Source organism: Homalodisca vitripennis, chromosome 7, assembly GCF_021130785.1.
Source record: "Homalodisca vitripennis isolate AUS2020 chromosome 7, UT_GWSS_2.1, whole genome shotgun sequence".
In the NCBI taxonomy this organism is placed as follows: domain Eukaryota; kingdom Metazoa; phylum Arthropoda; class Insecta; order Hemiptera; family Cicadellidae; genus Homalodisca; species Homalodisca vitripennis.
The window spans coordinates 30029136-30101224 of record NC_060213.1 but is presented as its reverse complement, the minus strand read 5'-3'; the positions used below and the strand labels follow the sequence as shown (position 1 = coordinate 30101224).

The 72089-nt window shown below is 35.6% G+C and overlaps 2 protein-coding genes across 3 annotated transcripts; one reads left to right on the top strand and one right to left on the bottom strand.

Moving 5' to 3' along the window:
- The first annotated feature begins 36165 nt into the window (after positions 1–36165).
- LOC124365791 lies at positions 36166–63994 on the top strand. 2 transcript variants are annotated; one of them, XM_046821812.1, is made up of 8 exons: positions 36166–36845; positions 40372–40495; positions 42507–42580; positions 46523–46663; positions 49099–49254; positions 51894–51991; positions 61711–61960; positions 63616–63994. In XM_046821812.1, the coding sequence occupies exons 1-8, from the start codon at positions 36169–36171 to the stop codon at positions 63620–63622; spliced, it is 1527 nt and encodes a 508-aa protein (XP_046677768.1). In that variant the 5' UTR covers positions 36166–36168; the 3' UTR covers positions 63623–63994. The 2 variants fall into 2 exon arrangements, with proteins under 2 accessions (XP_046677768.1, XP_046677767.1); XM_046821811.1 differs by having other exon boundaries at positions 63613–63994.
- Positions 63995–68853: 4859 nt separating this feature from the next.
- On the bottom strand, positions 68854–69960 carry LOC124366517 (phosphoglycerate mutase 1-like). Its single transcript, XM_046823105.1, has one exon. The coding sequence runs from the start codon at positions 69681–69683 to the stop codon at positions 68904–68906; it is 780 nt and encodes a 259-aa protein (XP_046679061.1). The 5' UTR covers positions 69684–69960; the 3' UTR covers positions 68854–68903.
- Positions 69961–72089: the final 2129 nt, after the last annotated feature.

Here is a 72089-nt window from a genome sequence, read left to right as displayed (position 1 = left end):
TACTTTTAAAACCCTCAAAAAAAATTCGAGAAAATTCATGCATTTTTCACCCTTGCAGGCCTTTTTTGTAAGCCCGATAGCGGGCGAACCGTTGGAGCTAGCTCGGATCTGACGAAAAATTCATAGTCAGGAATGGAGTGAAACTACAAAAAAGGTCCAGTGACTTTTTGCTCTATCTTCCATGGTTAAGCGACAAAACGCTCGAACATTTGACATACCAGATTTTTTTTCGATAACAATAATGTTTCGAGCCCGATAGCGGCCGAACCGTTGGTCGTAGCTCAAATCTGATTGACCCATCAAATTAGCAAATTGCGCGATCTACAGAAAAGGTCCAGTGACTTTTTGCCCTATCTCTATTGGTTTGGCCGAAAAACGTGATTATGTGCAATTTTTGTTGTAATATTTACGTGAAAAGTTTCTTTTTTAGGTCGATAGCGGCGAAACCATTGGTCGGAGGGCAAAATAAAACACAGGTTAGATATAGGAAATGAAGTGATCTACATAAAAGGTCAAGTGACTTTTTACTCAATCTCCATTAGTTTGGCCGCAAAATGCGATTAAGTGAAAAGATTTGGAAATTTTCGCCTACAAATTTACATTCAGGGCTTGATAGCGGCTAAACGGTTGCTCGTTGCTCAAAACAAATTTTCAACAGGATTTAGCAAATAATGTGATCTACAAAAAAGGCTCAGTAACAATTTGCCCTATCCTCAACGGTTTGGCTGCATAACGCGTTTTTTAAAGTATTGATTTTTATGTTTTACGTGATATTTTTAAACTGCCCAGTGCAGTCTTTTGTCCTAAGCTCTGTACTGCCTAAATTATAGGTCGTAGCTTAAATCTGATGGCATAATCGAAAGACAAAATCAAATTTTCGACAAGAAAGGTCCAGTCACTTTTTCTCGTATCTCTAACGGTTTTGGCCGCAAAATGCCCTTAAAGTCAAAACTTTGGTTAAATCTGGAAAAATTCGATAAAATGGGTCTTCTTTTAACCCCAAGATCCCTAATCTGATGCTCAGGACATAAACTTTCCCCGAATACCGCTAATCCAGTTAACGAGTGAATACACCCCACATTAGATATTGGCTGAACGTTAGCTAAGCGTCAATAGTAGATAGGGACAAAGTGAATTATTATTATGTTTACAGACACAACACCTTCTAAAATAGGCCCATGTGTCATTAACCCCCGGTAAAATCAGCCCCCCCGGAATTTTTCTAGTATGACCAGATAACCTCCAGAGTAAACTAAACCTCCTGATGTCTTAACCCCCGGTAACATTAAACCCCCTCCCCGGGAATTTTTCCATTCATTACTAGATAAAATCCTGAGTAAATGGAACCCCCTGAGATGTCTTAACCTACGGTAACATTAACCCCCTCCCAGAGAATTTCCTGGCATGAATAGATAAACTAATCAGTAAATTAAACCCCCTGATGTCCTAAACCACGGTAACATTAACCCCCGCGGAATTTTCTGCTATGACCAGATAATCTCTTGAGTAACTTAAACCCCCTGATTTCTTAACCCCCGGTAATATTAACCCCCGACAATTTCCTGGCATGACTAAATAATCTCCTGATGATATTAAACCAACTGTTTAACCTAAAATACTGCCTTAAGGTCTGTTTTTATTATGCTTATACTAAAAAAATTAAGATCATTATGGGGGAATTGAAAACCTCAAGTCCGAATTTTAACCAACAACCGAATCCCTCCTGTCCCCGAATTCCGCTTATCCCCGAATTTGCAAGCGTACATCATGGGGGCCTGGGGCATTGACAAACTAATAACTATAAACTGACCCGAAATTTGAATTTTCGCGTAAAAATTACAAGAATTTCGCTCGTAAATCCCGTTTAACGGCCTAACCAAGGGAGATACAGCAAAATACTATTTCAGCTTTTTTTGTAGACCACGTTATGCACTAAATATTGTTTGATAATGCGTTTTCCCACGAGAAAGGACAATGCAGGGGACACGTAACTTGAAAACTAGTCCGAATTTAACCAACAGCCGAATCCCTCCTGTCCCCGAATTCCGCTTATCCCCGAATTTGCAAGCGTACATCATGGGGGCCTGGGGGCGTAGCCCCCAGCGAGCCGAAGGCGAGTCTAAATACTTATACAGCCGCATGTGTAACTGACTGACTGACATATAGATACAAATTCTAACATAGTTCTAGAAGTGCTGGAAACTTGAAATTTGGCACGCAGGTACCTTTCACAATATGACCCGGAGGAAAAGTCTGAAAAACCGGACTTTTTTACTTTTAAACCCCTCAAAAAAATTCCTCAAAAATCGCGCATTCTTCACCCCTGCAGGCATTTCTTGGGAAGCCTGATAGCGGGTGAACCGTTGGAGAGCTAGCTTCGATCTGACGAAAAATCGTTAGTCAGGAATGAAGTGAACTACAAGAAAGGTCCAGTGACTTTTTGTCCTATCTCGTGTGGTTAAGCCACAAAAACACGGAAATGTTTGACATTCCAGAGATTTTTTCGCTTAAAATAAAGTTTCGAGCCCGATAGTGGCCGAACGGTAGGTCGTAGCTCAAATCTGATTGACCCATCAAATTAGCAAATTACGTTATCTACAGAAAAGGTCTAGTGACTTTTTTCCCTATCTCCATTGGTTTGGCCGAAAAACGTGATTATGTGCAATTTTTTTGTAAATTTTACTTGAAAATTTTGATTATGGGGTCGATAGCGGCGGCGTAACCATTGGTCGGAGGTCAAAATAAAACAAATATTAGATTTAGGAAATAATGTGATCTAACAAAAAAGGTTAAGTAATTTTTTACGCTATTGTCATTAGTTTGACCGCAAAACGCGATTAAGTTAAAATATTTGGACATTTTTCGCCTAAAAATTTACATTCCGGGCTTGATAGCGTCTAAACGGTTGGTCGTAGCTCAAAACAAATTTTTAACAGGATTTATGAAATTGCGTGATCTACAAAAAATGTTCAGTAACATTTTGCCCTATCCTCAACGGTTGGCCGCATAACGCGTTTTAAAGTATTGATTTTTATGTTTTACGTGATATTTTTAAACTGCCCAGTGCAGTCTTTTGTCCTATACTCTGTACTGCCTAAATTATAGGTCGTAGCTTAAATCTGATGGCATAATCGAAAGAGAAAATTAAATTTCCAACAAGACAGGTCCAGTCACTTTTTCTCGTATCTCTAACGGTTAAGCCGTAAAACGCCCTCAAAGTCAAAAAGTTTGGGTAAATCCGGAAAATTAAACTATGGTATACATACGTCCTCTGACTTTGGTTAAAACCAAATTCTTCTTGTCTCCAAATTTCACGAACACATAACTTAAACTCTTCTACCACATCAATTGATTAATATTATACACCACACATCTTTTGGCTGAGCGTTAGCGAAGCATTACGACCCGTAAGATTCTCGAGAACGGATACATAAAATTTGAAAACTTCACGTCTGAATTTAACCAATCACCGAACTACGCTTATCCCCGAATTTAGCCAACACCCAAATGGGGGGGGGGGCCTGGGGGCGTAGCCCCCAGCGAGCCGAGCCGAAGGCGAGTCTAATATATATACAACCGCATGTGTAACTGACTGACTCACTCACGTATACTAATTCTAACCTACTTCCAGATGAGTTAGAGACTTGAAATTTGGTACACAGATAGCTTTCCACGTGTAACCACCAGAAAAATCCCGAAAAGTGAGAATTTTTCATTTTCAACCCCTCAAAAAAATTCCCAAAAAATCGCGCATTCTTCACCCCTGCAGGCATTTTTTGTAAGCCCGATAGCGGGCGAACCGTTGGAGCTAGCTCGGATCTGACGGAAAATTCATAATCAGGAATGAAGTGAACTACAAAAAAGGTCTAATGACTTTTTGCTCTATCTTCTATGGTTAAGCGACAAAACGCTCGAACATTTGAAATTCCAGAGATTTTTTCGATAAAAATAATGTTTCAAGCCCGATAGCGGCCGAAACCGTTGGTCGTAGCTCAAATCTGATTGACCCATCAAATTAGCAAATTTGCGCGATCTACAGAAAAGGTCCAGTAATCTTTTGCCCTATCTCGATTGGTTTGGCCGAAAAACGTGATTATGTACAATTTTGTTGTAACTTTTACGCGAAACTTTTGTTTTTGGGGTCGATAGCGGCGAAACCATTGGTCGGAGGTCAAAATAAGACTAACGTTTTATTTACGAAATAAGATGACCTACAAAAAAGGTCCAGTGACTTTTTTACTATATTTCCCTTAGTTTGACCGCAAAACGCGATTAAGTGAAAATATTGGACATTTTCGCCTAAAAATTTACATTCCGGGCTTGATAGCGGCTAAACGGTTGGTCGTAACTCAAAACAAATTTTAAACGGGATTTAGGAAATCACGTGATCTACAGAAAAGGTTCAGTGACTTCGGGAGTTGGCTGAGCGTTAGCTAAGCGTCAATAGTAGATAGGGACAGAGGAATATTTATTATGTTCACAGACACAATACCCTCTAAAAAAAGGCCCAAGTGTGTCATTAACCCCCGGTAATATTAACCCCCCCCCGGGGATTTCCTGGTATGACCTGATAACCTCCTGTACATTCAACCCCCTGATGTGTTAACCCCCCTGGTAACATTAAACCCCCCCAGGGAATTTCCTGCTATGACCTCATGTCCGAATTTTACCAGTCACCAAATCTCTTAACCCCCCCCCTGGGAAGATCCTGGTATGACCAGATAACCCCCTGGAGACTTATCCCCCGGTAACGTTAACCCCCCCTGGGGAATTTGCTCCTGGTGATATTAAACCCCCTGTTCGACTTAAAATACTGCCTTGAGGTCGGTTTTTATTATGTTTATACTAAACAATTCAAGATAGCTGACCCGTGCAGACTTTTCTCCCGAGCTCATTTCTGGCTAAACCATAGGTCGTAGATCAGATCTGATGGCACAATCGAAATACAAAATTAAATTTCCAACAAGAAAGGTCCAGTCACTTTTTGTCGTATCTCTAACGGTTTAAACCGCAAAATGCCCTCAAAGAAGTCAAAAGTTTTTACGAATCCGGAAAAAAAATCTATGAAAAAGGTCAATTTTTAAATCCCTTGTCATTTACTTAATGTCCGGACTTAACCAGTCACCGAATTCCGCTTATCCCCGAATTTGCAAGCGTTTACTTTGGGGGCCTGGGGGCGTAGCCCCCAGCGAGCCGAAGGCGAGTCTAAATACTTATACAGCCGCATGTGAAAACCACTCACTCACTCACTCACTCACTGATGGATGTATACAAATTCTAACATAGTTCTAGAAGTGCTGGAAACTTGGCATGCAGGTACCTTTTGTCGTGTAACCAACAGGAAAAGTCTGAAAACCGGACTTTTTTACTTTTAAAACCCCTCAAAAAAATTCCCAAAAAATCGCGCATTCTTCACCCCTGCAGGCATTTTTTTGTAAGCCCGATAGCGGGCGAACTGTTGGAGCTAGCTCGGATCTGACGGAAAAATTCATGGTCAGGAATGAAGTGAACTACAAAAAAGGCCAGTGACTTTTTGCTCTATCTTCCATGGTTAAGCGACAAAACGCTCGAACATTTGAAATTCCAGAGATTTTTTAGCTTAAAATAAAGTTTCGAGCTCGATAGCGGCCGAACGGTAGGTTGTAGCTCAAATCTGATTGACCCATCAAATTATAAAATTTTGCGATCTACAGAAAAGGTCCAGTAACTTTTTTGCTCTATCTCCATTATTTTGGTCGAAAAACGTGATTATGTGCAATTTATTTGTAACTTTTACGTGAAACTTTTGTTTTTGGGGTCGATAGCGGCGAAACAAATGGTCGGAGGTCAAAATAAAACAAAGGTTAGATTTAGGAAATAATATTATCTACAATAAAGGTTATGTGACTTTTTACTATATCTCCATTAGTTTGACCGCAAAAAACACGATTAAGTGAAAATATTTTGAAATTTTCGCCTACAAATTTACATTCCGGGCTTGATAGCGGCTAAACGGTTGGTCGTAGCTCAAAACAAATTTTCAGCGCGATTTAGGAAATCACGTGATCTACAAAAAAAGTTTAGTAACATTTTGCCCTATCCTCAACGGTTTGGCCGCATAACGCGTTTTTAAAGTTTTGATTTTTTGAGTTTTACGTGAGATTTTGTTTTCTGGGCTCTATTTCAGACAAAATCTTAGTTATAGCCTAGATTTAAAAATTTGATTTTAATACAAAATAATGCGATCTACACGAAAGATCCAGTGACCCTTTACTCTATCTTCCAAGATTTAGCCGTAAAACGTGATTATATTGAAAATTTCAATTAAAAACTTTACTTTTCGTGCTCGATAGTGGCCGAACCGTTGGCCCTAGCTTAAATGTAAAACTTTTTGTAAGTAGCTATTGATAGGATCTACAAAAAAGGCCCAGCAGCTTTCTATCATTTATCTTTCCGTAAGCCTGATAAATGCTCTAAATGGCTAATTATTTGGACGTCACTTTTAGGTGTTTTAAAGTTTGCAACAATAATTAGTGCGATTCATGCTGGTTCCATATTGACCTTGTATTACTACGTTAACGAGTGACTAAAACCCCCTCCACATCGGGAGTTTGCTGAGCGTTAGTGAAGCTTCAATAGTAGATAGGGACAGAGTGTTTTTTTTTTTTATTTTTTATTTTACGAAATATTAGTTCATTGTCAAAACTCTGGCGTGGAATGATAATTTCCGAAGTAATTTAAACCCCCTGATCAAACGTTTTATTTTGATAAAAATTCCTCGTGCCCAGACACAAATTTTACTAGAAAAGTACCACGCGTTTCTTTAACCCCCAAGAACATAAACCCCCTCTCCAGGGAAGTTCTTGGTTGATGAACTCCTGATTAAATTAAACCCCCTGATCAACCTAATAATCTGATAAAGGCAGTTTTTAATTTATTTACACTAAATCTGTTTACACAACAGCTCACCGGTGCAGACTTTTATCCCAAACGTTGTACCGACTAACCCATAGGTCGTAGATCAAATCTGAGGTCACAATCGAAAGACAAAATTAAATTTCCGACAAGAAAGGTCCAGTCACTTTTTCTTGTATCTCTAACGGTTAAACCCGTAAAATATCATTAAAGTCAAACTAAAGATTAAAACTGAAATACTCAATAAAATGGGTCCAATTTAATTCAGAATTCCGCTTATCCCCGAATCTGGCCAACACCCGAAAGGGGGCCTGGGGTGTGCATTAACCCCCGGTAACATTAAACCCCCCCGGGATTTCCTAGTATGACCAGATAACCCCCCGGTGTCTTATCCCCCGGTAACGTTAACCCCCCCCTGGGAATTTCAAGGCATGACCTCATGTCCGAATTCTAACAATCACCAAATCTCTTAACCCCCTTGGGAAGATCCTGGTATAACCAGATAACCCCCTGATGTCTTAACCCCCAGTAACATTAACCCCCCCCCCCGGGAATTTCCTGGCATGACCTCATGTCCGAATTTTAACAATCACCAAATCTTTCTTATACCCGTTTTTCCAAGCATGAATTTAACCACTCATCCCCGAATTTGCAAGCGTACATCATGGGGGCCTGGGGGCGTAGCCCCCAGCGAGCCGAAGGCGACTCTAATATATATACAACCGCATGTGTAACTGACTGACTGACTGACTCACTCACTCACGTATACTAATTCTAACCTACTTCCAGATGAGTTAGAGACTTGAAATTTGGTACACAGATAGCTTTCCACGTGTAACCACCAGGAAAATCCCGAAAAGTGAGAATTTTTTCATTTTCAACCCCTCAAAAAAATTCCCAAAAAATCGCGCATTCTTCACCCCTGCAGGCATTTTTTGTAAGCCCGATAGCGGGCGAACCGTTGGAGCTAGCTCGGATCTGACGGAAAATTCATAGTCAGGAATGAAGTGAACTACAAAAAAGGTCTAATGACTTTTTGCTCTATCTTCCATGGTTAAGCGACAAAACGCTCGAACATTTGAAATTCCAGAGATTTTTTCGATAAAAATAATGTTTCAAGCCCGATAGCGGCCGAACCGTTGGTAGTAGCTCAAATCTGATTGACCCATCAAATTAGCAAATTGCGCGATCTACAGAAAAGGTCCAGTAATCTTTTGCCCTATCTCGATTGGTTTGGCCGAAAAACGTGATTATGTACAATTTTGTTGTAACTTTTACGCGAAACTTTTGTTTTTGGGGTCGGCGAAAACATTGGTCGGAGGGTCAAAATAAGACTAACGTTTTATTTAGGAAATAAGATGACCTACAAAAAAGGTCCAGTGACTTTTTACTATATTTCCCTTAGTTTGACCGCAAAACGCGATTAAGTGAAAATATTGGACATTTTCGCCTAAAAATTTACATTCCGGGCTTGATAGCGGCTAAACGGTTGGTCGTAACTCAAAACAAATTTTAAACGGGATTTAGGAAATCACGTGATCTACAGAAAAGGTTCAGTGACTTCGGGAGTTGGCTGAGCGTTAGCTAAGCGTCATTAGTAGATAGGGACAGAGGAATATTTATTATGTTCACAGACACAATACCCTCTAAAAAAGGGCCCAAGTGTGTCATTAACCCCCGGTAATATTAACCCCCCCCCCGGGATTTCCTGGGTATGACCTGATAACCTCCTGTACATTCAACCCCCTGATGTGTTAACCCCCTGGTAACATTAAACCCCCCCAGGGAATTTCCTGCCATGACCTCATGTCCGAATTTTACCAGTCACCAAATCTCTTAACCCCCCCCCCCCCTGGGAAGATCCTGGTATGACCAGATAACCCCCTGGAGACTTATCCCCCGGTAACGTTAACCCCCCCTGGGAATTTGTTCATATGACCAGACAATATCCTGACGAAATTAAACCCCCTCTTGTCTTAACCTCCTTAACATTAATCACCCACCCAGGGAATTTCTCGCCTTGACTAGATAGTCTCCTGGTGATATTAAACCCCCTGTTCGACTTAAAATACTGCCTTGAGGTCGGTTTTTATTATGTTTATACTAAACAATTCAAGATAGCTGACCCGTGCAGACTTTTCTCCCGAGCTCATTTCTGGCTAAACCATAGGTCGTAGATCAGATCTGAGGGCACAATCGAAAGACAAAATTAAATTTCCAAAAAGAAAGGTCCAGTCACTTTTTGTCGTATCTCTAACGGTTTAACCGCAAAATGCCCTCAAAGTCAAAAGTTTTTACGAATCCGGAAAAAAATCTATGAAAAAGGTCAATTTTTAAATCCCTTGTCATTTACTTAATGTCCGGACTTAACCAGTCACCGAATTCCGCTTATCCCCGAATTTGCAAGCGTTTACTTTGGGGGCCTGGGGGCGTAGCCCCCAGCGAGCCGAAGGCGAGTCCTATATATATATACAGCCGCATGTGTAACTGACTGACTGACTGACTCACTCACGTATACTAATTCTAACCTACTTCCAGATGAGTTAGAGACTTGAAATTTGGTACACAGATAGCTTTCCACGTGTAACCACCAGGAAAATCCCGAAAAGTGAGAATTTTTAATTTCAAACCCCTCAAAAAAAATTCGCAAAAAAACGCGCATTTTTTACCCTTGTAGACATTTTTTGTAAGCCCGATAGCGGGGCGAACCGTTTGAGCTAGCTCGGATCTGACGAAAAATTCATAATCAGGAATGAAGTGAACTACAAAAAAGGTCCAGTGACTTTTTGCTCTATCTTCCATGGTTAAGCGACAAAACGCTCGAACATTTGAAATTCCAGAGATTTTTTCGATGAAAATAATGTTTCGAGCCCGATATCGGCCGAACCGTTGGTTCGTAGCTCAAATCTGATTGACCCATCAAATTAGCAAATTGCGCGATCTACAGAAAAGGTCCAGTGACTTTTTGCCCTATCTCCATTGGTTTGGCCGAAAAAAAACGTGATTATGTGAAATCTTTTTGTAATTTTCACGTGAAAAGTTTGTTTTTTGGTGTCGATAGCGGCAAAACCATTGGTCGGTATCGGAAGTCAAAATAAAACAAAGGTTTGATTTAGAAAATGAGGTGATCTACAAAAAAGGTCCAGTGACATTTTACTCTATCTTCAATGGTTTAGCCGTTTTTAAAAACGTGATTATGTTGAAAATTTCACTCAAAAACTTACCTTCTGGGCTCGATATTGGACAAACCCTTGGCCCTAGCTTAAATGTAAAATTTTTTATAACTAGCTATTCATAGGATCTAAAAAAAAGGTTCAGCAGCTTTCAATCGTTTATCTTTACGTAAGCCTGATAAATGCTCTAAATTATAAATTCTTCGTCGTTACTTTTAGGTGTTTTAAATTTTTTAACTATAATTAGTGCGCTTCATGCTGGTTCCAGCTTCACCTTGTATTAATACGTTAACGAGTGACTAAAACCCCCCTCCACGTCGGGAGTGTTAGTGGCTGAGCGTTAGTGAAGTTTCAATAGTAGATAGGGACAGAGTGTTTTTTATTATGTTCAAAGACACAACACCCTCTAAAATAGGCCCACTGTGTCATTAACCCCTTGTAACATTACCCCCCCCCCCGGGAATTTATTCATATGACCAGAAAAATATCCTGACTAAATTAAACCCCCTGATGTGTTAACCCCCTTTAACATTAATCTCTCCCCCCCCCGGGAATTTCCTGGCATGACAAGAGAAACCTCTGAGCAAATTAAACCCCCTAAACAACTTAAAAATAATGACTCAGGGTTGGGTTTTTGTTATATTTACACTAAACAATTCACAATAGCCCACCAGTGCAGTCCTTTCTCCACAGCTCCGTACTGGCTAAACCAGACGTCGTAGCTAAAATCGGACACCAGAATCGAAAGATAAAATTAAATTTCCGACAAGAAAGCTCCAGTCACTTTTTCTCGTATCTCTAACGGTTAAGCCGCAAAAATGCCCTTAAAGTCAAAACTTTGGTTAAATCTGGAAAATTCAATAAAATGGGTCTTCTTTTAACCCCAAGATCCCTAATCTGATGATCAGACATAAACTTTCCCCGAATACCGCTAATCCAGTTAACGAGTGAATACACCCCACATTAGAAATTGGCTGAACGTTAGCTAAGCGTCAATAGTAGATAGGGGACAAAGTGAATTTTTTATTATGTTTACAGACACAACACCTTCTAAAATAGACCCATGTGTCATTAACCCCCGGTAACATTAGCCCCCCCCGGAAATTTCCTAGTATGACCAGATAACCTCCTGAGTACATTAAACCCCCTGAAGTATTAACACACCCCGGGTAACATTAACCCCCCCCCCCCCGGAATTTCCTGTCATGACCTCAGGTCCGAATTTTACCAATCACCAAATCTCTTAACCCGGGGGGGGGGCCCCTGGGAAGTTCCTGGTATGACCAGATAACCCCAGATAACATTAACCCCCCCCCGGAAGTATCTGGTATAACCAGATAAACTCCTGATGCCTTGACCCCTGGTAACATTAAACCCCCCCCCCGGGAATTTCCTAGCATGACCTCATGTCCGAATTTTACCAATCACCAAATCACATTATCCCCGAATTTGCAAGCGTACATCATGGGGGCCTGGGGGCGTAGCCCCCAGCGAGCCGAAGGCGAGTATAAATAATATACTTATAAGTGTTAAGATTATTGAGACTTATCAGCCTTACCACCCTATTAATAACGTTACAGCCCATTTAGTACAAATCTTTTTACAAAATGTAGTAAACTTATAACAGTGAAGTATACTATATGTTATTTTACAGAGTGTGTGACATGGCAGAAGATGATGACGATAAGCACCGTTTTAATTTTTGCAGCCGGGCCGAAGAAGAAAAGGATAAGATAGAAATTGGGGAAATCGTTGGCTGATGATTATCCCTTTAGCTTTTGTACTGCAGGAACACTAAAGCAGATGCTCATCAGTTGACGCATTTACCACAAAGATAACTATTTTACTAGAACATCCTTTCCGTACTTAAGTATATAAGATATCGTTTAATGTAGATCAAGAAAATAAATAACGTGCCTGGAAGTTTTTTATTCTTTGTGTTTATTATTTTATAGTTCCCATTCAGCATCCATTTTAAAGACCCATACATGTTTTTTTTTTCAGTTTACCTCACATATGTATAATAATTACTTTGTATTTTACACTGGTAACATACAAATATTTATCAGCTAAGTTTAGAAAGCTTATCCAAAAAATACAAAGTTACAACACATCTAACTTATTTGCATTACAGACATAAGTAATAATTGTATTTAGACGTTGTTGCACGTTCAAACATTAGACATTTATTTACCGGGTGTCCCACGAAGAGGTTTAAACGTTTGATTTTATGTTACTTGCCCATTTATGCACCAAACATGTTGAAACTACACATTTCATTAAATTAAATTTCAATCAGAAAATTTGAACATAGCTTATTAAAAAACCTACAATTACAGTCCTCAATTATTCGAACTGCAATCTAATCCACAGCGACACACTGATAACAGCGTTTAACAAATTAATCGTAAGCTCTTACAAAGATATTTTGCGGTGCCTGGAGAAGTTCCTCTTCCATTGATTTTTTTTAATTCCTCATCATTATTAAAGCTACGAGTATAAACTTGTTCCTTTAAGTAACCCAATAGAAAGAAATCACACACAATTAAAATCTGGGGATCGAGATGGCCAATCTAAAAAATCACTTCCACGACTAATCCAACGGCGATGAAGATTGGATTGAGTAATCGCTTGGATCATTTAGTAATCGCTTGACAGGATTTGCGAAATGAGGAGGAGTGCCATCTTGTTGGAATATTGCTTGATCCATTTCTGGAACCGTAAAATGAGGCAAGACTTGTTCATTTAAAACCTGTGCATACCTATTCCCAGCCATTGTACTCATTGAAATGTCGTAAAATAGCACTCCATAACAACTGACAGCTGCCCAAACAGTAATTCATTTTCATTTGAGTGTGGACAAGAATATGTGGATTTCCGGTGTTGTAATAATTACAATTATTCCTATTTACAATCAATTATTCCTGAAAAAACAATTTGAGTATGCCAATTAGGACCTAGCTCGTGAAACTCAATGATACGGGAACAAAATTCTACTCTGCTATCCCGATCGTCTACAAGAAGATTATGGGCTAGGTGACTTTTGTAAAACTTTATTTCTTTTTTTTTAATAATTCTCTGTACTGAAGACTTTGGAACGCCAGATTCAAGTCCAACCTTCCTTAGTGATTTCGATTTACCTGGAGAGCAGAGCATTGATGCGCATACTAGGCCTAGTACTTTCTCTTTCCTCATTTCATCCTCTAGAGTACTTTTTTACGACACTTTATAACTAAAGATATTTCCACTTAGTTATTGTTGGATTGTTAGGTGGTTCAACTTCTGTGTAGGCAACCTTAAATTTTATGATTACTTCTGTAATGTTGCAAAAATCAATAGCCCACACACAACACTTCACTTTTTGTTCAACATTAAAAGCCATTTCTCGAACTTAAATATCAGTGAGGAGGAGGTTAGGTTACGTTTTTATAACACAAGCAATATTCATCAATCAAACAGCTGTCCTTTAAAACTGTAACGCAGTAGTCAAATCAAGTAATTCAAGAAATTATTTTTTATAGGAAATAAAATGGTAAAATTTTCAATATGTCACCATTCTGTTTTCTACAACTGTTAGGGAGCTTTAATTTTCACAGAATATTTTTAAAACCGTACATGTGTATCAAGTCTGAATATACTAAAATTCAAGGGTTTATGTTTTATGTCTACCATAAAAACAGGCTTGATATAGTTTTCATTTACTGTTTTTTTTTTTTTTTTTTTTTTTACGGTAGAACTAATTTAACAGAGAAAACAGTTATAAGATGGCCATGCCAAAATAATAAGCGTTTATAACACTTGTGTAAAATATGAATAGCAGACAACAAAGCTAACAGACAATAAGAAGTCATTTTTCCAATGTCAAAACCATATAGGAATCTAATAATTTTTATAGCTACTATTCACATCATCTTTTGATTGGGAAATGTTTCCGCCCAAACATGTATGGCGATAAAGGCAGTGAAAATTAAATATTTTTAAATTAAGAGAAATTAATATTACCAATCAGCATTATATAACATGTGTTAACCAAAATATGAGTGCAAAATCTTCACAGGGATCTCAGATACAAGATATTCTAACACCTATCGCTAGACAACAATGTGGTGACTAAGTCAGACAACAGATTAGTCAAGTGCTTACAGCCAATTATGGTTGAGAGCGCATGTTCTTAGCCATAACTGTTGAAAGCACTTGACTAAGCCAGACACCGGATTAGTCAAGTGCTTACAGCCAATAATTATGGTTGAGAGCGCATGTCCTTAGCCATAATTGTTCAAAGAACTTGACTAAGCCAGACAACAGATTAGTCAAGTGCGTACAGCCAATTATGGTTGAGATCGCATGTTCTTAGCCATAATTGTTTAAAGCACTTGACTAATCCGTTAAAGCCAATTTTATGGCTGAGAAAGAAAAGAGAATTGAAGAACAGAACATAAACTCGATAAAACAAAATCGAGACAACATAATCATGGAAAGGTGGTCTCGTCAGAAGGACATCGTCACAGCTTATATCCATTCAAATATGGCAAATAATAGGTTATATCGAAGGTAATTTTACTTCAATATTTACAATTTTATTTATAATACAATTAAAATAGATGTCTCGCATGAAAGGGGTAATTTTGGGCCCCTGGGATCCTCCGAGGTAGGCGGGTGATCGGCTAGAAAGTTCAAGAGAGAAAAGATTACTACGCGTGCCAATTAGGTAATCATTCTACTAATAATTCAGCCCCATGAACATCTGAAAATAATAATAATAACCAGTAATGAGTAACAAGGTTGCGAAATGTATATATAATACAATAAAAAGGTTCAGGATTATTGAAAAGTTCACATTCTATGATATAGAAGTGATCGCTAGCTGCTTGGCCACTCGGTTGAGTTTTAGCCAATCACGACAAAGTTCTACTTCCCTCCCTTGCCTGTATAAGCGGTTGTGTACCTCTGGCTCAACCAATTTTAGTTTCAATCGTTTTTAACTGATAATATTCACACACGAATGGCCACCACATATTTAGCTTGCAATTTTGTGGGAAATGTATAAACCAAAAAAACGTAAGCGGGATTTATGATACGATTAGGTAAGCGTACTACGTGGAATCTTTAATAAATGAACTTAGACAAATGTTTTTATGAAAAGTGGAAGATTTATGGTCTGTTGTAAATACGAGATTGGCAAACTATACTTTTACTGAATAATATTTTGATTTTTAAATCCATTTATTTAAAAGCTTATAAGAGTATTACACTTTATAAACGAAATTAAAAACCATTAATTTTATTTTGTATTTAATGCAGTACCTTCCAAATAAAATATACAGTTCAAATAAAAAAAAAACACAGCAATTAATTAGCACTCACTCCAATTTTATGTCTAAATCATTTTTCTAAAGTAGTATCCATATTAATATAAATTCGAATATAATAATCGATTTTATTGATACTGTGATATTCAATACAATACTAGTTTCCGGTGCGAATAGATGCACCGTCCTAATGAATAGTAATGTGTCGAACCTAAACTAATTACAGTAGTTGCATTAATTGTTCTTATCGACACAGTTCTTTTTTATATAAATTTTTTATATAAGTTTATATAATTATATAAACTTGTATAAAAAAAATGAAAAACATAATGAAATAAATAATTTATATCAATTGACTAAAGCATTCTTCATTATTTAGGGAATAATTCCATCAGCAGTATGGGTGTCAAGAAGCAAAATTAATTACTGGCGCGACCATTATTATTGGCATAAGTATTCGAATCCACATTCTTCTTTTTTTCTTAATCCTTATGTATAAACATGATTGTTTTACAGTATGTCATTTATAGACTCAGAAACATTATGAAAATTTGTAATTATATGTATTTTTCCACTGAGAAGGTTTATATGCTATGCACATTGATGTAACTCACCATCAGTAAGCGCTATAAATAATAAGAGTTTTCAAAGCGCCTGCACATTATAAACTGCAATTATGATACAGTTTTGTATATTTGATACAGCAAAACACTATTTGAAGGCGCCAAGTTATAATCTATATTATTTGTCTTTAGTTAGACTACTTTCTAATAAATGCGTGTATAATGGCTTTAAAACAGTTTCTTGTTTGTGGCAACAAGGTAAAATCCACACCGTCGTTCGAAATAATATTAATTTGAACCAGAAGTGCTTATAAACGGGCAAAAGTTACGAAAATCGTGCGAAGCCGTGGGAAACAGCTAGTGAAATTATAAATATAAAAGCGCCTTTTTTCGTTGTTTTCACGCGTAAGCTATTTAAACTGATGATACTGAAATTTTACATGGACATTCTTAGGGTCCATGGTATGAATATAGGCCTATCCTTATTCTTAAAACCCCTCTGGGATAGCCCCACTTGTATTTGAAGTAGCAGAAATCCCAACTTAGTTTGTAAAGTTGCGACATATTAATTGTAATAAACTGTTCTGTGTAAACAAGTTTTATAACAGCACAAACATGTGTTTAATTAATTTAATGACTATTTCCAATTTGTTTGTATTTATGGTCTGAAAGCATAGAGTAAGCTTTATATGAACAACACATCTTATTTCAACATTTTCTGCAACCTCAGTTAAGCACAGAGTAAGGAAATGTAAAAATATTAAAAGGTTTAGTAAAAATAGCTTATAATTTGAACTGTACAGTTTTAGCAAATATTAAGTAAAAGACAAATTTACTATCTAACTTTTACTATAAATTTAAAGTCTGTTAGAAAACCCCATCTTATTTGTCTTTTGACCTAAGTAGGTTTTTCAGATGTATATATATTTCTTGATCGGGAAACCAGGCAAAATCAAGTATGGAACAAAAATACTAAGACCGGAGTAAATCATGAAAACTTCTATGTATATGTATTTTTTCACGGAGAAGGTTTATACGCTGTGCACATTGATGTCATTTGACACCAGGAAGCACTGTAAATAATAAGAGTTTTCAAAGTGCCTGCACATTGTAAACTGCAATTACGAGACAGTTAAGTATATTAAATAGCCAAACACTATTTGAAGGCGCTCAGTTATAATGTATATTATTTTTCTTTTAAATATATTACTGGTTGAACTTAAAGCTTGAGTGATAGACTACTTTATAATAAAGTACATCTACGTGTACAATGGCTGTAAAAATACACTTTCTGACACTTTCTTGTTCATAGAAACCAAGGCACGTTTAACATTGGCATCGAAAATATATTTCATTCGAACCAAAGTGTTCAACACGTGTTTAGTTGGGAGCGAAACTTGAAAGCAACTGTGCCGCCCTACATTCCTGGTACAACTTGTTACCCAGAGCTCATTAAGCGTTTCTCTCAATCGAGTTTAATACGCAGATTATTGTTGTGAGGTTACTTGGAACAGTCTTAGTCCAATTAGTTAATTACCTAATTAGTATAGGGAAAAAACAACTATCCTTCAAACAGGTCCTTTCTGAATAAATTCGATTCTAAATACAGAATTATTATAGCCTGTTCACAATAATATTACAACTATAAAAACATAACTCCGCTTAAACTTTGTATTTATGGCAATTGTCTGTTTACACGGTAAATTGGAATTAATTTCAAAATATTATATCCCATTATTGAATCACAAATGCTGCATTTGAGTGTTTAAAGGGGTATTTATTTATTTATGGCAATATACAATTTTACAAACCAGTCACCATGTGGCTGCATATGGAAACAAATAATTCTTACAATATGGATAAAAAGTGAAACTATAACAATCATTAAGTAGGGAAACCCATCAGCAGTGACTTAATAAATATTTTCAACTATTAAGACAACAAATCAACAACCACCCTCAACAATGATAGCTAAGTATAAAATAACTACAAGAAAAAACAACCACCCATGAAGTATGAGGCGGCAAAATAGATCAATAATAACTTTATATCATAGGGCACGGTAGTGAAGTGCATCATACACTATGGCATTAAGCAAATCCGTCAAAGTAATCAACAAAACAACTCAACAACGAATGCATCACATAACAATACAGTTTATACTTAATACGCGATAATGCAAAACAGATAATAAACAAAGAAACGGAAAAAGCAGCCAATTAAACTGTAAGTGGCAACAGAAAATACTGTTTGGTTTTAAGACAACAGTAGTCGATATGATCACTAGGCATCACACTGTTACATAAGGGCAAATGCTTCTCTCTTAAAACATGATAACCAGGTTTTAACATTGCACACACTATGTCTCCAGTTCTCATTAAGCGGGGAACTGTACTGTGGTAAACTTCTGTCTAACTTGTGCTTGACTGTACTACTCTTCCCTCTCAGTCAGTCCCAGATGATGCTTGAGAGTATGGAAGTTGCAACCATGCTTCATAAGGAAACCCCTAATATTCCAATTGAAAAGAAAACGCTCTCCTGATTGTCCTGACGATTACAGAGGAACATGTACTGGATAATAATCTCTTTATCGCATTAGTTTAGCTATTTTTACATCATATCGCAACCATCAATAATTAATCCATTTACATTGTTTTCGTCTACACATTCACACACCAACATACTCACAATTCATACAAACATTCAAGACACAAGCGCTCTCAAATATCCTAGCGGCTTATCATGAATCCATCCACAGAGTAGAAAGCCTTGGACACGAAAAGGAGTTTTATACGCGTTTTAAATTTATTTTGATTATTGGATATTTTGATTTCTTCAGGGAACTTGTTGCTTTATCTGACACCAACTTCTATGGCTGTTGCGCTACTGTCATTCTGCGTTGATGAGTTCGAAAGTTTTCCCTGCCTCTAGTTTTATATTGATGAACGTCTCTGCCACGCACCTTGATCTGCAGTACATGGCCTCAAAAATATAGAGGCAGGGCAAAGTCAGCAATCCCAACTCCACGAAAGATTCCCTATACTACTCTCTGTAATTCAAATTTCCAATGATTCTAACACCTTTTTTGGAGTCTAAAGGCTGCTCCATTTTGGTTTTCGCACAACTTCCCCTAAGTCTTATTCCATATTCAAAATGAGGATGGATTAGGCCATAGTAGGCCATTGTTAAAACTTCTGGGGAACAGAATTTTGTTAGATTGCGCAGAGTAGAGATGCCTGAGATAATGATGGTTAATGGTAGTAAACCTAATCCACCCAACCGACTAATACGCTTTACCTAGGAAGTAAGCCAGTTCTGGCCCAATAGCAAGCGTAAAATCTCCTGATAATCCTGATGACTCCTGGAATACATGGTCTAAATGATTTTTGTGGACTTTGCAATTTGAAGGGTTATGCTGAGGTAAAATTCCTTCTTCAGAATAATGGCCATGAGTGTAACAGTAACATACTAATGATATTTTCAACCTGGAAGACACGTTTAGCTTTTAAAATCACTTCTTCCTGTCTCACGATATATAAATAACTACTTGAGTTAGACTTTAAATCTGTCACATAATATGACAACAAATAATACGAGTATGAAGACAATATTGCGTTAAGATTTATTTAATAGGCAACATCAAGATTGACGATGGCGCATTCCCCTCCATGATATGGTTTGGCTGAGCGTTAGAGAAGCTTAATTATACTCATGATATCGCGAAAACTTATTGACTTATAACCTTGGAATTTCTCACATGTTTGTATAACTTTGTATAACTCAGTGGGCTGGGTCTTAGTTCTTCTTATGTCTGTCTTTCACAGGTTAGGCTATCTCTAGAATAAAGTGTGCTGAAAAGTTGAAATTTTGCACGAAGGAAACAGGATTTTTCCGGACATTTGCCATCGTTCAGTGAAACAACGATTTCATGTTTCACTGAACGATGGCAAATGTCCGGAAAATCCTGTTTCCTTCACAATCCTTCCATCGGCCAAAAAATAAACCTTCAAACAAAGAATTTGCACGAAGCTTCATTTCTGCGCAGGCAAGATCGAGCTTGATCATAGTGCATTGCAAGACGGCATTACTAGTTTGTACTAGGTAGCTTTTCGCACGATGGGCTAAATTATACCGAACCAGATGTTGTAGGGATATAATTCACAGCCTCGAAACTTACCAATGCCTATAATGCCTGTAATAATAATTGTTATTGTCGGCCCTGAAAGGTTACAATTGATTTATTAGTGTAAAATCCCATATACTTCAATGTATACCTGAATGATTGGCTTCGCTGACGCTCAGCCAAATTCCATTGGCGGATACGAATCATCATTTACGTATGAAGACAAATTGTCATTTCTGTACTTTAGCTTTTCGAGATATCATGCAGACAGAAGGACAGACAGAAATTAAATTTTGCCAGTCTTTTGAGTGACTTCGCTAATGCTCAGCCAGTTACGTCTATTTCTGTGGCAAGCAGGACAAACATTAAACTTGATGTTCAATCAATTAAATTACAAATTTGTGGTACGCTGTTCAATATATAGACTATAAAGTATGAAAAAACACTTTAAATTATTTGTACGTTGTTTAAGCACTATTGTTTCAGCGAAAGAAATTCAACCGTATTTATCAAATTTACTTTTGCCTCAAGCGGAGGATGAGACATAAAGAATGCTGTAATAAAGCACCTTCTCTCACTTAATTAATTCTTCACTCCCCGGAGAAACAACTTAAACAAAACTCTTTTTATCGTGCAATAAAACAAGAAAGGTGTAACAAAACTTTACAGATTAGCAATTTTACAGCTTTGACAGATCATGAAAATGCAGTTTGGCGAATTCAGGTCACGTTTATACCTGCTGGAATATAATAAATGCAAGTTATTAAATGTTCTTTATCGCATTGTTACATTTTTATTATCTTGGATAGTATGCAAGTCAGTCATAATTTCCTCAATTCTTTTAATAAATTATTCCATTGCTGACCATTACATCCATACTCATTTACGTAATTATATTCTGTAGAGGTAAATAAAAATTAAAACAGTGTACATAAACTCTTATAACATCAGAAATATATTGCATCCATATGGTTCATACTAACAAGTAGCCTACTTGGTAAGCCGGAGAGTTTTATCCTTCCTGTTAGAATTGTAGAGGTTTTCCTCATAGCCACGGTTGCAGCTTCCGAATGATTTATGCAGTCGTTTATTGTATAGGCTAGCAGTAACCCGCGGCTTCACAAGCAGTTTCGTAGGATTTGAAAGTGCATGAGAATTCTGGTTCGAGTGAATTATATTATCGATGCCATGTTCAGTTTATGTTGTTTCTATGATTAAGAAAAAAAAAAACAAAACAAAAAAAATATAAATATATAGTATATAGTAACTAGATAGTACTTTTGTCATTTATATCTGCATTACAGTAATGCCCAAGCACTGTATATTTAATATCTGCTAAAATATGTGGTAAAATCATAGTTTTTATAAAATATTTTATTTTTTTATATGGATTTTTCTTATCTGTGATCAACAGCGATTGCAGAAATGAGAAGTATTGCAACAACTATCTAGCTTACTCTATGCTTTCACACTATAAATAATATAAACAAATTGAAAATAGTAGTAAATTAATGTAAACATATGGTTTTGCTACCATAAAACAATGTTTACATAGAACAGTTGATTACATTTAACAGAGTTCTTCAAGAAAATATTTAGCAACTCTAGAGACAAAGATGGGATTTCGGTACTTTTTTAGTCCAGTGGGGCGTAGCCCAGAGGAATTTTAATAGGCCTATATTTATACCAGGACTATAAGAATGTCCCCCATTTAAAATCTCAGTTCAATTGGAATAGTTTTATGCGTGAAAGCAAAATAAAGAAACAAAGACACTTTCACAAGGGGAGTCTAAATTCCATTTAACGATTAATGTTAACTTTATGTTACATATCTCTGGAAGTAAGTAACCTAGAAACCTACATTATTGTTTGTTTGAAAGAACAGCTCTTTAGTTAGTTCCGCGTAAATTATTGTTATTATTGGTAAAAAATAAAAAAATTTGTGATATTTTTTTAAAAATATGATTTTTGGAAATTATTTTTTATATTTTTCCATTTGCTAAATTTTATTTATAATTGGAATATTTTGAAACTTTAGGAGGAACTAGTGTTTATAGTAATGCAGCTACAGTAACAATTTGGCTATCCTACCTATAACCGTTCTTGAGATATATCACATCAAATGTACAAAAATGCTATTTTGCGGAAAACTGCAAAAATTTAAAAATTAACACCAAAATATAAGTTATATTACCTTTAGTATAATCCTGCACCATAAGATGGGTTTCTCTGGGTCTTCTGATCCCTAGTAAATGTCTTCCAGACTTCTTTTGCCTAATGTCCTGCTTTGTCGGATTTTTTTTTCAAGGTCAGTCATGGCCTTTTCTGCTTTTCGGAGTCGGTCCAAGTCCATCTTCTTCATAGCGGCAAGCATGTTAGATCCTACTTCCAACCCTAACCCCTCTAATATTTTACACTTGCTGGAAAACCCTTCATTAAATGATAGCACAGCATCATGTGCGCCAAATGACAAGGTGTGCAATCGTACAAAAGTTCTTTTAGGAATACGAGACCATATGAGGTTGTTTAGTGACTCATTTGGGTTCTGGGACTTCCCTTTGAGGCACTTTGCTAATAACTCTGGATCAGACAGGCTCTTGAAAATTGGTTTTAATTTCAACATAATGGCTTCAGGAAGATGGAAATGTTTGCCATGGTCATAGGATTTATTTTTGAGTTCTGCTTTTTTATATTTACGTCACTTCATCATTCGGATACAATTGATGTGTTGGCGTTTCATTTGTAGATTGGACATGAAAATATGTTGCCCAAACAGCTTTCTTCATCTCAACTACACTATGGGTGTTCCTCCTAATTGATAATCCATAAAACGTCTGAAGCTTTTGAACCGCAGCAGTCGTTAGTCGGTTTTTCCCAGACAAAGGTTTCCTATCTGACAATTTTTCTTTTTTACATTTATCTTTTAGAGTGCGTAGGCGAGTCCCCATACGCTTCTGTACATGACCTACGCATTCTAGTTTTCTAATTACTACATCAGGTCCATAAGGTAGGGATTCAGATTGATACAGTTGCACGACCAAGGAGCTTTTTTACTAAAACTGAGTTGCAGGCCTTATTTTATTGATTTTTTTCATAGCTTTATGATTTATGTATTACAAAGTGTTATATATCATTGGAAAGAGGAAATTTCAAACTGTAATATTCAATAAAAAACCCAAAATTGAAAAAAAAATAATTTTTTTCAATTTAGACTCCCCTTTTTTAAATGTTTGATGGCTGAAGTACTTTATGTCCTTTGCATCAATTCTCATTTTTTCTGAATAATTATACATATTTATAGTCCGGAAGAGTATGTAGAACATAATTTTGAGAAGTTCAGTCTCCTTTTCCATCGAATATAAGTTTGACTTTTTTGTAATCTCTCCAATCCTTTTCAGGTTCCATATGAGTCCCTTAGAAACGTAAACATAAATTCTAGTTAATTATGAGCACAGGTAGAAAATAAATAATACTATGAGTCATATTGAAATCATGAATACATATTTTGTTGTGCTTAATTTCGAAGCTATATTTGTATTTTGACTTTCTGTTAGCACCATTACAATGCAAATGTTGGACATCGTAAATTAGAATTTTCATGGTTTTAAAATTGTATTTTAAACTAGTCCCAACACAAAAATTCGACGATAGCTTTGGATGCCCTAAAAACTACACTGGGGACATGACGAAATCAAACAAACATTTATATAAGCAGTAAGCTAGTACACACTACCCAGAAAAATATCCTATTACAGAACAAATTACTCATGAAAGCGAAAATGTGGGTTACAAACTAATGTGAACTTGCTCTACTGGAGAAACATCAACATCATTCAGGCCAAGAATAAATCGTCGTGCCGATGTTCGACATCAAAATTTACTCAGGTCTGTGTCTGCACATGTTGTACAAAAAAAACTACTTTAAAACTTTTGAAAATGTATTTCTCTAACTGGCATCAATAAATTTTGAAATTATAAAATAAATACTACATCAAATCGTTGTTGAAAAGGTACGAACAAATCCAACATATTAGCTCTTCAAACAAAATCACTCTTAAGAATAGGTAATGAATAATACGTTCTTTACCTGGGTTTAGAAAAGATGCATGTTTTATTTACCAATTTTTATTCAATACCTTATTGGTATCTTTAATGTGCTTTCAACCATTTTATTCTTTTATTTGTTCATATTGGCTGAGTATTAGCGAAACCTATCGATCGAGGGGTTGAAAAATATTTATTTCTGACTGTCTGATCGTCTGTCACACGATATTTGTAAAAGAAAACATGCCTGTAGACATTATGCATGAAGCTTAATTCCCATTTAAGGAACATTGCATTCTATGATGGTCCATGTCAACCTATGAGATTTAACTGAGAGTTTTACATTATTTGTTCTTACCGGTAATAATAATGGCAACTAGAACATCGCAAAATAAAAATAATTGTAAGCAAACTTACGATAGTGTGATATTTTAACATGAGAAAGAAAATCGTACTTTCGAAAGAATTTCGAATATTAGTTTGTAGCCTATTGAAATTAGCTATAAACTTGAAATTTTGCATGCAGAATCGGCGAAACGTGTTACTTTTTTTTTAATTTATATAAATTAATATAGATATTTAAAACACGTTCACATACATATATTCAAAAAAGATTATATAGATTGTAGATATGTACAGTATGTGATATAAATCTAAGATAGTGGCGGTTTCCATTAAACAAACAAAGTTGACCAAAACTAAAACAAACGGTCTGGTCTTGCTACTGTATCTATTATGAAAGGTATATTTAATGTACCGCTTTATAGTTCATCTCCCTGTGACAATTTGTATGGACATAAATTACATAATCTAAGTTAAAATAAATTGCAAACGTGTTTAACAAATTTAGCAGCATCACTAACGGACAATGGGTCGTAAAGCAGGCGATAATAAAACCTCGCGGGAGAAATAATTCCAGCAAAAACTCGCTTCGTGCAATGAAAACAAGAAATATGTAACGAACTTCGTAGATTAACAGTTTTACTGTTTTTATGGATCGCTAAAATAACGTCTTGCATACTTGGAGAATATTTTGAACGGTGTTTCTTCTTATGATGGAGGAATAAAACCACTGTAATAAAAAGTTATTACTCTTACTGTTTTATGTTCTGTTTTACGTGACTTTAATTATAGCTTGCTATACAATTTCGAATGCTAAATAAAAATTATTTTTTTGTTATGGCTACTCTAAAATGTTTTAAGGCTATTTTATCCTATAGTAAAGGGTTTTTTTAATACATTTTGAGTATTGGGAAAATTAATACACTTGTCACAACATACCGAAGGTCTACTTTATTCATGCCCTGCAATACGATGTTTTATAGATATTTTGCATGTAGTTTGACACATTTTCTGACTTTTTGCATATCACTATAATGCATAGGTATGATTTTTCTCTTTGGCACGGTTTTCCGTCTATGTGTTAGATTTAATATTAGCCTGAGAAGAGATCAAATGGAAAATCTCGAAACGTAGCGCTGCTGAATTTTGTTTCCTTTAGCAATGTCAAATGTCCGTAAACACCCTCTTATCCTCCAAGTGGTTCTAAAACATTCAAATACATTCTAAACAAATAAAAGACATACAGACAAGTATTCAGTCCTTTATACAATCGTAAAGTATTATTTGACCGATCATTATGAAAATTTTTATGATATGTATTTTATCCAGTAGAAGATTTATATGCTACGGCCATTAATGTAAATCGCCACCAGCCGGCGCTGCAAAACATAAAATTTTCAAAGCGCCTGCACACTATAAACTGCAATTACGAGACAGGTACGTATATTAAATAGCCAAACACTATTTGAAGGCGCTAAGTTATTATGTATACAGAGGGTGGCCAAATTATTAGACTAGACATTCAAATTTACTACATTTTAAGTTATCTTGTAACTATGCTTTATAATCCTGGAGTATATTGTTATTTTTCATATATTTGCATTCGTTACATTATGTTAGAACTTTTTATTTCTATTTGACGTATTGAAGTTAATGTCATAGCCAGTTGGTAGCACTTAAATCAGCTGATGATTTTTAGGCAATTTCAACTGAACATAAACCCAACTTCTGTATTTATCTAATATTGGTTATTCTTGTTTTTAGTGGGGTTTCCTTGTGATATGAGCTGGTAACAGTGTTAGTAGTGGATTCAAGGTCGTAAAACCGTCAATGTTTGTGTGTTTTTTTTGGCTTTTAATATTTTAAGAATACTTCAAGAGTGAGGCCACTTTTTAACGGTCATGGGAAAAAATTGTGATTTATCTCCTAGGAAAAGAGCTTCAGTAAAGATTCTTTTGAAAGAAAGGTGTTATTCACAAACTTAACTAACGTAAAGGTTGGGTATTTCTAAAAAATCAGTAAGTAGGATCAAGTTAACCTGTGATTAAAACCTAAGCAATCAGTCACATTAAGTTGTAAAATGGGGCTGCAAGCCCAAAAGGGATGATAGATTGCTCAGGAAACTAAAGAATATTGTTAAAAACAAACAGGAGACATACCACAAACAAATGGCTGACCAGATAAACGAGTATGGAACCAATATTTCACCTAGAAGTGTGAGAAGATTGTTAAACACAGAAGGACTCAACGCTCGCAGATCAAGGAAAAAGCACGCAGATCACCTCTACCATGGCAAAGAAGCGATTAGAGTGGGTTAAAGGCTTAGACCATTGGACAACAGATTATTGGGAAAAAGTAAGTCATAAATATTTATGTGCTGCAAAGGAGACTAATTCCACAGACTCAAGATTAGTTTCCAAATGGGGAGTTTATTTTTAAGCATGATGGTGCTCCATGCCATAAAGCCATGACAGTAACAAGATTTCTCAGTGAATCAGACATCAGTGTGCTCCCTTGACCAGGTAACAGCCCTGACATGAATCCAATTGATAATTTGTGGTCAGTTGTCAAGCAAAGAATGCTAAAGAAGAAGGTAACTACAAGTCAAGGGCTCGTGAATTTTTTATTAAATAAAGTGTGGCACCACAATGAAGAAATCAAAGATAACTGTGAAAAATTGGCCCATAGCATGCCAAAGAGTTTTGAAATGTTGATAAAGAACAAGGGTATACGCACAAATGATTAGTCATACAATTTGATGTACACAGATATTTAAAAACGATTTAATAAAATAATTTTCCCCGAAAACTAGTTCTAGTCTAATTATTTGGCCACCCTCTGTAATTGTCTTTAAGTTAAATTTCTGGTTGAACTTAAAGCTTGAGTGTTAGAACACTTTATAATAAAGTACATGTACGTATACAATAGCTATAAGCATACACATTGACCGTGGCAACAAGGGAAACTCTACATCAGCGTTGGAAATATAATTCACTTGAACCAGAAGTGCCCATACACAGCGTGCGAAGTCGATAAAATTAAGGCTTTGGACTTTGTCGACTACGAGACTCCAGGTGGCTTAAGGTACAATATTTGAGTCTAAGTAGAAATATGGTAATTCTGTTGACTTGCTGATCGTCTGGGGTCTCGCCAGAGAGTTTCAGAGAATATTTTCCGTCAGATAACATTGACGCTCCCATTAATAATTTATCAATTGCATTGATTTTGTTTTGAATAACAACAATTTGTTTAAGATTCCAGAACACAACTTTACTGCAGTATTACAATTCAAAATTAGTAAAAAATCGAGAAATTGTAGTTATAAATTTTAAAAATTTCATTCTTTATATTGGTCATAAATTGTTTAACTCTTCAAAATTAGGACGCTATTTGGTCGTAAAGGCAATCTACTGTTTAGGTGAAGTACTCGGGTTTATTTTATTTTTACTTTTTTTAAGTGATCTGTTTTAGGTTACTTTGCTTGGTTAAGGTGCTTGGTTGTAGTTAATCATCTATATCTGTTCACAAAATACCTTTTCCAGCTGGAACATTCAACTTTCTTTTCTTATTCTTTCGTATTGGCTCAGTTTCTTTTTTCCTATTCTCTTCTAGATAGCTTTGGAATAAGTTGATCAAATTTTGGGTGATATTAGAATCTTCAGGACCGGTACCGGTGCCAGTATGGGCAGTACTGGTATTTTTGCCTTCATTCGGGAGTCTCTTCAAAACTTCACTTCGATTCAAAGGCGAAACCAAAGTGGCTTTGAAGCCACTTTTCAAATTCTGGTTGATATTGTCTTCACCTAATGGTTCTAAACATTCCTTCAAGAGCCTAGGAAATCTGTCCTTTGGGATGGTACCACGGGTTTTTTCTTTCCATTCAGTCAGAGTTTCACGCTACTTAATTTTAAGCGGCCTGAAAAATGCTACGTCTAGGGGTATAGTGGGTACTATTGGGAGGCAAAAGTACAAAACTGATTTTATTTTTTTATTTATTTTTTTATTTTATTTATTTATTTTATTTATTTATTGATGTTGTAATTGTTACATTCTTTGATAATATGTGGCGAGATATGGCTTGAAATATTGTCTCCAACCAACACTTTCTTAGCCTCCTTGTCAAACTTTTGAAAATAAGGTAAAGCTATCTTTGTGAACCAGTCCTCAAAAATGCAAAGGGCAAACCACCCACTTTTAGATCTGTTGTAGATTTCCCCTTTAGGGCCGTTTTCAGTCCAAGAATCATAAAATTTTATAGCCTTGTAACATATATACGGAGGGAGTAGAGTCCCAATGACACTTCCGGCGAACATGACCGACGTACTAGATTTTGAAAAATCTATAACACGTTCAGGGTGTCGTGTACCTCTCCTTACAATCACGTTTTTACGACCTGGGTCGTCTGTGATGTTGGTCTCGTCATAATTGACAATCATTGAAGGTTCAGCATCCTTTAATGTCTCAGTTAGCTCGTAGAAATAGCTGTTGACAGTACCCATATTCACAGCTGCCCTATTTCTTTTGATGTTTTGGCACAGTCTTTTAGATCATTCAGCACAGTTCCTTTTTAGAAAGGAGTCAATGAAATCCACTCCTGGCATATTGTTTTTGAACTTCGATTCATTACTATCACTTCGATCCAGATAACCCTTAACTATCGATCTTATGTCTAGGCTTGTCAAGGGAAACCCTGAATTCCCAACCATGGTTTTGCACTCCACTAATCTCCTTTCCTCTTCAGAACTTAGAACACATGGCTTCCCTACTTTATTTTTTTACCTTTTAATGCAGCTGTAATAGCACACCTGGATATTCCATATTTCTCTGCAGCTTGCCGTAAGGATAGGCCTTTTAATATCTTCTACTGCAACTTTTAACTGGTCGTCTGAATAATCTTTATATATTTTCTTGCTCCAACACGTCTCTGATAGTTTCTAGTCATCTTTTAACTGGAAAAATGTAAAAAGAAAATAATTGAAAGATTTTAAAATACAGGTATCGTATATAGTATGGTGGTTTATGTTTGGGGTAACAACAGCCACTTACTCTTTGGTGGTCTTTGTTACCCCAGACACGGAGAAGCTGGAAATGAACAAAAGTTTTTTAAAAACTTTTCAGAAACAGTCTGTGAAATGGAAACATTAATAAATAGGAATGTTTTAGGTTATGTTTAAGAGGTTAATATTTAAAAAAATTGCAGATACATAGTTGGTAACCAAAGTGACGAAGCTGATAAATGTTAGGGTAAAATTAGGTTAAGTATCAATAATTTGTATACACTTACATATAATAATCACAATGTAGTCAGCTATACCATTAAAAACAGACTAACGAACTGAACTAGTTGATGTCATAAACGTCTCTCAACCTCAATTAGTGTTGCCAATATTAGCGCGGGAAAAATATTCTGCAAAATGGCCTAAGTTACCCTGATGGCCTATGTAACCCCCGGTTTACGGTAATTGAAGCAAACTTGGGCAGCCCGTCCTCAGACCGGTTTTTTGACAATTTAACCAATGCCCGGGTCCTTAGGGAACCCGCATGTCTTTTTGAAGGGACCGTGTCGACGAACGGCGTATGGCGGGACATCACGGGGTCCGACCAAATAGCTTTACTGGGGTCCAACAAACCTGAGTTCGGCCCTGAATTTTGGTTTCAGCTGATTTCAATCTGGGCTCAAGCCTATTGGTGATTCGTGTTATTTCGGACATTTCTCGGCTTAAGATTATATAATGTCATCTGATATAGTTTTGAGGCCCTCTTTAGTGGTGAGCGAATAAATTTTATTAACAATAGCCTGCAACACATTAGAGTTGGTATTAGGTTGGGATGCTCCACAGTCCATGCAATCAGTCATGGACGTTTTTTTCTCATTATCAACAGAGTTCCTTTCGGGTAAGTTGTACAATATATTTTTAGTCTGTCTAGTAAATCGATCTGCAATCTCAGCGCGAAAATCTTCTAGTTGGCATGTTGCAGCGCCAGTGCCACCTTTAAGATATTTTAATAAGATATTTTGATAATAATTGAAGCAATTTATAACAATACCACAAGTCCAGCTTATAACTGTGTTGTTAGCTACTTGGTGCAGTCAGGATGAAATGAACACTTACAAAGCTCTTATCATTCAACACCCTTGTCAATTACTTTTTTGCAACATATTATACACACCTTCTTGTTATCAATGTAGGATGCCATTATAATAGATTGCTGGTTATTATCGTGATTGAACAGCTGTCTAGCATAGCTTTGGTTTTTTTGACGGATTAAAGTATAAATGCAAAATTAACAATCGTTTGATATAGCATGCTAGAGTTACGGGGAAAGAAATCTAAAAGGCTGCGGGTTTTTCGGCCATGTGTTTATTTTCAAATAATTTGGTGAGACGAAAAACAGCTTGACAAGCAGACGACATACAACAACAACGGTGCATTGACAGATAGGTTAAGCAAGATGTTTAATCCAAAAGGCAAATAAATCAATTTGTATCAGGTAAGTGATCTTATGCATACAAACGCAGACAAATCTGGAGAATCGCAATCTAATTGGCGATAAATAACATTGAAACCAATTTTATCATGAAAACGTTTGAAACTAATGACAATAAGAATCGCACAGTTATGATTTTTTTTATTTCTCCATCAAAAACATTGTGAACGCAATTGTTTTTATAAGTTTAACGTGTTCTGTATGCCTTTATAACCTTCAAACAAATGTTCTAGCTGGCAGTTTTTGTGTCTCTCTTTTGAAAAAAATACTTCCATGCCAAAGATTTTTGTGTAACCATTCTTGGCAAACAACTCAAATATGTCAATCTACAGCAATAAATATTCTAGTTGCAAGTGCGAAACATTTTAAACAATATTAGCAACAGGCAATATTACTTATATAATTGGATACAAAGTAAGTAGTGAAAGAGTATTGATAGGCTACTTTACTTGTATTGGAACAATCAGGTAGGGTAGTATGATAAGCGGACCCGGTTTTTTATATTGAAATTGGTAAACAATATTACTTAATCATAACCATTGATATAATCAATTGATACCAATTAATTATTACAACAATTAACTTAAATAATCTATATCAACAGCTGTAAACAATTTCAAATAATACTCGTAATATAATATTTCAATTTTATACAAGTAACATTTGATTATTAAAAATGGCTATCAATTTTAGGAAACTACATGACATTGCTTTAAAAGGTGATAAGACATGTTTTCGTGACTTCAACATGTTGGACAGGTTGGAACAAAACACCCATTATGTGAAATTTGTAGGAAAGAAACAACTGTAACTGTGAGAGGAGTAAATATGGTCGTCTTCAGTTTTCCTAATTTTGGTAATAATAATTTGTTTAATCATAAACTGGACTCATAAAGATGCATTATTGTAGTGCGATATAGTTCACCAGTAACTGAATAGTGGCAGACTTTAGTGGTAGATAGTTTAGTCTAGGTCAGTGACGCTCTAGGTGTAATTGGAGAATTACCAGATTGTGTCTTGTTCACGAGTGCCACTGTGTAGGCCTACGATGGTAACTATTTATTGTAATAATTTAACATGTTCATGCGCACTATTTTTCTTCAGTTAGCCCAAGATTGAGTAATCGAATAAAGCTCTAAATTTTAAAGATCTACCCAGATAATGTAGGGTTGAAAAGGCAAGAAAACACCCTGGGGATCTATTGTGACAACCTTAAAATCTAAACAAGTCATATTGAGAGTCTTAATCTACCCTGTAGCTTGAAGACATACAAAAACATAGCAGACAATGACATCAGCTGAATCAGTGTGAATAAGGGACAAAACTGTGCATGTCTGAGTTATGGGTGATTCATATTGCACACCAGAAATAAATGTATAAGGAAAATAAGTCACAATTGAGTTATGCCGCAATGAACGTGTTAAGTTTCTAGGATTTAAAAATTGTCTTTAAACCTTTTCTGTAATTATTTGCTTTACACACTTCACATTATTGTTGTTCTTTTTCAAATTCTTAGAAAGTAAATAAGAAAGCAACATAAAACAATGTGGAAAACCCTAAAAATAATTCTTTTAAGGGAAATAGTGGCTGCATTGTAATAAGCGGTCACTGCGACAATCGAATCATCAATATTTTTGATTATCTATTAAGCAATAAAAACTCTAAACGTTAACCCGAATTACATTATATGTTGCAGCCGAACTACTTAGAGTTGAACAATCTGATAATAGTCCCTCCAGGCATCACTGATGGTGACTAATGGAAAAAAACCCTTGTAGATAGTAGATTACATGTTGGTAATGTATTGAAATTCTAATCGTAAATTATGTGATACTCAAAAATATAAAGCCACCAAACAATAATTAGTTATTTGAACTTATTGCTGTTAGAAGATAATAGACGTGGTTTAGAATTCTCCGTTAATTTTCAGTAATGTTCTTACATGTTTATTATAGCTCATAAGGCAAAATTTTTATCTTGGTTATTTCACAATAAAAATGAACTGATTGATAAAATTGAATGTTAAAAAGCAGATCCAATTTAGATAATACTTTAAAAGATATTTTTCAGTAATTTATTTTATAGAAAGTAAATCATGCATAATTTGCAAAGGGGCATAATTTTTTACCTTCAGGCATTCCTTTTATGTAGACAAAAAGATCAATGGGCCCAAAATTCACTCTTAGGACACACCATATTGTATTAAGATAATATTTAACTCAAAGTGATTCTTAATATTTTTGTTATTAGTGTTAAGTTGATTTCTCATGTTTGGTCCCATAAAAAATACTTAAACAAATTTTAACATATATTCCTTTTATTACCCAATAAGTACAAAATATATAGTGTTTTTCGTGACAAATATTGAAAATTTTACTTATTTCCATAAAATATATCAATATTTATGAATTAAATTTTCTCCTTTCTAAACCATGTTGTCAACCCAAAGTTGAATAAATTGTTTTCTAGGTTTGTTAATTGATTTGCTTTAGCTTATCAGTACATTTTAATTTATGATAAATTTAAAGGCCTCTAGTTTATCATCAGTCATCACATCAGTCTCTTCTCTTTCCTAGAAATGGGTGTTATTTTATTAAATTTTAATCCACCAGAGAAAATGTTATATGCCTTTACCAACTATACATTTGCTTACATATCTGTATTTACTGTTTCTGTGTAGAATTAGTTAAATTATTTGGATTGTTAATTAATTAACATAATTTATTAGTTATTAGCAGATCTTGGCAGGAGATAACAAACTGTATGATTTATTTTGTATTTGTAATTAATTATGCTCCTTTGAACAAGTGGTTAGTATTCTTGGGCAGTTTAACCCAATGTTAAATTAATTATCAATCCTTGGATTAATTAGATGACAAAGCTTACAGTGATATTGGGTTTACCAGTGGGACAGTTGGTACTTATGGGACACCATGGCAATTTGAAAGTTAATTATTCTTGAGCCCTAGCATAATATAGAATTGAGGTATACTACCATCTCAAGGGTAACAAAAATTACAATCTTGATGATTTAAATTACACTCCTCACCTTTTTATGTTCTGTTTTCATATTTTTAACAGTGGGTACAATCTTCATGCAAAAATAATTTTTATATGTTGGACAAAAAATTATATTCTGAGTCAAGCCCCTAGTTTTGAACCTTACCAATATAGTCTTTTTTCAGGCTTGGATCTCATTGAAGAACACTTTTGCTTTGATATACACATCTGTTGGCTTGATTAAAAACAAATTCCAGCTTTGTTGGAAGGTTTCATATTTGGCTGTCATCTTGGTATGTTAAACTGTAAAATTACGGTAAATTAGGCCCTATTAGTTTAGATGGTAAATTTGTACAACACTTACAGTACAATTTATTACTTTCAAGGTTGTAATATTAATTATATCCATAAAATTTTCAAATATTTAGGAACTCTATCATCTTGAAACCTTACAAGACAAAATATTGTTTGTAAACATATCCACTTATTGTATACTCCTAAAACAATTCAGTATTATTCTATACCTCCAAAATTTTTGTATGTTTGTTACTTTGAAAACTATTAATAATTCAGATGCGACTAGATGTCTTTCCAAAGTTTGACCAGTCGCCATATGAATGTTAAGGAATATAGCAGAATATACTAAAATAAAAGCTGTTTAATATTAAGTAATATTTTGGGGCTATGGCAGAAAATAGTTAAAGTTTGTATACAAATGCTTAATGGGGACTAATTTGAAACTTTTTATTGGTTGAGACTGGTTAAAAAAGATCCAAGCTATGAGCAAGAACTATCACAAGTTTAGTCTTGATACACTAAATCGTTAAAAACACTATGGCAGTTAAGGTATTCACAAGCTCACATTATGTTGCATATAAGCCCACACATACATATATCAATTTTTGTTTTATGGGAGTTTTGGTTCTGGAGGCCATGGTCAGTGAAAATGCAAAATGATCTCCTAAATGATTTCTATGAAATCTACCAAAAACACAAATTTTCAAAAGTATTATGAGATATAAGCTCTTTCAATTGTTGTTCTTGTTAATTTACATATTTTGTTACAATTACCAAGGTACTTCCAATATTGCAGGTATTTCAAAGATATTCTAGAAAAATATTTAGATATGACAAAATGTATAGATTTTGCTTTATTCAGTTTTGTATATCATTTAGGCCTACTATTGTATAACATATCTTTTCATAAGTTTCAGTAGCCTTGCATAGTTTAAAAAATGATTGGGGATGGTACATTTTATTAAATTGCAAAATTATTTCCTCAAGTGTTCACCAAGTATGAAATAGCCATTTTGGTTAATAAGCTAGACTTAGCTTTATTAAAAGTTAAAGCTCAAGTTATAACTTGATGATTAACTTCTGTTTTATATTGTTTCAGATATTAATCCAAACCATCACAGATGGATTGTCATAGACAAGCACCTTATGCAGGCCGTAACACTGTCCCTGTGTTTGATTCTCATGATAGTTCAAGACATGAATTTTATAGAGATGTAGGTCATAAGTTTTACGGCAATTCAGAGAATCTTTCACGTGGAAATTCAGGATATTTGTCCTGTGACAGTTCAGAGCATCAATCTTTTGAATATTCAAGGTATAAAGTATCAGATAATGCAGAGTATAAGTCTTACGGCAGTCCCCATCATAGACTTTCAAGCACTGTAGATCGCAAGATAACTGACAATCGAAGTTTTGACACTTCAAAGCGTTTTAAGGATTCAGATCACAATTCAAGATACCAACCTTACAGATATTCACAGAATAAATCTTACGGCAATGAAAGGCAAGAGCCTGATGGATATTCAGAGCTAAAGCCTTATGGAAATTCCAGATATCAATTTCATAGAGATTCAGGTTTTATGTCTTATGACAATTCAGAGCATCAACCTTCTGAATATTCGAGGTATGAACATTTATATAATGCTGAGTATAAGTCTTTTGGCATTCACAATAATCAACCTTCTAGCAGGTTAGATCACAAGTTTTCTGATAATCCAAATCATAGTATTGACACTTTAAGGCATTTTCAGGATTCAGATCGCAAATCATATAATGATTCAATGGACCAATTTTTTGACAGTTCAAGGAATGTGTTCAATAACAATCCTGTGAATAAACAGGATATGTCTAGTTTTCGAACACAGCCAAACCCATTAGAAACTCAAACATCACTTTCATTCTTGCCAAAATCTGACCAAACAGACGTTTCAAGTATGAGAAGAAACACATATAACGACAAAAGGCAGATAGACACTGGGTATCAAGAAGAGAAATATATAACTTCAAAAATGCCAAGGTATGAGTTTGAGTCCAGTATTAGTCGAGAATCTCCAAACATTTGGCGGTCTAAGTCTGACCAATCTTATAGAGATTTCAGAGATCTTTTTGATCTGCAAGACAGAGATGAAGTACGAGTAAAAGATCAGTTTGGAGAGATCAGTAGACATGATGAAGAAGAACAACGGGGACAATCTTCCGAACTAAAAAAGAATCTACAAAACATAACCCCATCAGTTCCTATTGATGATTACACAAATACCAAGTTGCCCAGTGAGACTGACCCACAAGCACAAAGATTTTTCACTCATGACTCAGAAAATGATTTACAGACAAAAAGTGACTCAAACAATTCTGTGAATCAGCTTGAGTTAAAACAAACTGAGGAAGATAAATACAGACCAGAGCAGTTGGTACAGATATTTAACTCTGAAGGTACGGTACCTACAGAAAACCTCACGCATTTGTTAAAGGAACTAGTAATTTGCTATTTTGTCTCAGAAAAAGGTGTCCCTATGGATAAGAAAGACAGTTTTAAAATTATTAATGAATCTTTCAAGAGGTCGAACGTCTCCAAGCTGGATTTTCAGTTTGGCACCTCCGATCAAACAACGTAAGTAACTGTTTAAGATGATAATGAATATAATTGCAAGATCAAATTACTTTAATCTACAAAACATTATTGAAATTTGTAGTTGTCTAATAATAATATGATATATAAACAAAAGAAAGAAAGAACTTTATTTCTCACAATATATAAATATCAATATATTCTTAAATAAGTATGCATGTACATTAACTATAATAGTGCAAAACTTGACTAATTATATATTTTTTTCATATGTACTATCTTACAAGACTTAAGCATTCTTTTACACTTGCATATATAAAACTAGACATTTACATAATAGATAAAAAGAGAATTACAGATTTATAGATCTTCCAGGCTTAGCCTGTTTTTTGGAGGATTCATCATATATTTACGAGTATGTATGTATGATGTCGGTTTGTCTGTTGTGTGTTAAAACAACAACTAGACTGGGAGAGTCAACTTTTTTTTTAAAAATACTTGAGGTGTTTAGTACTTAGATTTAATTGAAATTGGAAGTACAGAAATTATTCTGAGTTTAGGCTTATTTTGAATAAAACAATTTCACACATCTTGAACGAAAACTAAACTAAAGAGTAGCAAAAATAATAATCGTGATGTCCCATAGCCAAAACGAGCAAATTTCGTACATTAACTTAACAGCTCTCTGTTGTTGCTACAAAACAACAACTTTTCAAAACTGTTGAAATAGCACTTTCAGTTTTGTCACGGAAGAGGTAAATACTGTCTATGTATTTGCATACAAGCTACAAATTTATGACATAAAACTTTTTTGTCTATATTTTGATGAAAATTAACACATTGCATAGTGTGACAGTACATTTAGAGGGTTTAATGAAAGTTTTATAGAAGATTCAACCACACAACTCATTTGATAACTTATTTCAGCAATTAAGTATTTTGTAGAAGTTTAATCTTTCAATTGTTCAGTTTAAAAACACTTTTGATCCAGTCAATCTGTTTGTTTAGTTTCAAAATTGATGAGCGTGTGTGTGCATGTGTAGATGTGCGTTTACTCATAATGTAAAACCTTAATGTTTAAATATTTATTATGTTCAACTTTTTTCAAAGCATACATTTCAAATTTAACTTTTGAAGCAATCTTCTCAAAATGGAAGCTCTGGGCTTCTGTATGAATAACTTTAGCTTTAAAATTCATAACTCCACCAAGTACTTGTAAAATGAAATTAAACTTGCCAAAGTTAAGACTATGAAATCTCCTGAAAAGAACATGATAACTGGAAAAAATAATATATATCTAGCTTATTTACAACTCAACGTAAAATAATAATGTTGAATGTAATATCAGTATGTGTAGTAATGAAAAATAAATCATAATCATAAATTAAAGTAACTTTACAAACTACTGATTTAGGAATGAGTAATAAATTAATCATTCATCCATTATAGCCCTTAAATATGTCACTGGTGATCCACTCAGCATCACACCAGCTGACCACGCATCATTTCTGCGACTTCTGCCCTGAAACGAGAATGCATACCAAAATTCAAAGTGGTGTTTTCTTATAGTGAGTAAAAACCAAGTTGGACAGGTTTTCAAATTAGAATGCAATTATCAGGTTTTTAATAAGATTAATAATTCTCACTAAGCCAAGGTTATCGTAACACTTAAAAAAACAAATAAATTATGTTCTGTTCTCTTAGGGACAAAAAGCCTATAAATTGCACATAGTCCTATAAGGACCTTTGCGATGCTTCCGGAGTGACAGGAAGTTCTGTATGGGTAAGGTTGGAGGTAGAGGCCACTTGTAAGAAAGTTCATAAGGAAGAATTTAGGGCACTAATCTCAAGTAATTTCTCCTCGAAAGAAGGGGAGGTCAGCTCTGAACCAGCCTCTAACCCCACCAACTCCCAGTGATGTGATCTCCCATAGTAGACTAGAACTATTAAATTACCATTCCACCCCAGAATCTCAACATTTGCGGTTAGTGATGTGCCGCTCCTAGACATCCATTAGGACACATCGGTTTTTGCTGTGCCCAGTGGTAGGTTTAACTGGAAGGTATAAACCAACCAAAAGTGATCCCTGCTGGGTTAACAAATAAATTGAACACATATAATTTTTAACTCAAACATGAATGATTGGTCCAACTCAGCATTTCATTCAGAAATTTACATTTACTTGCAGTATTCGGGTAATATAAATGTACAATTAAAAAGATATAATATTATTTCTTAATATGTATAAATCATGGCATCACCATAAATAATATTTTGATCTTTGGTTTTATGCAGTTTTGAACTAACAAAATGTCCTTATTGTATTTGAAATTTAAACCCATGTAGTATAGTCCAGTACTAACCATTTCAGTGTAAAGAAATGATTGCAATATCTTAATATAGTTTAAAAAAATTTATAATTATCATTAGACAGTGATTATTACTTGAGATCGTAGGAAATAGTAAATTAGTATTTGTAGTACCATGCTATGCTAATCTATTGTAATGATTTGCCTGATGTTATCAATAACATAAAAATGGTTCTCTGTGCTGATTAGACACAGTAGTTACCTCAGATAAAAACAAAGATCAATTGGTTGAGACATTGGTAGAGAACTTGAATTTATTGAAGAAATATTTTTCAGCGAATGGGTTAAATTTCTCCATTTCCATATTAACTACTGAAATTCTTCCAAAATTGATTCCTCTTTCTCCCCCCAATGGATTTCTACTTGGTACCAGCAACACAATTTCTTGGAATCAAAATAGACCCATGTCTAACTTGGCACCACCACATTTAATGAGTTACTGAAAAAACTTAGTAAAGCGTATTTTGCCCTTCTCACTCTTTCACAAGTTATTGACAAACACACTCTCAAACAGGTTTACTTTGCCTATGCTCATTCTCATCTATCATATGAAACAATCTTCTGGGAAATTCCCCTGCCTCTAAAAAAAGTGTTTTTTAACTAAAGAAAATGATAGGACTGATAATTCTGCTCCTTTTCATGACCCGTGCCGGAAGCATTTTGTCTACCTTCTCTTTTTATTCTTAAAAATCTTCTTTACATCAAAGTGAACTAAGAAAAGTTTTTCACCACCACTCTCATTTCACAAGAAACTCTCAATTGCTCCAATATCCTATTCACAATATAAGCTTTCCCGGAAAGGTCTCCACTTTATACATGGATAAAAGTCATATGCCGCTTTTAATAAAGGAAAGAATCTCTTCAAAATGCTCTCAAAATACTTTCTAATTTCTCACTGTTTCTACAGTATAGCTGAGTACTTTGCTTCTCCGTCAGGACTTGCTACAACAAAAGAGGAAACAATTGTACAATTTTTGGTGTATTGGTGTGTGCTTGTAAGTGACAGTTGTATAAATAAATGTAATAAGCAAGTAAAGAGCAAAGGACCCAATAGTGAACATTGTGGCAATATTGTTCTCTTTTTCAAAATATTAAAAAAGTTTATTTTTAGGTGAAACATATTTCTATAATAGAGATCTATCTGTTAGCTTCATAATTTGAATCAATGTAATCAATCAGACAAAACTGAATTTTTACAGATTCTGTTTGGTGTTCTGGAAAGATAATCTGGTGCTCAAGGTAAAAGGCAATAGAGAGAGTCTCCTGGACAAAACTCTGAAATTGTTAATTAACAGACTCCTCATGTGCTGCTACTCCATAAAGGTAGGCATGAAATGTGCACTTGTTGGTTTGTTTTCAATTCATAATTATTTAGTGAGAATATTGGGGTTATTTGGAAAGTAAAAGATGTTATATACACACTTTCCGTATACGTTAGTTGTCCGGTCAGTGGCATTAATACTCGTACTTCAGCATTACATTGATAGCTGTGATGAGTTGCATTGTGAGCCTTTAATTCTGGTGCTGGAAGTTACATTGCTTTTTTCAGGAGTACCAATAGAACTGTTTTTCTCCAATAAAAAAACCAAGACAAGTTAATATGTTTTCAGTAAAAAAGTGTAGATAGTTAAAATTTTGTAAGAATGTAAATTATTTTAAATAAGAATAAATAATCAGTAATAATATATATTTATGATATTAAAGGCTTATTTTTTATGTTTGTTATTATAAATAAAATAAACAATATATTTATTTTTGTAGGTAAATCAATGATTTTGTTGTAAATAGTTGTGTTAAACTATAGTTAAATTTTAACTTTTCAAAAAGTGCTTGGGAAGTAATAAAACATGTTACATCACAAAAAGTACTAAAACATCAAATCTGAAACTCAAAATTTATGGTAAATTAACAGACGATACCTTTCAAGTGGCTAGTGAATTCAATAATTTTTTTCTCGACAGTGGCTGTACCAAACCTATCTTTCAGAAGTGACAAACATATCGAAAATTTACTAGTGAGACCGGTCTTTTTGATTTTCTGTCTCCTGTGGGGGGAGGTGGAGATGACAGTGGTTTAAGAGACCTAAATCCGAAGAAGTCCAGTGACATCAACGGAATTTCAGTGTGGCTGATTAAGCATTGCCTCAAGCACATCTTGACTCCACTTACTAAATTGTTGAACCTTTCGTTCGCCCAAGGCATTTTCCCTATAGCTTTGAAGACAGTAAGAGTGGGTAGAGTAGGATGTACAAGAAGGATGATCCTTGCACTCAGTATAGAGTCGCAGTGAAGGTGTTAAAGGCTGTTTAGATTCTGAATTTTTCACGAGTTCCGTCTGGGTATTATTACTCAGGAAGGGGATTGTAAATGAAATGAAATGAAATGAAAAATGTCTTTATTAGAGGCGAAGTTAGGACTATAAAGTCCTCTCTACCACTTAACCTCGTAAAAAAATTAAACTAACATACATATACATGTATAACTAAAAATAAATCTATTGTAAGTTTATAAACAGCAAAAAATAAACAAAGTTTGTCTTTGAATGTTCAGTGTTTACTTTTTTTAAATTGAAATCTAAACTGGAAATAAATATTTATTTAATAAACAGTATTTAAAATTCAATTTTTCTCTCCAAAGTCACTGTTAAAATAGAACTAAATAATCAGAACATAAAAATAAATTTCACTTGAACATATTCAATCTCCCAAAGTAAAGTTTAAATAAAGTGATTCTCTGCAGTTAAAATCTTAATTTTAACCTGTGGGTATTCTGTAATCTTCATGGTGATGTGTTAAAAATATCAGTTTGATAAACATATTAGTAAAATTAGAAACTAATTGTATTTAGAAGATATGTTGAGTGTTCAGAAAAACCCTGAAAAAAGAACATAAAATATAATCCTCTTGCGATTGCCTGAAATATTTGACTTAACGGTTTTAAAACAGTTTTAATTCTCTCACTTACGTAGTCATGTGCAATTCCTCTTCAATACTTTGCGTAAGACTCTCCTTTTGCAACTGATGCAGCCTAATAATCCATTTGCGTAGCACATGTACAATTGACCAGTGCAGGTGATGAGAGAACAATCTTTCAGACAAACAAGTCACCAAATCTTAACATTACTTATAATTATAATTACAGAATTTGAGATAAAATTGTATATTTATTTCAGATTCTCCTTCTTAAAATAAATACTTATAACTATGTAGAGTTGAATGGTACAGAACTTTATCAATAAATAAAAAGTGGCTTAATAATAATAGATAGCAATAGATTTGATATGATTTAGTATGTTTTTTACCTACAGTCTATTTTAAAAATTGGTTTTTTTTCAGCCAAATTTTAATTTTTTCGGCCTGCACGGTTTGGACATGAAAATGTGCAAAAAGGAAATTCCTGGATTGTACAGGTAAGGTTGTTTTGGACAGTTAAGGATGTTTTGTTATTTTTACGAATTTTTTCCTTTGTGTTCTCCCGGTATTCATAGTAATTTAATCTATAAAGTGATAAGTTCTAGATGGAATTTTCTATTAATATTATAAAGCATAACATTGTTTTCAGTTAACATTTGTTGGCCGAAGATGGCTCAACGCAGTGAGACTGATATATTTTAAGAATGTAATGTTTGTAAGCACTGTTTCAACACTGTGTGAACTGGAAAACCTAGATGATAGTAAGGACACCCTCTACATAATCCTAAGAACTAAGAGAATTCTCCTGTAAGTTCAAGAGGTTATATCTCAAGGTGAACTATGCAGATCATATCTAGGCCTAATACTATATTGAACTTTTCAATTTTCTACATTTGCTAGAGAAATCTAGTGTACAATTGACAATACCTCTCCACCTAGAGTACACTAATTTTGTAGTTTAGGAGTCTTTGACGTTGTCGATGTGAAACGACGTAAGGAATTCATTTTGAGCTTCTTCGTCACCGCTGTCTGTGGCTGTGTCAGATTCCAGACGCTGCACTAAGAGGAAGGTGAACTCATCATTCACATAGATGATTCAGTAGAAGCCACCGTGGCAAGAAGCGTACAAATCATTTCAAACTAAAACGATGAGGATCTGGATTATGCTTACCCAAAGAAAAAAAGCAGAACAAAACATAAATCTAAGTTTAAGATTAGGAATGAGAAAAGTGATGATGATGATGAAAGATGACTTCCTGAGAGCAAACTATTATGAAAACTACCTGATAACAATGATTGCAGAAATAAATGCCTACTTGCGTTTAATAAATTTCATAGGGTTCCATCATACTGTATTAGCCAAAATAAACATTACTGAAATGGTAATACAGTGCGTCCCAAAAAAAACTGAACAACTTTAAAGCCTAATAAAATCCGCAAAGTTAAATTTAGATTATTATAAGCATGACCACATGAAGGTAGAGTTTATAAAGTTTTTTTTAATGTTAGTTGTAAAGATCAGCTGTTTCATTGTTGTTTGCTCAAACTGCTTAACCCCAAAACATAACCTACAATAAAGCAGTCACTATGAATGCACAGGAGAAAGCGCAGTGTGTTGAGTGGTACATTGAAACCAAATCAGATATTGTAGTGCAAAGAAGGTTTAGAACACGCTATGGTCGCCATCCACCATCAAGGAACAGCATTCGAGCCTGGTATGATAAGTTCATGTTAACTGGCAGCATAAAACATTCAAAAAACAATGGTAGGCCTAAACTGCCAAATGAAGCTATTGAGAACGTGCAACAAACATTTCTACGGAGTCCTCAAAAATCTATTCGCACTGCAGCACGTGAGTTAAATTTATCAAAATCCAGTGTTCAAAGAATTTTAAAGAAAAATTTGAAAATGAAACCTTATAAGCTGCAAATTTTGCAGCAAATTACTCCAGATGACAAACTTAAACGTAAACACTTTGCAGTTACTGTGCTTGATCGTTTAACTGCTGATGAGAACTTTCTAAAGAAGGTAGTGTTTTCTGATGAGGCCACGTTCCATGTATGTGGAAAAGTGAATAAACATAACGTGCGTATTTGGGGTACAGAAAGACCATATCAAGTTCGGGAACATGTTCGAGACAGTCCCAAGTTAAATGTGTGGTGTGCTATTTCCTATGACAGACTTATTGGCCCGTTTTTCTTCAATGAAAAAAACAATTAATGGTAACATTTATCTAGACATGCTAGAAAACTACGCTTACCCACAGCTAGAAGACCTACAGCCCAACGTTTTTTTTCAACAAGATGGTGCCCCTCCGCACTGGAACTTATTTGTAAGAGAATCACTTGATGACACTTTCCCTCGTCGGTGGATTGGGCGCGGTGGTTCCATAGCCTGGCCCCCACGGTCCCCAGACATAACACCATGTGATTTTTTTGTCTGGGGATTTGTAAAAGACCAGGTTTTCAAGTCTAAAGTGTTAAACATTCAAGAATTGAGACTAAGGATTATCACGGCCTTTTCCAAAATTAATGAGGAAATGCGTCATCGAGTGTGGGCAGAGTTAGATAGCCGAATCGACTATCTTTTTGCCAACAATGGAAACCATGTTGAGGTTCACAAATAAAGGTTGTACCCAAAATAACTTAAGATTATGCGTGTTACTTTAAATCAAAAAATTCTTTTATATGTGTGTTATTAAAATAATTACAATCTAATAAAGTTGTTCAGTTTTTTTTTGGGACACGGTGTATTTTATTATGGTAAACACAGTAACATTACATATAGATTTTACCAATAAATACAAGTCAAAGGAAGCAAAATCGGTTAAACTCGGTTATTAACATGTTCAATACGACCCCTGTTCAGTTTGAGGCAACACTCATACCGTTCTTGTAGGTTTTGCATAATTTTTATGAATAGGGGTTGTTCCATTCTCGTAATGCACATGGTTATTTTTTCTTTGAGTTAAACGATGGTAGATGGTGGGTCCTCGTGGAAAATGTTTTTCTTTCAACATTACCAAGGCATCCGGTGTTGTAAGATCGGGGAAGTGGGCTGGATAAGGAAAGTTTGTTGTAAGGGAGATGAGACGGTTGCCAAAGGTTTGTTGGAGGAAAGCAATGTTGTTAACGGCAATGTGGCTGGCTGTGCCATCTTGCTGGACCCACTGTGAATTTAATGGCAGGTTTCGTGCACGACAGAATCTCCTGTGGTCTCTCACAAAACGATCAAGATTGGCCCTATATTGATACAGTACAAGTCTCTCCATTGTTGCCTTCAAAAAAGTATGGTCCCACAATACCCCTCCCAAACACAGAGCACCAAATGGTTACTCGCTTACTATGTTGTAGCCTCTCTACAGCAATGTCAGGACGTTCAAATTCAAGGAAACGTGATGTCTGCTTGTTTATGAAACCATTAAGATGCACATGACATACATCTGTAAACCATACATCACTCAGAAACTCAGGTTCTTCATAGCATATTACTAACATTGAAGCACAGTACTGAACTCGGGCTAGTTTGTTTCTATAGTTCAAAGGTTGTCCAGTTTGTATCCTGTAGGGGAAACCACCAATGTTTTTGAACATTCTTCGCATTGACGTATTGCTAGTATTCCGTTTAAGAGAAGCTCGCATTAGGCTTCTTTTTGGTGACTGTAACACTTGTTGCAACACTCTTCCGCGGTTTTCATTTGTACAGACAGTACTTAAGCGACCTAAAAAGCCCTTTTGCTGTGTCAAAACACTACCTGTTCTTTGAAATTTTTCCAATCACAGCATTACCAGGCGGGTTTTTGTGGAAATGTTGCTGAAAACGTAATGCAGTGTATGACAAGCTTGGCCCACCCGCACGTCCAATTCCGTATGGCGAAAATAATGCTCTACGATAAAAAACTTTCTCTACCGTTGTTAGCAAAAACTAACCTCAAATAAGAAAAAAGTAATGAACACGAAGCTGTGGCAACGATCGACAATTGAATCAGCTGATCAAGAAGGCAATTACAGCTTATTCAGTTTTAGTACTGTTTATTATGGCTAGTACTGTATTACTTCATTGTGCTTTTACAAATAAGGCTGACTTCGATTTTGAAATTGTTTATGAAGTTGTGGGTAATAGCTAGTTATTAATAAAAGCATGTGTTTATTTTATTAAAATATTAACCGATTATGTGAATGATAAATGAGTTATTGCAACTTCATCTAGGTTAAATTCTTTCTACTACTCCACTTAAATCCCAGAAGCTGGTTCATTTAGATTAAAATCTTGTTTCTACAGTAAAAGAAAGTATACATTTTAAAAATTACTGATTTGGCAAGTTGTGTTCTTTAAAATACAAAAACCTGATAATTTTATATTTTTCAAAGTTTTAGATAGTAAATGTATTGTTGGTAATTTTAAATTTGTTTGTAACTTGATAACCTTTTCACATATAGAATTGTCACAAGGAAAGACGCTCCAACAGCTAAAGACGCTGTTTCATACATTGACAAATTTTTCAAAGTGGACACTGACTGTGAACTGGTATTCTCACGCCTAGAGGATTTCACAATCATAGACTTCGAAGCTATAAAAGAGTAAGTAGAGAGATTTTGTTAGTTTTTAATGTTGAAAGCAGTTGTGGAAAGCCAAAAGTTGGGGCTCTGTTATAAATCTTCAAATATAATTCGGTACCTGTTTACACAAAGTAAAAAGTATATTTCATTTCTGCGTCTCCAATCTTCTGAAGTACCGGGAAAAACAATTTTCCCCGACTAATGCTCAAATAGTATTGTGAGTTTTGTACAATAACAAGTACTAAACCCCGGTTGGAGTTATGTATTTGCTATATGTACTACTTTTTTACCTACCTTTGGAACAAGTATTTTTTTTAAGTATATTCATTAGAAAATTTATTTCAGGATTTGATCAATGTAGGCTCACTGTGCATGGGCTAAAATTAAAGTAATGAATAAAGAATGAATAATGATGAGGTTATCATTAATATTGGGACTTGAATGTGCACAGTAACTTATTGACTGCTTCACACAAGTCTTGTTTTATTAGAACAAAATATAATTGACTAATAATATTTTTTGTTAGTGGATTTAGTCGATTGCACATGTCACCATGAAACCGTGACATGACAGGAACAACCAAGTATTGCTTAATGCCGAAAATAAGAAGGTTTTAGTTCGCTTATTTCGTGCTAATTGCAAAGATAACCCTATAATGTGCAATTCATCATGTAAAAGACATTGGTATTCGTCTGTTTAATAAACTTTCACCAGCTGCTCATTTGGGTTGTTTGTTACAAAGGTTAATTTACTGCTTGAAGAATTTCTATAATTTCGAGGTTCTACTGAAATTTAATTTAAGTTGAAATTAACTTTAGTTTCTTGCAAATGCTTATTTTGTCTTTATTATTTTTATCCTATTGAAACTCGTGGAGAGCATATTATGTAGATTAGTGTTAGTTTTAAAATACCTAAATTTTGACACCAAATGTCTTTTTGGACTTTTTCAAGGAAGATCTGTGTGCCATGAAACATGTCAACGTTAACATAATGAACTCAAATTAGAAGGTAAAATAGCGTGTAGTACTATTGTAACATCCTATATAGGCAAAATGACTACTTGTTATAAAGTTACATGATCTATATTGTAGTGTCATGTTATTCTGTTGGCAACATAACAACAGTATTAATATTGGTTCTGAATGAAAATGAAAAATTAGCTTTTCTATTTTGTTAAATAGAAAATAATTTTTATTATGTAAATATTCTATAAAAAACAACTATTGTAATTTTGGGTGTAAATTTATACAGACTTAAAAAAAAACTAACAAAATTCTGCGATAATATTCACCATTTATATATTAAATTTCATAAAGTAAACTGTCCATTCTAGTGGTGGTTAAGAAGGGCACACATTTATATAATGTTTTTCAAAAGATCCATTTTTTTTCACAAAAATGGATTAAATGGAATCGCGTAAAAGGAGATTGTCTGTCCTTTTTGTAAAACTATATCCATACAAATCTGAAATTCAGTTTCCTACCAGTCAAAATACTTTCATCCATACTTTGTGTGTGATTGAAAGAACTGATGTTCAGAAAATATCATGGGCAATTAATTATTTTATGAAAAGATTACAAATAAATCAATTAAATTAAAACACCAAATAAAATTTACCTAATTTTATTATGTTCCCATATTAGATAACTCCTATAGGTACAATATTGTCATACCTTCTTTTTTACTTAAAGGTTTAGGCTTGCAGCTCACCCCTTATTCAGGCCATATTTTTACAAGGTATAAGTAACAACATAACATGTCATAACATGTTGAGTTTGCATGCAAAATTTCAAGTCTATAGCTTATTTCATTCTCATAATATCCTACTGACAAATAGTCATGCAAAAAATCATACAAAAAAGAAGTTGACAGAAATATTATTTATCATAGAACTCATTCTTGCAGAATTGAAGTTTCGTACAAAATTTCAAGTCTACATATGAAATCTTTGTCAATATATCTTGCCAAATGGTACATTAAAATTTTTGTTCATTAAATTGGGGTTCATGGTAGTGTTTAAATAATTAAAGTCAATACACACTAAGTCACTATATAATTATGTTGTATGTGTTGTGATAGCTAGGCTGCATTTGTTGTTATGTTTGAATCTCACATAGGTATATTGAGTTGGTTTTAAAATGTATTTATTATGCTATTTCCTCATAACCATCACAAGACTAATCTAAAAGTATTCGCTAACACTCAGCCAAATGTCATGGTGACACGCATGATCGTACTCCATGTTCCTCATATAGAATTTAAGCTTCATGCACAATTTCAGGTCTATAGGTCAGTTTGTTTCACTATATTCTGTGGCCAGACAGACAGAAATGAAATGTTTTCAGCCCCTTAAGTGATATGCTTCACTAAAGCTCAGCAAATTGATACATTGTGGTTTTAGCCTGATTTACAGTTTTGAGTAAAGAAATTTTATAATAGTAAAATTTTACGTATAGGTACGTGACATCCAAAGGACTGGACCATATCTGTGATGACGTACACCACATGACAGTGTTCGTGCGACGTACGCCTCAATACTGGAGGGACAAGATTTTAGCCAGTGGGAAGATGTACAATCATAAGTACTTCATCCACCCTCCAACTTCACAATCGTAAGTCATGCCTTTTCTAAATGATGTAGAAATTTTATTTACAATCATCCAAAATTTATTATGGAAGTTATTCATCTGATTTATTTTGTCTCTGTTATTCTTGATAATAATTCAAGCTAAGCCAGACCCTGTCCTCTGTTTCTAAATAAAGATAATTTCAACAATATCAGGTGTTCTATCTGCACTATGGTATCAGAATAAGTAATCTTCTGAATTTTCATTATCAGAACCATTTTTACATTCGAGTTTCAGTTTCACAAAGGACGTCATTGTCCTCTGTTACTGATATGATTTCAACATCGGTTTTGTGCACCAAAGCTATTGGTGGTCTGAAGGCCTACCACAACATTGTAAGTAGTGTAATAATGCAACGGTTAGTTCTGTAATGCAGTCTGGCTTGGCAAAGATTAGATCGTCCATTGTGAGACATGTTAGTTCATCCTACCGATGACAAGTTGTTGTAATAGTAATCCTGCTCGGAACGAGAGGATATATCACGGAATTTCAATATATGGCAGTACATCCATTTAAAAATTAAACAGAATTGTAATATGTCAAAAGAAAGGTTTAAGGGCAGTTTTACATTTGAAAAACAAAGAACCTGTTAAACCCCATTTTATTGCCTTACAAAATTTAACAGTACAGTATGTACGTACTGAAGTGTGTAATGTATGTCAGAACTAACAAATGTAATTTTGAAGCCTACAATAACATACATGATTATAATACGCAAAATAAAAATGACATAGTTTTGTCTCAAAATAATTTATCATTTTTTAACAAGAGTGCTTCCTATATACAATATAGTTTTTGAATATTGATTCCTAAAGAAATTTATGCTGTTCACGATACTAGAAAATTTAGATCAATGTTAAAAGAATTTTTGACACAAAAAGCATTCTCTGAGTTTTAAAATCGTCAAAAACTAGAACTAAATTATATAAAATGATAAATTTAGTAAAATATTAACTAAGCTCATTAATATTCTTTTATTTATTTATAACATTAATTCGTTAATAGTTTAGAATTACTTCATAATGCATTGTGACAGTATTTATTGTATGGAACATGCAATATGGATAAAGATGTTTTAACTTGACTAGTAGATTATTGTACTTTTCAACCAAACTGCAACATTGAAAATTGATGACTTGGAAACTTTGATTGAATTAAAACCAAACCTTGATACAAGATAGAAAATGTATACTGTTTTTGAGTATGTAATTGTAGAATTTTAGCTCTTATGACTCACTATATAGTATTGGGCCTAGTTCTAGGCTATCATCACTGTCATTTTTACATTTTCCAGCATTGGAAGAACTTCATCACCGTCCTAGGTCTAGGCTATCATCACTGTCATTTTTACATTTTCCAGCATTGGAAGAACTTCATCACCGTCCCAGGTCTAGGCTATCATCACTGTCATTTTTACATTTTCCAGCATTGGAAGAACTTCATCACCGTCCTAGGTCTAGGCTATCATCACTGTCACTGTTACATTTTCCAGTATTGGAAGAATTTCATCATCGTCCTAGGTCTAGGCTATCATCACTGTCACTGTTACATTTTCCAGCATTGGAAGAACTTCATCACCGTCCTAGGTCTAGGCTATCATCACTGTCACTGTTAAATTTTCCAGCATTGGAAGAACTTCCCCATCACTTTGCATATTTTCATCAGTACCAAAATCATCGTCATTCTCTAACTCAGCAATATAACTTCAAAAATAGAAATAAAAGACAAACTTGGTAACAACGTAGTGGAAAACATAACATTCAATTTGAATCACACCTTCCTACTATAGCTATGTTGAGTATAGAAAAACTCGGTTGCTCCACCGTGCTTAGAGATCATGTCAGAAACATCGTAGTGCACTCAATTGTGCACCTGATGAGACAATGAGACTGCCACTTCACCTATTTATAGATGTCTCTGATGTAAAAATGATGTAACTTTTGGTCTTCAGCTTCTTCATCGCTGACTTTCTTTAGATCTCTTCAGACAAACACGACTGAGATTCCAGAAGTCAAGTTGAGATAACGTAATGTACCAGATGCTGTAATAAAAGGAAGGTGAACTAGTACTAAACTCAACATTCAAATTAAATTATCATCTTAACTTTAATTCTTGAACATGCGCAGCCTCTCTGGAAAAGTCGCCATTGGTCACGGTATGGACGTCTTAAAAATCGTTATCCAAGACATTTTATTTTGTTAACCATTCACTATTTAATATTTAACACAGATTTAGTTAAGCATGTCTTGTTTATTTATCGTGGCTGGTATCTGCTTGTTTGAATGCACTAACCGCCAGACTGCCCAGGAAACACTGTATTCAAACAATTTGTGTCTATAACTCTTAGAACTGATGAAAAAGTTGTTTTGGAAACCATTATCAAAGTTATGTATAATGTAGTATTTCCAGTAAAGGTTTGTGAATTGTTCTTCCTTCTGACTCTTCCATACATCTATAGAGTTATTTTATTTTTAATAGTGATAAAAAGTAAAGTTACTACAAGCCAAGTTTACAATGAACATTTTTGGAGTTGCAAGAAAGTTTTAGAAAATTAGTAATATTAAACACTGTACTAGTTGTAAGTTGATTTTTCTTGGCCAAAATATAAAGAGATAATCTTTCAGGTCTGGGAAGGGTCTAAACCCACTGTTGCAACAACCAGTTTCGGCAGTGCCTCAACCGAATGTCCTTGAAAAATCTGGAGTTCAACAGAATAAAACAGGTAAAGAGTAGAACACTTTTACAATCAAAATTTTGTCAATTACAATTAGAACCCATACATTTTTTTTTCGAAGAGAATTACTTATTGAATAACCTGCAATGTTGGCTCTTGACAGGGTTATGGAACCGTAGGCCGTACCAGACTAATTCAACCCACCAGATAAGGATCGTTGTTAAGTATTATTGCATTAAATAACTTGTTTTTTATTGCCTAATATGAAAAGGCTACTTTTATTAAATAATAATTATGTATATATTTTTTGGGCAATTTATACTCTATATTTGAATTTGTTTACTAAACTGTATATACTACATTAATTCTATATCTCTTTCTGCGGCCTAGTGCCTACAATACCATTCCTTACTGGATTAAAATATTCACGTACAGTGACAGACCAATGAACCATTGTTTCCCGAATCAGCTGTTTACTGTACACTCTCCAACCAATCACAACGGTTGACTTATCAAGGCTCAATTGCCTACCTTGCAAGCGTATGCACGCTTGCTCGTTATACTCTCGATCCCGCCTGGGGCACTTATGTACTCTCTAGCCACTGCTTACCATACTTACTCTCTCCCCCATGTGTTACTCTCTCATTTAAATATTAGTTTATTCTATTTGTTGTACATTTACATTAACATTAAAGTCAGTGCTCTGGATTGGCAATCTCTACCAGAACGTCTCTGCTCCCGGACACCCGCGTCTACCGTGCTCTACAGGACTGGCCACAGTGTTATGAACTATTCGTTTGCGGTCGTATTGTGCGTGAGTGAATCCGTGAAGGACATCTTCCGTCTTCACGCCTGCCTACAAGACAGCAGCCTATTTCCAACACTTACTGATCACAACCTGGCCCTCAACAACAGCAGACTACGGTTAGGTACCTCTCATGAAAATAAAGGTAACTGTTTATTTTATACACTTTATTTGAATATGCACTGTTCATAAACTCATTATGTGTAACCTAGTGAACTCTTGTTAAAATCAGTGTGATCGGCGTCTTCACTGCCTAGTGTGAAGTGGTCCTTCTTAGTCGAGCCTCTAAAATATTATTTCACGGTTCTATAACCAAATTCCATTCTTTTCATGGTCCTTCGAGCCGGATAATAAGAACTTTAGTCCATTGGTGAATATCAGTGCAATCTCAACTCTTATAAGCTATATACAGTGCATATTTCAAAGTGTGGTTTCAGGTTCTTTCACGATTGCAAAGTCCGTGCATATCGATTTTCCAATCCCCTCTCCAGTCATATCAGCTGTGATCATATCAGCTGTGACGTCTGATCATATCAGCTGTGGTGCTCTGTCGACTGCATTGTTTTGTTGACAAACAAGCTTTCAGACTGTTACAGCACAGGTGAACTGATTACTGTGTTTAATGGTTACCGCTTCTCAATACTTGCTGGTTATCAGCCCTACTTGTAATACGCATTATTCTAAGCAGGTTAAATATAAACAATCTTGGTTATTGACACTTTACCTTGAGCAGGACTTGCACCCTTATTGCAAAATTAAATGTTTATTTTGTCAACACTATATTCTAGTCTCAGCTTAAAAAAGATAAAAAGGCTACTTACTGCTCACAATTGTTTATTATAATTTCTATTTGAACATTGCTCACGCATATGTATGCATGGTTTATGGTTACTGTCACAACACTACCATACTTTACCACTGACAGTTTTACATGTAGTACGTGCGCATAATGTTTCCAGAGCCTCTTCTACATTATAGCTGAATTTAGCTCAAAAGTAACCTTAATTGTTGTTTATTATTTAATAAAAACTTGTCTTGTTTACGTTTTGCCATAATAACAGTGTATTTTATTTTCTCAAAACAAAACTATACTATAGGCCTTTACGAGCCTAGTCTACTTATTGCATTATTATTGAGTTTTTACCTCAAAAAACTAAACAATTGGTACCTGAAGATGAAATCAATGATTTCGAAATGTACATAGTAACAAAAATAAAAGTTTTAAAAAAGTGTTAAAAGGTTTATTTATATTGTATCATAAATATTTTTAAGTTGTGTTTCATTGTATTATATTGTTTAGATACTTCTTATTTCTTGGGGAAAATACTTCAGAGGAAAATAATTTAGTTTCTATTTTTATCACTGTCTCAATTCAAGAGGACAATATTTTGTTTACTTTTCACCTTTGAAGTTTTACTCAAATTGATTAATATTCTACAAACACTTTCAACATGGCGATGTCTCTTAAAGTGGCCAATGCAAAGCGAGAACACCTCTTTTCTCAGATACAAAGTATTCTTTTGACGGAGCTGCCTTGGACTTCTGTACGTTCATCAACGTTTATGAACAAGCCGTACACAACAATGCGCACTTAAGCGATGTAATGAAATTTCAATATCTCTTGAGCGTGCTTTCAGGCGAACCACTCTCTCTGATAAAGTCGCTAAATATAACTGAGCAAAATTATGCAATCGCTTATCAGCTGCTGAAGGATCGCTACCATAATACTAGGCGTCTACTCACACTACATTTAAATCAAATACTAGACCTTCCTGTCATCTCCAGCACATCTGTGAAGAATATCCGTGCTTTCCTTAATCTTTTTCACGAACATACGCAATCACTTAAAGCACTAAACAATGACATCACTAGTAACAACCCACTTCTCTCAGCCTTGTTATTACGCAAGATTGATAATCGGATGGTCACACGCCTAGAACAGTTTTCGAAAAAAGGAAGAGCTTCATACTTTGCCCTCGGTTGAACAAATAATTGAGTTTCTCAACCTGGAATGCAGCCACATTGAGGACAGTAGTCTACATGACAATATTGTGAACCCCAAGAACGCTTCAAGTTCTTATTTTGGGTCAAAACCCAGATTTGATAAACCCAAACCGTCTCTTAAAAACGTGAGCTTTTTAGCGGCTTCCTCTCCACCCTCCTCGGCCTATAAACAAGGCCCATCATGTTTTTATTGCCATCAGAGCGGTCATAAAATTTATGGCTGTCCCAGCTTCGGCCAAAAGACACCTCAAGAACGGCACGGGATTATTAAACAGCACAACCGCTGTTCTTCTTGTTTGGGGACGCACAGATTAAGTGAATGTCAGTCTAAATTCACGTGTCGAACATGTCGTGGTCGTCATCATACCTTGCTACACTTCACTGATCGGCCAACACGGTCCAGTGTTAGTACATCGGACCGCGTTCGTCCCGTTGTGGAGAACGGCCGTGACGGCGGCCGGCCTGCACAGAGCAGTGCAACACCTACACCTGCTGTCCGCCCCTCGCCTGCGACCACAGCGCTCTCACCTCCTAGCCCGGCCGAACACACCACACTACACGCTCATGGCACACTGCATCAAGACCTCGCCCCTAGTACCACGGTTCTTCTGGGTACTTCTCTTGTCAAGCTCACCGCCTCTAACGGACAAGCTTATGTCTTTCGTGCCTTAATTGATTCAGGAAGCATGCTAAATTTTATTAGCGAGAAAGCCTCCCAACTGTTGGGTACACAGCGCCGTCCGGCCACTATTAATGTCGCCGGCCTTTCTCAAACCTCTGCTCACACACGCGGATTTTTAACTCTGGGCGTGGAAACTCTTGCTGGCCACCCAGTTGCCGCCCCGCACTCGTTCCACATATTGCCACAAATCACTGTAGATCTCCCACGAGTGCAAATATCTCAGGAGGTCATGAATAAGGTTAAAAATATTATACTGGCTGATCCAACCTTCCACCTCCCTGGTGGCATTGATGTGCTTATTGGTGGAGCGTTATTTCCACATATTCTTACTCACGAGACCTACTCTCTTGGTCTCAATTTACCTCACGCCCTGGGCACCTGTTTTGGTTTCGTGCTGATGGGGACGGCTCCCTGCACACCACTGACGCAGTCTGTCTCTACTATGGCTGTCTCTCTTCTCTCGACTGCTGAGGTGGACCTCCACGCCTCTCTGCAGCGTTTCTGGACACAAGAGGAACTGCCTGCTCCCAGTAAAAGGTCTGCAGAGGAAACTCAGTGCGATGAATATATTTTTCTACCACGCACTCCAGGGACCTTGAGGGTCGATATATGGTCCGCCTCCCTTTCAAGAACACCAGTACTCATCTGGGAAATTCCAAAGTTCATGCTGAAAGTAGACTCTATTCACTCGAGCGCAAGCTCCACGCTCCCACTAATGTGGAGTATTATAATTTATATTCTGATTTTATACATGACTATCTCTCTCTAGGCCATATGCAGGGCTGCCCTACTCCTGACTTAAGCACTCCCCACTACTTTCTGCCACACCACGGTGTTTTTAAGGCACAAAGTAGCACCACCAAACTACGCGTCGTTTTTGACGCCAGTGCCAAAACCAGTTCCGGACTCTCTCTCAACGACACTCTGTTGACCGGACCTAAGCTGCAAAATAATATTTGTGACATTCTTCTGCGCTTCCGCCTTCAGAACGTAGTGTTCTCTTGTGACATCAGACAGATGTACCGCCAAATCAAGGTGCATCCTGACGATCAACATTTTCAACTGATATTATGGCGTGATCACCCTACCGACTTGATGTCCACGTTCAAGCTCACGACAGTTACCTACGGCCTGAACTGTTCACCCTACTTGGCCATCAAAACGCTACATCAATTGGCAGAAGACGAAGGTCACCGCTACCCCCATGCTGCTGAGATTCTCAAGCACCAGAGCTACGTCGACGACCTGATCTGCGGAGCTGAGACTGAAGAACTCGCCGCTGAACTTCAAGATCAACTCATCAAACTCCTTCGGCTCGGTGGCTTTGAGCTCCGGAAATGGGTCTCGAACTCTCCGAGACTTCTGCAACACCTTCCTGAAGATCATCGGGAAATCCCAGTTTTTTCTGCAACCCTCTCAGGAGCCTCATTTCTCTATTTTGGGCCTTAAATGGACCCCTCTGACTGACACGTTTACGTTTAATTTTAATTTTTCTTGTGAAAACCCCACTAAGCGTAAAGTGTTAAGTCTCATTTCTCAAGTCTATGACCCCTGTGGTTTTTTGGCGCCTTGCATAATGCTCGCAAAAAATATCATGCAACTCGTATGGATTTCTGGCATAGATTGGGATGATCCGCTCCCTCCAGAAATATACAAAAAATGGCAAGCATTTTTATTTGAACTTAAGCACGTTGCTACTATTACAATTCCTCGTGCTATCCCCTACTCTGCTGCTACTCACTGGGACTTGCACGGTTTCTCTGACGCCTCAGAACTAGGCTATGCTGCTGTAGTCTACATCCGCTCTACCTCCAATGACACGGTGCACGTAAGCCAAGTTATGGCTAAAACTCGCGTCGCTCCTCTCAAAAGAGTGACGCTGCCCCGACTGGAGCTATGCGCAGCTCATCTCCTGGCCCAACTTGTGAAATATTGTGTTACTCAATTAGCTCCCACCCACAAGTTTGGTTCTATTGTCTGCTGGTGCGACTCTACTGTGACCCTCGCGTGGATCAAAACACCTTCTTATCGCCTCAAAACCTATGTGGCTAATCGTGTGGCGCAAACTCAAGAGCTTGTGGCTGTGGAGTGCTGGCGCTACATACCCAGTGCTTCCAATCCTGCTGACTGCGCCTCCCGTGGGATCCTTCCCTCTCAATTGGTGGATCATCCCCTTTGGTGGCATGGACCCGACTGGTTGCGTCTCCCCTCCTCAGCCTGGCCACATACTGATTCCAGCCTGGACTCGGTCTCTCTGGAGGAGCTAGGGGAGCTGAAGCATTCCACTCCTGTCATTGCCTTGGCCACAGCACCGCTTACGTGGGACCTCCTTATCCAGTACTCTTCCTGGAGGAAATTGTTGCACGTGATGGCCTACGTCTTGCGTTTTATCCACAACTGTCGTTCACCAAACCGCCACTTCGGACCTCTCTCCAAGACAGAACGGGATTCCGCCCAGCTGCGAATTTTCAAGACCGTGCAAGAGGAAGCTTTCACTGAAGATCTAGCTCTACTGCGGGACCGAAAGACGTGTTCTACCAGACTTCAACGCCTCGCCCCATTCCAGGGTCCGGATGGACTTCTCCGCGTCGGCGGCAGACTGCGCCACGCTGACCTCCCCGCCGAACGTGTCTCACCCGTGCATCCTGCCCAAGAAGCACCTTGTCGTGGACCTCCTCATTGACCATGTCCATGTCAAACATCTCCACGCTGGCGCGCAGCTTACTCTCTCTCTGCTCTCCCAGCAAGTCTGGATCCTCTCTGCACGCAGCGTGGTAAGATCTCGCATTTTTAGATGCCTCACATGTTTTAAGAATCGGCCTAAAAATAACGCCCCTCTCATGGGCGACCTCCCCAAAGCTCGCATTACTCCAGCCCGAGCTTTTCTCTCCACCGGCACGGACTATGGTGGCCCCTTTTCGCTCAAGGTTCATAATTTACGCTCTGTCCGCATTATTAAGGCCTATATTTGTATTTTTGTTTGTATGGTTACGAAGGCCGTTCACATTGAGGTGGTGACGGACCTGTCCACCGAAGCTTTCCTTGGTGCTCTCACTCGCTTCGTTTTCTCGTCGTGGCCTGTGCAGAGACCTTTATAGTGACTGTGGCACAAACTTCGTAGGTGCTAAAAATGCCCTACACAAAATCCTCACGGCTGACCAGCGCAAAGTCCAAGACTTTGCTGCTGACCGTTCAATGCGATTCCACTTCAACCCTCCTGCTGCTCCCCATCAAGGTGGAATTTGGGAAAGTGCCATCAAGAGTGCTAAACACCATTTAAAACGTGTCATGGGACTCCACATACTAACTTTGTCTCAATTCATGACGCTCACAAGTCAGGTTGAAGCGATGCTAAACTCCCGCCCGCTCACCGCTCTCTCCAGTGATCCCAGCGATCTTCTCCCACTGACGCCTGGACACTTCTTGATCGGCTCTCCTCTGGTTTCCGTGCCTGAAGAGAACTTGCTGGACATACCCACGAACCGCCTTTCTCACTGGCAGCTGGTTCAAGCGCTGCACCAACGTATCTGGAAGCGTTGGCAGCGAGAATATCTCCAGACTCTTCAGCAGCGCCTCAAGTGGAGCACTCCTTCCCGCAACCTCCAACCTGGAGACCTCGTCCTGGTGCATCAGGATACTCCCGCTCTCTCATGGCCCCTTGCACGGGTCACTGATGTCACTCCAGGACAAGATGGTACAGTTCGAGTGGTACATCTCAAGACCTCAAGTGGAACTCTCACTCGTCCAGCAGTGAAGGTGTTTCTCTTACCTCACCTCTACAATTAATTAACTGTCTCTCTACCACCGCCTATAAACTTTGTAATTTGAGCCTATATTGCTCTTTCTCTCATTGAATCCCAAGGTGATTCAAGGCGGCCGGTATGTTAAGTATTATTGCATTAAATAACTTGTTTTTTATTGCCTAATATGAAAAGGCTACTTTTATTAAATAATTATTATGTATATATTTTTTGGGCAATTTATACTCTATATTTGAATTTGTTTACTAAACTGTATATACTACATTAATTCTATATCTCTTTCTGCGGCCTAGTGCCTACAATACCATTCCTTACTGGATTAAAATATTCACGTACAGTGACAGACCAATGAACCATTGTTTCCCGAATCAGCTGTTTACTGTACACTCTCCAACCAATCACAACGGTTGACTTATCAAGGCTCAATTGCCTACCTTGCAAGCGTATGCACGCTTGCTCGTTATACTCTCGATCCCGCCTGGGGCACTTATGTACTCTCTAGCCACTGCTTACCATACTTACTCTCTCCCCCATGTGTTACTCTCTCATTTAAATATTAGTTTATTCTATTTGTTGTACATTTACATTAACATTAAAGTCAGTGCTCTGGATTGGCAATCTCTACCAGAACGTCTCTGCTCCCGGACACCCGCGTCTCTACCGTGCTCTACAGGACTGGCCACAGTGTTATGAACTATTCGTTTGCGGTCGTATTGTGCGTGAGTGAATCCGTGAAGGACATCTTCCGTCTTCACGCCTGCCTACAAGACAGCAGCCTATTTCCAACACTTACTGATCACAACCTGGCCCTCAACAACAGCAGACTACGGTTAGGTACCTCTCATGAAAATAAAGGTAACTGTTTATTTTATACACTTTATTTGAATATGCACTGTTCATAAACTCATTATGTGTAACCTAGTGAACTCTTGTTAAAATCAGTGTGATCGGCGTCTTCACTGCCTAGTGTGAAGTGGTCCTTCTTAGTCGAGCCTCTAAAATATTTATTTCACGGTTCTATAACCAAATTCCATTCTTTTCAATCGTGGCTCATTTAAAAACATTGCAGAGTCAAAGAAATCATACAAGAATATGATTCCTGCGGACTTGACAGGACTAAGTTAAAAACGCGTCACATACATTGTAGTGAGGAAGGGGAAACTTCTAATTTTCTAGAGACAAGTTTTATGCAGATGTGGGTGGCTCTTGTCATTGCTATCAAAAATTCCTTTTTTCTCTATGTCAAAAAATAACTGAGTAGTGGATATAGATATTTCTATTTCGCGCAAAACACAAGTAGTATAAAGATCTTGAGAATGTTGTACTTTGCCATGGTAAAAAGTAGCATTGAATATGGAATCACTTTATGGCGTAATACATATGAAATCTCCTCAAATCCTATATATTTTGAAAAAAAACATTTTCTAAGATTGATTTCATTTAAAAGTAAGTTTGAACTCTCATTCGCATTATTTTTATTACCAAAAAAAATGTTTTAAGTATCTCTTATTCAAAGTTTTGAAATTGTTTAATGACAAAAGAGGAAGTCTTCCCCTAAAAAATACATACACGCTGCAGCTTAGGCATACCAACCTCTATTCAGTTCCTAGGCCAGTTTTTTTTAAAGAAATTGTATAGATTTATTTTTAGTTTTAGACCACTTTATGAAAAGGTAACAGTAAAAATGGTGAGAATAAGGTACGAAATGAAGGAAGAATATTCATGTAAAAAGTAATAAAAGAATGCCTCCTAAAACAAACCTATGCAGTTAAAAAAAATGATAAATTTAACATATGGTTTATGAAATAAAAGATTAAATGCCATTGCCAGAAATATGATTTTCATTCATATAAGTGTAACCTTGCAGTGGTTTGAATAATTTTAAAAATTCCCCCTAACACATAAAAAAGCTATGAACTCCTACGAGAATAATAATTAATATGAAACCCTGAGGCACAAGATGTAGGTATACTATAAAGAGTAGTGTGTGTTACCAAAAACATGATTTTAATTTTACTAAGCATATCTGATAATTACCAATAAAAAATATTAAATCCACTCCCAAAGGGGGGAAGTGGAACTTATTTATTGGAAAAAATGTTTTAAACTTGGCCTCTGAAAATAAAATTTTGCTTACAGTCCTATTTGAATTTCAAATTTAAAAATTGTGAAATACGAAGTGTTTGAAGGTCATTATAATAGTACATATTCAAACAAATTTTATTTTTATTTGGTGAAACATATCTGTTTGAATAAGTAATCCAAAAATTTTCACCCGAAATCCAAAATGCGCCTACAGGCTCACGTAGATTGTAAAATATGAAAATGTTAAGACACAGGGTATTTAAAATCGGAGAAATAATAAACATTTCAGAGAACTTCTAGAGGTGAATGGTATATTCCCAAAACCCAGAGAGCATAGTGTATAAGGCGTTGTTTTTTGTATAGTAATTAGTAATGAACAATGATTGATAGCTTATTTTTCTTTTTGTACAATTAACTGTCTGTCCTGCAGTCCCCGGCCCAACAGAAGAGGAAAAGAGACAGTGTTTGGAACGTATAAAAGACATACATGAGAAGTATACAGGCAGGAAGGCCAGAAAAAAAAAGACCAGAAGGCAACAATATATGAGATCCATTTCTGATGAGAAGGTGCGGATGGGAATACCTCTGATTGAGATCCACGAGCTTCGGTTTGTGGGAAAGAAGCGTAGAAAGAAAGCGCAGCGCATGAAGGAAGAATTGGCCAAGATGTACGCAAGCCGGTCAGTTGAGTTAATTTCATTTACTTTATTAATTACTAGTGATATTTATGTTATAAGATTTATCCATAAAAATAACCCCTAGTCAACTAAAATTATTCATTTAGTAAGAGTGATTTCGTCACCGTTTGGCTGGAAATCTGATTCATGGTGATCATATTTTTCAAACATCACTTAGTAAAAATCGGCTCACAGTGTGTGGCCGCTGCTTGGAAAGGTGACCGCTGAGCGATCCTGTCCTTGCAAGCAGCCCGCCTGCCCGGCCATTGGTGGTGGTTCGGAAGTCACCTTTAAGGCGTTGGTCCCCAGGTTAAGTGTTAGAGAGGGCTTCTTAGCCCTAACTTCGCCTGGTAAAATAAGACATTCTTTACTTTACTTTACTTTTAAATGAATTTTGAAATTTTTCTGATAATTCACATCCACTCAATAGATATTTATCGCTTGCGAAGCTATTTCATAAATGTTCTAAAGGCCTTTCTTGTATTTCTAGAACACCTATATTCCTTATCTTATCATTTGTACATTGCTCAGCTTTTACTCATTATTACGTTGCTATGTCATTATTTTATGGAAATTTTAATTATTGTTTACTTCTACTATAGCGTCTATTGTCAGCCATTTCTTTGCTACTTAGATTAGTATGATTCTAGATGAGTTTGTAATATTTTTAGCTCTCGAGTATTAGTGATCAGCCTTCTAGAATTTTATAATAGACTGATTGGTACTATTGGTAGGCTGTTTTTTGGCCGTTGCCACAAGAGGCACATATAAAATTAATTTACCTTAATAAATTAAACAGTTATGCTCCTTAAAGGTATTTATTTAAGCACGGGATCACATTTAACAAACCGCCAAGAGAGGACTCTTAAAAACGCAATAAGGAAATGCATAACGTGTACTCCATCAGACGCACAACGTGCTTTACAAATGCCCGATGTGTACGCGATTGGTACACAACGGCAGTTATACAAGATCATGTGTATGCGATGGGATCAACATGAACGTGTTAGTAACTACGACACATCAAAATTCTTTCTGACAGGACTTTTCTCTTTTGGTCAGATGATTTTTGTAAGTTGTTGGAAAATACCTGAATTTGAAAATTACATTTATATTCTTTATATATCTTTACATTTTTTCACAAACTGTGTAGTTTGGCTACACATGAGCCATGTGTGGGTCGGTTGCCCGGACCTTGCCACACATACTACCAAGTATTGTATTTCTATTCGGTTGTTATCAAGCTAGACCATTAAGTCTTGTGTAGTACATTTTTTCTTACTTAACATTTGTCAGTTAAATTGAAAATAAAATTTGTAAATGCTGATTCGATAACTATAGTTGTAGTGGATTATATCGGGACCATAAAAAAACCTGTTGAAGGAGAAATAAATACAGTACAAATAAGTAATAGTACATACAGTATTGTAGCTTTAAAAACGCTTTGTTAATTTTTTTTTATATAATATGGATGGGAGACATCTTCCATAATTCTAATAAACTGTATAAGGTCCCAAAAGTGGTCATCATTGTTCTTATGGGTAAAAACTCAGGCTCATTTCTCAACAACAGGCATTTAATGATATGGTCAAAATTCGTGTTTGGCTTTTGCACATACAATAATAACCATTATTTAATTATACTGATTTTTTCAGAAGAAACTGAAAAAGGAACAACACTGGGCGGAGAAACTGTGGTTGGAGTCATTTATGGACAAACCAAAAACCAAAATCTAGGGGGAAATCAGATATCCTGTACAGGATATTCTGACACGGGTCATTAGGCCTGGAAAATATCCAGTTTGTCTTCTCCAAGGAAGAAGACAAAAGAACCAAAGATGTTGCTCCTGGTGGCTAATAGAACATTAAAACAAATTATGTTAATGACCGTGTAGTTGGACTTTTTGTTGTTTTAACAGTAAATAGTTTGTTTTGTATTAATATACTAAACTAAAATATTTTGTACTTACACTATAGAATATTATGTCATAGAGAGAGTATACTTCTAAGGAAATTTGTATTAAATGTGATCTCGCTGTTCTTTTTATGTTTTGTAACTTTTGATGGTTAAATTTTTTTACTTTATTATTACTTGAAAAGAGATGTATTAATTTACTTATATTATTACTTGAAAAAAGGTGTTTTTTACTTATATTATTACTTGAAAAAAGGTGTTTTTTACTTATATTATTACTTGAAAAAAGGTGTTTTTACTTATATTATTACTTGAAAAAAGGTGTTAATTTCACTGAATTATTGCGAAGTGAAGTGTTAAAAGGTGTAAAAATTTCCTCAATATATATAAATATATATTAATAAATATATACTGATTCTTCAACACCCAGAAACCCCTGAAAGATAGGGACATGATATTGTCCGCGACAATAAGCAATGATTTTTCTCTCTGACCTTAGGGCTGCCATCTAAAGTTCTGAAAATACCTATAAGAAATGCAAATTAACAGCAAATATATTTTATTAATTGAAACAGGCTGTTAAAATTTAATCAATTGCTTTGCGTAAACATTATGTTATGACAGCTCAAACCATATGTTTAATTTAGTGTTTAAAAATCCTTATATATATTCTTATATATAATACTTATATATATATATATATATATATATATATATATATTTATTTATTTATTTGTATATATATCAGAAACTATTTGACTGATCATTATGAAAATTTGTATGTGTATGTATTTTTTCCACGGAGAAAGTTTATATGCTATGCCCATTGATGTAACTCGCCACCAGGCGGCACTGAAAAAGATACAAGTTTTCAAAGTGCCTGCACATTATAAACTGCAATTACAAGACAGTTACATATATTATATATAATGTAATGTTATATTTCTGTATCTGAAACGACATACAAAGAAAATATATACAAGTATTTAATGTACAATACAAGGTGATATAGCCATATATAACTGTATGTCTAATATTATGTTTTATTTATTGATAACTATAAAATAAGCTTTTAATTTTTTAAGAACTATAATAAGACATGAGTCGTTTTGTAAACCAGCAATTATTGTTGAAAACCGCTCCAAAATAAAGTCCTTATTTATTTATTTATTTATATATTAAATAGCCAAACACTATTTGAAGGCACTAAGTTATGATGTATATTTGCCTTTATAATAAATTTCTGTTTCAACTTAAAGCTTGAGTGTTAGACCACTTTATAATAAAGTACATGTACATGTACAATGGCTATAAACATACTCTTTTGCCAGATTTGACAAACTCTACATCGGCGTTGGAAATATAGTTCACTTAAACCAGATGTGCTCATACACGGGCAAAGCTTTTGAAAAGCATGCAAAGCTGTGGGAAACAGCTAGTAATATTTTAAATACAAAAGTGTCTTTGTTTGTTTGTTTGTTTTGCTTTCACACATAAACTACTCAACCGATTGTACTAAAATTTTACATGAACAGCTCTAATCAGGCCAGGTATTCCTTATCTCACTTGGAGAATGATATCAAGGGCAAGACAATGAACTGAAAGTTGATAGGGATTGATTAGTTATTAGTTGACTACTTCTAGCATGAGAGAAAATGTTTAGTCTAATATATATTCATAATTGAATAGACTATTACTATTGACTAGGACTTTTAACTCCTAATTTCTCTTCTATAATAAAGACGTATTTGCTTTTGTTTTTTCCATTTTTCATTTCACTTTTCCTTTTGTTTTTCCAATCTCTTTGTCATATTCCAGTAGGGCTCTCCGAAATGAGGCCAAAATATATCAAGTATTTAAATGTGTTACGACAATTATTTTAATGCAGTGTGAATTTGAAACTTGGCACTACAAACCTGAGAACTAAGCAAGTCTATTTAGTAAAAGTGGCTTTTTGCCGTATTTTATATAAATTCAATCTGAGATTAGATAAAAACTTTGCACAAGTAAATGAACAGTTTTTTATCACACTGTAAATTACAACACAGGATTTCAAAATTAAGTATTTATTTAACGCTATAAGTGACTCAATTATTTCACTGCCAAACAACAATATTATTGTTAACTAGGCCTACGCACAGGCAGATTGCCCATGTAGGCTTTCCAGTATTGTTATATTTATTGTTCTATTCGTTATACTTATCTTTCATTTCTTCTATATATAAGTTGCTGTATATATAAAATAATAGCTATTTCATCTAAGAAAGATTGTATACATGTATATATAAACTGCTGGAATAAACGTTATTCATTCATTATATCTTTTCATATTACTAGACAACGCTTATTTTATGCGTATTACTGTACTAATAAGTGCAGCAAACTACCAGCACAACTAGAGGTAAAAATATACCTTCTTAACAGTTTGGCCAAGAAATTTTTCCAATTGAGAGGCAAATTTCCTTCCAGCTACACAATACCACAAGAAATGCCGACATTGAGTTTGTACACAATATTTTGAGTGCCACTGCCACACAATGTTTTAAGTTTTTACACCTGAGGGGGAGGGTAGATTTCAATCCTCGAAACACAGTCTATACATTTTGTAACATACTGTGTAACAATGGCAAATGTCTAATATCCTAATATTCTTCCAAACCATCCATCATCATTTAGTTTTCTAATTTGTAGAAAATGCCGGGTTTGACATAAACCCCAAATTTTGTTATGTTTTAGTCCGCCATTTTGAAATAATTTTGAAAACAACCTTCACTCGACTATAATGTTTCTGTCAAATATAGCTTTAAAACAATGGGAGTTATTTTCAGTGAAGTTGTGCGAAAATCTTTGGTAAGTTCTATCATGAGGACAATTGCAATATTAACTCTGTATTTAACAATAAAATCTACCTAAAGTTGTGATTTTCTATATTTGAAAATAGCACAGAAAGCAGCCACACGGAGCAAGGAATAAACCAAATCTCACCGGAAATGGGAGGTCCGAATCCCTGGCACCAACCAAATGTGGTGCAAATTTCTAATTTTACTGCCAGAAAATTCTTCTAAAACTAGTTATTCATATGATTGGTTTGTAGTTTTTTTATACCAATATTCTTTAGTGGTTTTCGTTTGCAATTGTTTGAATTTTCATACAATATGGACTCCTACATTGGACTATACTTGGATACTGCGTCCTGACCAATCAATCTGGACGGACTGCATCATTACTAACGTAGACTAATCTCCTGGTATGATGATACTTGTTTATTACGGGGAAAGATTATAAATTTGTAAAACATTTAACTACAGACCACTCTCCAGTTTGTCCAAGCTTTCTAAAAAGAAGAAGTAAGTTAAATCTAAAAAATCCAAATATTTTATTAAGAGTACTGGACAAAAGAATTATTAATATGGACAATGATTGTTTAATCTATTAACAACTAAAACAAGTCACCTATTTCATACAATGGATGATTCAGGGGAAAAATCAATTTGTCTTTTGAATTTATTATAAGGCAGTGATCTTTGTGGCAGGGTATTCCACTATTTTGGACCAAGAGATAATGTTGCTAATTGGAAATTATCTTTTTTGTTACAATATTGTTTGCACCCCTTGTCTTATATTGGTGGATGTTTTGATATGTTAAATTATTTGTTGTAGCCATACAAAGCAACTATTCATATACTACTAAACATCTGACTGTTGTGATATGGAGTTCTTTAAATTTTTATTTACATGAATCTTTATAACCAATACCAGAGGTATAACGTACTGTTCAGTATAAATGAAAAGTAAACTTCTAACATACTCTTAAACCAAATTATTAACCCTTTGGACGCCAACGTCCGGTTGATCGGACCGTCGAAGTCTAGTCGAAAAACGCCAACGTTCCGATTGATCGGCCGTTCGAGAAAAACATATTTTAAAATTTATTTTGTAACTTTAAAAGTCTGTTTTAACTGTTTAGGACTATTTTAGAAGTAAATAAGATTATCTGTAATCAATTTTGTTCAGTTTAGTTGTTTAGTTTAGTTGTGTGTTTAGTTTCCCTAAACACACACATGTTACAAGTGACGGGGACAAATGTATATATATTTGTAAATAATTATTTTGTTGACAAAGATTTTTCTTACTTTTTGAAGAAAATCTATGATATACACTTATAGTAGTGAGGAGATTCTCTTATTATAATTCTATGTAAGTATGTACAAACGTATTTTCTACTGTAAAATTAATTCTAGTTATAGTAAATGTTTTCTAATATCAACACTAATTTAAAAGTATTTTTTGTGAAACTACTTTTCAACTTTCAGTTCTGAATTTTTCTGAGCAGTCTTAGATATAATATCTGTAACGAATAAAAATATTACCGATAGGTAAAAATATTTTTTTCCGTACCGATATTTTGGCCTGAAGTGAAATTTTTATGTAAACAAATGTTTTGGTTAGACATTACCACATCATAAACAATGTAGTTCCATTCTAAATGCTATTTATAATAACACTATTCGATAGCGCATATAATTTCCTACAAATAAAAAAATAAACATTCAATTAACATAAAAACTAAGGATAATACAGAACAAAGCGTAACAGGTTACAAAAACGTCAAAACAGGGCGGTTTTGGCTAGTATGGTTGGTTCGGGCGCTAGCGTGATGGGTAGGGCGGCAGCCTTGGGCGTTGGCGTCCAAAGGATTAAAGGGAAGAGGTTATTATGATTGTAAATTAACAGATGTTCAGACAAAGTTAGCATTGGAATATTACATCATAATGTTTTACGTTAACATTTCATGTTTGTAATGTTTTTGATATATTTATATGCTTTAAATTGTAAGTGATGATAATGATTATAGCAAATACAACATAACTTGTTGATTTAGCAATGATACTGTTGATCCTAAAAAATTTTAGTACAAAAATTCTATATCTCATCAATGATTACAAAATAAGGTAGATAGAAGGGAAGAAAAAAATCACTGCATCATTCAAGTTCTTATCTTATTAATAAACCATATCTCAAAACCAACCGGTCAGTCAGGAACTTTGTGCGATATTGAAGCCACCAGAGCAGTCGCCTTTTCCACAGTCTCTCTGTCCGAAAAGAACTGCATCGAAACAATAGGTTTCAGCGTATCGTCCAGCAAGTAGTAAAACGGCATCCCTGTCGGTACATTGAGCTTCATGATGGCTTCTTCACTCAGACCATCCAAATGTTTCACGAGTCCTCGGAGGGTAGTCCCGTGGGTGACCAACAGAACCCGTTTTCCACTCAGTATTTCGGGTACGACTCTCTCGTTCCAGAAAGGTATAGACCGGGCCATTGTTGTCTCAAGGGATTCCACGCTCGGAAATTCTATTCCAGGTTGACTTTTCAGCACTGGGTCGTTGATGATGGTGCTGTAATATTTGTGGTTTTCATCCATCGGAGGTGGTAAAACGTTGAACTTCCTACGCCATATCTGAAGCTGATCCAAGCCGTACTTTGCCGCCATCTCCTCTTTGTTGTAGCCGGTCAATTCTCCGTAGTGTCGTTCATTGAGTCTCCAGTCAGCTACCACAGGTAAGTCGGGTTGGCCGATATCACCCAAAATGATGTCTAACGTGTGACGTGCTCGAGTGAGCACAGACGTGAAGGCAATATCAAAAGTGTACCCACCTTCCTTCAGAACTCTTCCGGACGCGTGAGCTTCTTCCACGCCCTTTTCACTCAGAGGAGCATCGTACCAACCACAAAACCAATTTTTCTTCGTCCACTCACTCTCGCCGTGACGAGCAAATACTATTTTAAAACTACTGCTTTCTCTGCTCATGGCAATTGTTCACTTTACACGATGCGAACAATGAATTAAAGTGCTTTGTAATTATTATTAATGACGACATTAGAGGATTTACAAACCATTGAAATAGATAAGTTACTTCAACACTCCAAAACGAATTAACTGCATAGCTTAAGATAACAGAGATTAACTCATTTGCTATCAAAGTTGATATACAAGAGGTTAGTGCCTTTCTATTAACAGTAGTTTGTTAATACCTTGACTGCTGACCCTCTATTGCTATTCTACCACTCTTCTATTTGTCAAGCATTAGTAACAGTCATAAATTAATGAATACAATGCATCGTTACGCCAATGAAGCTGACTCACATGTATCATCAATACCATATGGATTTATCATAGCAGTTATATTCAAACAAAGACACTTTCATACAATCTCATTGGCTGTTTCGTTGATAAAACCAAACATTTCAATTTATTCAGAAGAATAACAAAGGATAAGATACACTATTTAATATGTGTCTAATCAGTAAATTTGTTATCAATGGTTGCAGAATGCTGATTCCTCGCCAGAATGTCGATTTTCCCATAACTTTTAAATCAAGTAAAGCCCGAGGTAGGATATTATAGACTAAAAAATGAAATAATTACAAAAAAAGAGATTATCTAACTATAATAATTACAATTATTATTACAGCCCACAATATTTTTTCCAAATAGTTGACTGCTAAATCAAAACTTTAAAATACACTTTGGAAGAACTGGTTGCTGCAAGGTTTAAGACATTGCAGTTTGGATTATACCAAAGTACGCAGGGACTGCACAAATAAATAACTCAGCCTACAGAGCTGACAATCATTTGTTGTAAGACTGATGTGGTATGAACTGAAGCTTGTCCGGAACTAATCACCGAATGACAATAATGACACAATTTTTAAAAACATAATTTTGTCGTATAGCCCTGAAAATGTCTTTTATGTCAACGCAAAGTTCCTTAATAAATATCTTGCTAAAATACTTCATTTAACTTTACTCCACAGTATATTGGTGATTGAGCAAGCTGGTAACCTCAAAATGTTGGCCACGAATGTTGACCATGAAATAGATGCTCCCACATATTTTGACCACGAACCCAAATAAAACCTGCTTCGCCAGAAGGGCTAAGTGCAACTGCACTACTGGCTTTAATCATCAAAATAAAAAGGAACTTCTCAGCATTATAACTATTATCAGACACAAATCAGACACAAAATTGATACTTACGAACACAGCTTGTGGGAATTTATTTTCATAGATGAGACAGACCGATTTGTCTAATAGGTATCACCACACTTGTACCAGATGTGGGTGTTCAACTCAGCCACGTAAAAATAGGGATTCATGACAATAGTTTGTCATACTCGTACTATCAAATATCACAATTACTAGCAGTTGAGTTGCCCGCGGCTTCGCACGCAATCGTAGGTTTTGCACCTGTATGAGCACTTCTGGTTTGAATGAATTATACAGGGTGACAATTAAGTCTGGAACCTCTTTTTTAATTTTTGAACCACAATAGAAAGAAATACCAAAGTTCACACATGCTTACTGGTGATAGTAACGCACAAATCTGCCCAATTACCGACCGGATACTCCTTTTGGGGGACGGTCCACAAGGAGTCAGACAAAATTCTTAAATAGCAGCTTAGGTCAAGTTTGGCATCACATTAAAGGTCTTACTTAGCAGAATACAATGCCGCAAACCGGACTTCAAAAGGTGTATTCATTCAGTAGTTATAGCTATTTGAATTTTAAAACAATTGAACAATGTAAATTATTAAGTATTACAAGTAAACACCAATTTTTTAAGTACCTGTGATCAAAGTAAGTGTTCAAAATGTTCCCCTCCCATCGTCTGGCAATGTCCTAGGGGGTTGTAAAGCCATCCACTGCATTTTGAAGGTAGTCACGAGGAATATCTTGAGCTTCTTGGACTATGAGATTTCTTAGGTGCGCCAAATCTCGAAGCTTAGTACGATAAACTTTATCTTTGAGGTATCCCCAAAGAAAAAAAATCCATCGGAGATAAATCAGGGGAACGAGCAGGCCACTCTACTGCACCACATCTTCCAATCCATCTGAGAAGGAATATTGTATCCAAGTATTCTCTAACAAGGAGAGCAAAGTGGTGGGTGGCGCGCCATTTTGCTGGAAATAAATTCTTTGAAATTGTCGATCCAAGAGCAGCTTGTAGTGTAGAATTATCTCATTTTGGAGCATTGCTAGACACGAGTCACCATTTAAATTACCATTGATAAATAATGGGCCCATAATTTGATTTCCTATAATACCTGCCCAAACGTTAAGTTTCTGTGGATGCTGTGTATGACTCAATCTGCCACTTTCACATTCTAACAGTAGTTGTGTTATTGGTAATCAAGAATCAAGAAGAATCAAGAA

Bases quoted from the DNA above. Each gene is read 5' to 3' on its own strand.
- LOC124365791 (XM_046821811.1), top strand. From the start codon at position 36,169: ATGAGAAGAAACACATATAACGACAAAAGGCAGATAGACACTGGGTAT. The intron at 46,664-49,098 runs GTAAGTAGAGAG...TTTTACGTATAG, and splicing joins GACTTCGAAGCTATAAAAGA to GTACGTGACATCCAAAGGAC. The intron at 51,992-61,710 runs GTAAAGAGTAGA...TCTGTCCTGCAG, and splicing joins AGTTCAACAGAATAAAACAG to TCCCCGGCCCAACAGAAGAG.
- LOC124366517 (XM_046823105.1), bottom strand. From the start codon at position 69,683: ATGAGCAGAGAAAGCAGTAGTTTTAAAATAGTATTTGCTCGTCACGGC.